This window comes from Mercurialis annua, linkage group LG7, assembly GCF_937616625.2.
Source record: "Mercurialis annua linkage group LG7, ddMerAnnu1.2, whole genome shotgun sequence".
Taxonomy (NCBI): domain Eukaryota; kingdom Viridiplantae; phylum Streptophyta; class Magnoliopsida; order Malpighiales; family Euphorbiaceae; genus Mercurialis; species Mercurialis annua.
The window spans coordinates 15,038,016-15,103,877 of record NC_065576.1 but is presented as its reverse complement, the minus strand read 5'-3'; the positions used below and the strand labels follow the sequence as shown (position 1 = coordinate 15,103,877).

The following is a 65,862-nucleotide window of genomic DNA, read 5'->3' as shown; positions in this document are numbered from 1 at the left end:
TTGGATTATATGTTAAAATGAAGCGTAAGCATGTCGGGAGTGTCGGAAAGCGGCGCAGCGCCCGGAAAATGACTTTTCCGGGGGCTGTCAAGGGTGTGCGTTCGCACACATTGAGTGTGCGATCGCACACTCCTTGAATTTTGGGGTGTGCGTTCGCACACTCATTGTGTGCGTTCGCACACTACCCAAATGTTGCCAGATTCAGAAACCCTACGGTCAGTTTATAGATTTACCTCTTAGGAACGCCTCTGTCCAATTTTATCTCGATCCAACGGTTCAATTGGGAGAGATCGTCGTTTTACTAAACAGTGTCAGTGCGCAGGCAGCACCTGCGCATTGTCCTGAAAACTACTTGAAACTTCATCGGAATGAAACTAAACCCTAAAGTTTGAAGGTATCATACGTATTGGAATACGATTAAGAGATATAACAAGTATCTCGACTAAGTATTAGAATACGATTAAGGTTAAAAGTCGTATTTGAACTACGATTATATTAATCTAAGTTTATAACTTAGGGTTTTGATATTGAGCCTACGTTTATGGATTAAACGAACAGGTAACTCGACTAAGTAACTGACGTATCGACGAGCTACCAAGCCATTGGGCCGGAGTGGTTACGTGATTGGAAAATGCATGGAGCTTACGCTTGCGGGATTATAATAATGCAGTTTTGGATAGCGGTCACTGTGAGTGGCAAATTTACTTTCGTGTATTATTAGTATAAAAGTTATTTTCTTATATTATGAGTATTGTTATTAAATATCTCGTGTCTATATGATTTGCTCGTATAAGCTGTTTTGTTTGATAGATTTGGTTATATGAATGTTGTTGTATTCGTTATTTTGGAGATAAGTGTCTATGTGCGGTCCGAAGAGACCAACTACCTATTGGGTGTCAATAGGCTACATGATCATTGGTGAGTCAGTCTAGAGTACCTGACTTTATGATTAAGAGTTAATATATATTTATGCATAATATGTTATGAATTCGATACGAGAGTGAACTCGGCTACGGTGTAGTCTGGAAGTCCCCGTATCTAGTGGGCTGGGCCCACCAGTGGCTGGGCCACCAGTGAGTTGGACTCACACTTTATGATTTCGATACGAGTGAGCACTCGGCTACGGTGTAGTCTGGAAGTCCCCGTATCTAGTGAGTTGGACTCACACTTTTAAAATTAATAATGTTTGCTTATATCATAAATTTATATATGTATTAAGCGTATAACGCTATATTTTGATAATACTATAAGTAACTTGCAAACTCACTCAGTATTTTCCCAAATACTGACCCCTCACTCTGATGTTTGCAGGTAAGCAGAGTCGGATCAGACAAACCATCTCCATTGTGCCAGAAGTCATTGGACTTGCACAAGCATGAGTTCCTAGAGCTGCAGTAGTCAGTAGATGTCAGTATTAGATAGACATTTGGATTTCAAATAGTTAGTTTTGAATGTAAACTGTATATGATATTATAATTTTAAATGCGAAAAATTAATAGTGGTTTTAGGCTTGCTACGGGTTTCGGAGCTACCACTCCCATTCCCTAGCGCCGGTCTCGGCTCAATAATTTGGGTCGTGACAGTCTAGCATTAAAAATAAAAACATAAATCCTAAAGATCTATAGCGACTCCCAGCTGGTAGTAAATCAGGTCAAAGGAGAATATCAAGCCAAGGAAACAGGAATGATCGGATATCTGGAAAAAGTCATGACACAACTTCGACAACTAGAAACGCAAGGAGGACAGTGGCAAATCATTCAAATTCTAAGGGAGAAAAACGCCGAGGCCGACGCCATCGCCAAATCCGCATCAGAACTCGGAGACCTATTCACCAAAATGCAACTAAAAGAAACCCTTGAATCACCAAGCACCAGAGAAATAGAAGTCATGGCAATCGAGGAAGCTGATTCCTGGATGACCCCATTAATCAAATATTTAGACCACGGCGAACTGCTAACGGACAAAACCGAAGCCATCCGAATCATCCGAAAATCTGCCAACTACTCATATCACAACGGAGTTCTCTACCGAACCTCCTTAACTCATCCGTGGTCAAGATGCGTCTCGCCGTAAACAGGAGGCTCCATCCTAAAAGAAATCCACGAAGGAATATGCGGAGCACATGAAGGAGCAATCACCATAGCAAGAAAAACAATACTCCAAGTGTACTACTGGCCAACCATCAAAGAAGATGCAAAAACGTTAGTGAAGAAATGTGATAAATGCCAAAGACATGATAATGTCAGACGCAAACCAGCAGTACCTCAAGGATCAATGGAGAGCCCTTGGCCTTTCGCCACATGGGGGATCGATATAGTCGCACCATTCGAGACGGGAAAACATCAATTAAAATTCCTAATCGTCGCAATCGAACACTTCACAAAATGGGTTGAGGTGGCGCCAGTCGCAACCATCACTGCAGTTAGAGTAGAAGAATTCTTCAAGAATGAAGTGATATGCCGATTTGGCATACCTCACACCGTAATAGCAGACAACGGCAAACAATTCGACTGCAAGCGATTCAAGGAATTTTGCAAAGGGCTAATGATCAACTTGAAATTTACTTCGGTGGCGCACCTTCAAACAAATGGAATGACAGAAGTCACCAACCGAACCATAGCACAAGGAATAAAAAAGAGGCTCTCTCAATATAAGGAGAACTGGGCTGAAGAACTTTACAGCGTTCTGTGGGCATACAGGACAACTCCTAGGAAAGGAACGGGCGAGACACCCTTCAGACTCGCCTATGGCACCGAAGCGGTAATCCCAGTAAAAATTGGCATACCCAGCATCAGGGTAAACTATATGGAAGAAGAAACCAACGAGGCTAGAACAAGACTATGTCTAGACCTACTAGAGGAAAGAAGAGATGAAGCAGTGGTCCGAGCCGCTGTGTACAAGAAGCAAGCTGCAAGATATCATAACAAGAGAATAAATTCGAGAGAATTCCAAAAAGACGATCTAGTCCTAGGGAATGCAGAAATTGGCAGAGGAATCGCAGGAGTAAAGAAAATGCAAGCAAACTGGGAAGGCCCCTACATTGTAGAAGAAGCTACTGGCAAGGGCGCGTATAAACTAAAAACAATAACCGGATCCATGGTACCCAGATATTGGAATGTAGAGCATCTGAGAAAGTATTACCAATAGATTAGTTCGTGGCATGTACTTATTTCCATTTTCGAAATAAAAAGGTGATTCGGCATTGAGAAGTAAATTTTAAAGGCTCGCTCGAGTCCTAAACCAATATATACAATTTAACAAGAATCGTTTGAATCTTAGTTAAAAATAATCTAGACTTGTCTGAGTCGAAATAAAAATTAAGGATTCAATCAGACCTACAAATAAACCACACATCAACAGAAGCTTAAATTAACTTCTGAAAATAAAGAACGAGTTTAGATTAACTCTATAAATGAACAAAGGAAAAATCAATGGTCAAAAAGATCATTATATTAACAAGAAAAATTACAAAGGATCCGCCTAGATCCGATACAAAAATCGAAATACAGAAAATAAAAACTAAGCTTTTTTCAAAGCGTCTTGTTTCTGCTTATCAAGTTTCGCCTTCACTTCCTTCGCCAAAGAGGCAGGATCCAGTTGATTGACACCAGAAAGATCGATGCCAGGATTCTGCTCCCGCAGCTTCGCCCCGATTGCCAACCGGTACTGAGTCATGACTTGGAAATAAAAGCTCCCAGAGTCACCCAGACGCCGGCGGAGACGCCCCTCTTCTTTCTTCAGATCATCCTTCTCCTTCGTGAGAGCATCTGAGGAAGACTTTAGAGACTCGATCTCATCAGACAAAGTCTGAACCCGAGCCTCTAAGGCGGAAATCTCCCGACTCTTGGCAGATACGGAAGAGCTCAGCTGTTGGATCAGACCAGTCGCTTCACCAGCTTCCTCCTCCATCTTCTGCTTTTCGGACAGCCAGGATTTGGAGTCTTTCTGAAGCTTCTTCAACTGATCTACCGCATCTCTACGGCGACGCTCCAAAACAGCGATGTATTGAACCACCTACAAAATAAAGCAACAAAAATAATGAAAATAAAGCAACAAAATAATGAACATAAAGCAGCAAACCGCGATATGGAATAAAAGAAGAAAAACATACCGAAAAACCGCCAAGACAGGCGAACTCAGCCAGGCCATCGCCATGGTCGCGATCAATGGACTCTATGTCCTCCTTGATCATAATATTCTCCATCCAAGCATGAAGAATAGCAACGTTGGAAAGTCGAGGCTGATCCTGTGCATCCGCCCAAGCCGCAAACCGAGGCGCCTCATCAACAAAAACCTCAGAAGATTTCTTCTTCTTAGAACGCTTGGAAGAAGCTCCGGCTTGATCCTCAGCAGAACGCTTCTTGCCAGCGGCGGGCAACTCCTTCAGAGAAGGATCTGAATCCTTTGAAGGAAGCAAAGACGACTCGGGAGTCGCAGCAGGCACCTGATTGTCAGCAGGAGGCGCAAGATCCACCGAATCAGGTGATGGATTCGGTACGGCGGTAGAAGTGGGGTTAGGAGCGTCGCTAGTAACCTCGCCCATATCTACAGTCATATCGACATGAAAATTGTCAAACAAATGTTCAAGAGAAGTCGACATCCTACAAAACAGAAACATAATAACAAAGTTAGAAAAATACCTTCTAAAGGAAGACCCGCCAAAAGTATTTCACGGCGACATAAATATTATTCTAAAAGAACGTTGTACTTGGGCTTATCAAAGCGACAATCCGATAATAACGATAAGGCGAAATCCTTCTCCCCATCGGTCAACTCAGGAACGTCAGTAAGCGAAACCTTACTAGAAGTAAAACTCCGCGAAAAAGAAGAAAAAAAAAGAATTTTGAACCAAGAAAAATTTAGGTTTCCAGCCCTTCAAAGAAGACGGAAGACTAAAAAGAGACCGGTTCGGTCGACCGCCAGCAAAAATAAATTCCTCGCCCTTTCGGCGGGAGAAAACATAAAAATAATTAAAGAGAGCAAGTGTAGGCTCCTCCATCCGGACCCTACAAGACTCCATAAAAGAACAAAGGAGGCGAATCGCGTTGGGATGAAGCTGACCTAAAGGAATACGTAAATTACGACAGACCTCTACGATTAAAGCTTCAAGAGGAAACCTAAGACCCGCCAACAACTGTTCATGAAAAATTACTATCTTTGAAGGCGAATCGGTACTATGATTCGCCCGATATGATTTTCCAGGCCTCAAAATAATGTATGACCCAGGAAAACTAAATTCCTCGGCATAACTAATTATCAGTTCTCTTGACAAGGAGCTTCGGGTATACTCTAACTCATCACGAGCACCTTTCGCCCCCTCAATCATTTTCGACATTTTAAAAATTTTAAAAAGGGGGGGAAACAAGGAATGATAATAAAATTAAGGTTTTAAAAGAACAAAGAGAAGAAAAATCGAAGAACAGGAAGAACAAGAACAAGAAGAATTAGAACCGCAAAAGAAACCTAGAAACCCAAAACAAGAAATTAAATTAAAAGGTAAATACCTTGCAAGCAAATATGCGGGATCAAAAGAAAGGTAGGGAGCAACTCGAAAGCGAGGAATCTTGAAGGCAGAAAGGAAACCCAACCAAAGTTTGAAGAGAATTTTATGAGATGCAATAAGAGTAGTTGCAGAAGAAAAGCAAAAATGAAGGAAAAAGGAAAATGAACACTTATATAATCCAAGGCAAAGAAGTTGAAAAGACGAGACCCTATAATTGAAATAGAGGAGCAACAAATGGCACACGAAGACACTTGTCCCTTATCCAGAGACAACCCTTCGCTGATAAGCAACACGTGGCAATATAAAGAATCTTACCAGAGAAGAAATGCAACCCACCAATATACGAAACGACTCGCCCAGAATATGAATCGACTCGCCCAGAATATAAAAAGACTCAGCTCCTAAAGAGCTAAAATCTACTAAAACATGAATACCAATCACTTCAGCTCACTTGCGGGGGGGCTAATGGTGGATACCGAATCCTACAATAAATACAATGGAGCCGAGTCACAGGAGATCCACTCTCGGGTGATACCGGACTCCCCACGAAGATCTGAATATATGAAGGAGACACCGAATCCCTTGAGATTCCATAATATGCCGACAAAGACCGAATCCCATAGGATCCGCCTAAAGCGCGTTAATCCGGGATTCGGGTAGATCCCCGAATCTAGAAGTATATTCTATTTGGACACAAACTCCGAATATGGAAGGATAAGCTCTACCTTAGGAAGATGAGATTATTTAGGAAGACGTTCCTAAATAGGACTCACATCAGAATAAGGTAGATCTCGACAAATCAGGGTGAACCCCTACAACGTAGCCAGATCCTTACAAAGTAGGATTCACTTACCTATTACGACTCTACAAGGTATATTCGGCTACTATAAAAGGAGCACGAGTTATGCCTAGAATTAATTACATTCATATACTCTAAACGCTGCTCAAAGCTCTAGACTGACTTTAGCATCGGAGAGTTAATCGGACAACCACCGTCCGGTTAGCTTCTACCTTGTTTTGCAGGTCTTACTCACCGGTTCAGAAGGCAGACTCCATCATAAATTAATTAAAAAGCTAAATAATTTATTTTTTTAAAATCTAGTTAAATAGTATGTCGTTTGCCTAAAAGTTATAAAATATTAGTAAATTAAATATAAATTAAATGTAAACTCATCAACTTTAAATAAAGTAGTTAAAGTAACTTTTTATTAAATTTATTATAAACGTAATATTAAATTAATCAAATTAAAGTAATTTTTAAAAAATTTACACTATCAAATTAATTTATAAAATGATAAATAAACTTATAGTAAACTATCTGAGATTTATAGTGGTTTGTGTAAATTTAATGTAAATTTAACATAAATTCAATGTGAATTTAATGTTAACTAATTTAAAGTTATATTTAATAAACTAATTTAAAATTAACTTATTATAATTAAATTAATTTATTAACGATTTACACTATGAAAAATAAATTTATAAAACAATAAATAAACTAATAATAATGAACTCTAAGTAAACTATTTAAAATTTTACTGTAATTAAATAAATGTTAATTTAAATAAAACTTCAAGTAAATTATAAATAAAAAATGAAGAAGAAGAAAAGGAAGAAGATGAAGTAAATGCATGCATGAATTCCAATAGAACAAAAATTATTAAAATCCTACGACATACTCAAGATGAAAGCCACATGGCGATCACAATGAGACGTACCCTTATTTAAAATGAGAAGCGAATCTGAAAATATGGCCGAATAAAGTTAAAAATAAAAAAGGTATAAATACCCAGATATTAGTTTACTTGATGGGGAGCTAATGATGAAATCCAATTCTACATAGTAGTATTACGAACTGAGTCTTATGGAATTTGCCCACCGAAGCAGAACAGGACTTGCTGAAGAATGATAAATCAAAGAGAACGAAGTTCGACCTAAGGAAGATCGAGTCTTACGGGGCTCATTCTCTCATAGTAGAATCCATACAGATTCTCCTGAATAAGCACAAGATCGAATCCCATAGGATCAGGTAATCAGATCCGAATGCGGATATTGAAAGATGTAGAATTTAAATATAATTAATTCAAAATCGATAAAGAAGGAGATTCTAAAAAACCCAAATCTTTTAGGAAAATAAAGAGACATTCCAATTCGGAATCATATTCCTATTCGAGAAGTATAATCCTATTTAGGAGACTTATTCCTAAATAGACTCACATGTTAAATATGAATTATTTTCCTATTCAGAGTTATATGCCAAGTAGGAATCCCTTTTCTAATTGGATTCTACAAGTTATTCCTCTATACTCAATATAAAAGGATTTGAGGTAATGCCCACAAACTAATTATAGTTTATGAATTAATACTCTTTTAACCTTAATACTGACTTGAGCATCAGATCATCGGACAACCACCGACCGATCAGCAGTCTGATATTATTTTGCAGATTTGCACCTATTGAGAAGACAATAATACTCTATCAGTTATCTTGTTTATTAGCTTAGTGTATACTTAAATAAGAGATTGTATCTTATTAGACTAGGTTTTCTATTTTAGGATTTGTCATCTATAAATAGCTAGCTTTAGGTTTGTATTCTCGACAAGTCAAATATCAATCAAAAACAAATTCAAAGTCTTATACTTTTCTATCTTCAATTTCCGCGATTGGTTAACTTAGAAGTAGTTTAAATATGAAAAAAGGTATAAAAAAAACCCTTGAGATTTCCTCAAAAGTACTAATCAGCCCTTAAACATTTTTTGGTACAAAAAACCCTCGTTGTTTCAGAATTGAACAAAAACACCCTTCTTGTTTTATAATAATAATAAAAAAAATCTCCCGTTAAATACGACAGTTGACGGTGCTAAACCTTCCTGAAAAATAATAATTTAAAAGTAACCTTAATATTTTCAACAATCTTCAAATAAAACTTTTTAAAATTTTAAATTAAGGATCTAAATGCACTTTTACCTTTTTATTAGTCTTTTCAAAAATAAAAATAAAAATCAATCATCTCTAGCGGCCGGCATCTAGAGGACATCAAACAAAGAGGGACGACGCCCTCTTCGTCTGAGGCGAACTAGACTTCGTCTGGTTCGTTTCATCTGTTCTCAATGAACAATCTAGATCTGTTCACTGAGATCGAGCCATTGGGTCGACGGTGGTTTTGGGACTGGCGGCGGTTTCGGGATCGGCGGTAGTTTCGGCGATTTTTGGAATATGTTTTAATTAGATTAAATTCAGTTTAATTATTTTTGTTTGATTTAATTACGCTTAATTAATTTTTTTTATTTGGATTTTGATTAATGTAATTAGATTTAATTAATTGAATTTGATTGATTTAATTATTTTTTGATTAGTTTAATTATGTTTTATTAATTGAGTTTTGTTTGGTTTAATTGAGTTTTACTAGATTTAATTATATTTTGTTTGATTTTAATTAGTTTAAATTGGTGGCCGACCGGAGTGAGAGGGGTGAGGATGGCGGTTGTCGGGGGGCAAGAGGACGGCGTCAGAATTTAAAATTTTAAAATTAATTTTATTTTGAAATAAATACGAAGTGTCAAGGTAAATTGAGATTTAATAAATTTATTTGATTTAACTTTAAGTATAATTATATTTAATTAATTTATTAGGATTTTAAATTGATTTTAATTAGTTAATTAAAACATATAGATTATTTTTAAATATATAGAATTTTATAATAATAAAATTAATTAATTTGATTTAAAATTTGGGTTTGATTTTGGTTTGGTTTGTTATATGGTTTGATTAGATGATGAAGAGGGTGAAATAATGCTAAAAAGTTTTAAATATAAAATTGGTAACTATTTCAAACATTAAGGACATCTTTGAACTTTGTTTTTTCTACTGACACGTCAACACTTTAACGGTCTTCTGTGAAAGGGATGGATGAAAGGGGTTTTTTGTTCAATTTTGATATGTACTTTTGGGAAACCTCGAGAATTTTTTTTTATACTTTTTATCTTTAAATATTAATCTCGATGAGTTTTTTGACCTCCAAATAAATTTAATATAATTTAATCAAATTATATTCAAATTTTTGTTCCGAATGAGTTAAAGTATCAAAACCGTATGGTACCAATTATAAAAATTTGAGTATGTGAAACATTTTCTTGCAAAGTGAAAGATATTAAATTTGAGTTATTATATTTTTCAAGCTAGCTGGCGGCAAAACATAGTTCGACACAACGATAAATTTGTTTGGTGTCACCGAAATTCTTGTAAATAAAAAAATTGCAAATTGTTGGAACTATTTATGAAATGAAACAAAATTACCGAACACTGTTTTTGGCTGTGTCGCGGACTAGCTCGCTCTTTTTAAAATGTTTCGCGGCTCTGCCTCTGATGGTGCAAGTAGTTGTACATACCACATCGTCTCTAGGATAAAACAACCACAATCCGATAAACACTGCACTGTATTCAGCGGTCTATTAAGTGACCGAACCGGGCCAGACCCGGCGGGCGCATGTGGAAAATCGGGAAAAATGTAACTCTTATCCCGTTCACAAAACTGGATACTCCTTCGGGCCAAACCGAAATATGAGCGCCATCATTATAAGCTCAAATAAGTGAGATCTCTTAAACAATGTGAAATTTCCACAATACTCTCCATACTCTCACTTTGCACTTTTCTCTATAAATTCAATTTTATACCACCAGCTAAATGTCCTTACATATATTTACTCTACTGTTTACAGTTTAGAACTATATTTATACATAATACATATATATTGCCCAGTACTTATACATGAAAGAAAACTTATACATGTACCTATACAAATTTCATTATGAAAGACTGCAAAAAAGAAGTAAAAACAAGTACTTAAAAAAGAAGCTAGAGACTGTAATTATATGATTTATTTCCCCGCGAGGTACCAAATTTTCACTATTAGTTTAAATTTAATACCAAAACTTTAACTCGTATCCAATTTACATTCAACGCCATAGTATTTGGACAACTTTAAGTAAACATATTCTGATATTGCTTTCAGAAATTAGAACATATATCTAATTCCATATAACATGTCAAGCATCATGATCAGTATCAATTTGTCCAAGAACCATGGTCTGAAATGTAAATTAAAATTATAGTACAAATCGAATTTTCGGTATAAAATTTAAACTGGGGTCAAAAGTTTGATACCATATGGACTATAATCCTGATTATTGCTGAACTTGTTCCATTTGAACATTGGATGCCTTTAAAGGAAGATAATCCCCAGTGTATGCCTCAAGATGGTCTGATAAGGAAGACTTATCAATAATTTGATGATGATAAGATTTGCATACGAAATAGAGCACGGTTTGGATTACGAGCACAACAAGAATCAACTTCACCATCAACAATAAGCAAAATATTCCAATCAAAATCCTCATTCCGACCTCTTCAGGCCAACCAAATACCACGAATATCTCGAAAACCATTTGGATTCCGAAAAAGAAAATTCCAATCAAAACAAAAAGAGCAATTGCAACCCAGAGTTTGCCCTTTATCAAGTTCTTGCTTTTGATCAGCGCTTTGATCCCGTAAACCTCCTCCAAAACAGATACCACACTAGCCAAATGCCAAACTATGGTAATATACAGTAACCCTACCAGGTATAAGAACAACAAAGCTAGAAGAACCGCGACTGCAATGCTTCGGTTAGCTCGATAAAGGGCAACACATGCGGCAATGAACACTGCTCCTGCGATTATATTGTAAACAAAAACAAAAGCAAAACTCCATAACAAAGTGACGATTAGTCTTTTCCAGACTTTAGCAACAACGCTCGTGACTTTCTTGAATGTGATCGGCTTCGAAGTGTAAATGCATGCAACAGTATAAACAACTGCAGCAGTGGAGAGAAGCGAAAAGATAAGAACGAAAAGGAAATATGCGATTTTGAAAAGCCAAAAGGCGGTCCATTCGGAGGAGATCATACGAGAAAATTTCGCATAAACGGTTCCGGGTTCAATGTTATAGAAATATAAGGTATGATGGGTGCGAAAAATCTTGAAAAAAAGGAGCTGAGAGAGTTGGATATGAGCAAGAAAGACGAAAGAAAGCGGAAGAACAAGATAAATGGTAATTTGGCTGAAGATTTTTCTCCATGAGAATATGATGGTGAAGGATTTTTTCAAGATGCTGAAGAACCCAGCAAACTGAAGCTCCTGTTCTTGATCCATCATTGATGGTATTAATTCTTGATTTGGTTTCATTTGTTTATAGAGGATGATTGATGGAGGGGATTTAAACAAGGTAGATGGAGAAATTGAGGTGTAGATTGACGTAGACTTTGATATATAGTTTCATTACACATACTAATTTACTGCATAATTTGACATTTTTTTGGAGGATTAACATGAAATCAAAGAATCGTAACCGGCCGGTACTTAGTAGGGAATAAATTAACAAAATAATGTCAAATACAAAAACCTCATTTTTGATCAATTTCTCCTTGACACTACAACTATATAATATTATAAGCAACGGGGGGAGCTAGAAATTAAATTAGGGAAAGCGATAATTTTTTTAATCGAGTTTACATCGTTCAATTTTGGTAATTAAACAATATTATTCGGCTGCTTTTCAATTGCTTTTCAAGTTAAATGCTAATAAAATATATTAAAAATATTTTTTGATTATTTTAAGGTTTGTAAATTACGTGCATCAGTTAAGAAAGTAATTGTATATTATACATTAATTATTTAGTTTACTTATATAAAGTATTCACAAATTATTTACTGTAAATTAAAGTAACAAATAATGACTATTAAATTAATCAACTAGAAAAAAAAAATTTAGTATTAACTATCGTAATACTTCTTTATTATAGTTTTATTAAATCCATCATTTTTAACCCGAAGACGCAGATAGTTGATAAGGCGCTCTTTTAACTTAAATGAGACTGCGAGTTCAAACTATATTCATATATGCAATCGTTTGAAATTGAGGGTTAGAATTTGCTTCCCGCAATGAATTTATACGGTTCGAGTGGAAATTACTCTTAATGATGAAAGTATAAAAGATTCGTTTAATAGTTACTACCCGTTGAGAAAAGCTCATGGAATCTATACCAAACAAAAATTCATCATTTTTGTTTCCTAAATTAATATAAATAATCTAATATACATACTTTATTACATTTATTTATTATTCCATAAATTAAACTCATTTATATGAAAAAATATAAAAGAACATCATTCAAAATAAAGACTGCAATACTTTTGTTAAACTAGTTTTATTATAGGCTTAATTGCATAAAAAATTATAAATTTTAGCGTGTTTTACAAATTTAACATAAAGTTTCTATTTTGGCAAATTAATATACAAATTTTTAATTTTGTTGCAATTTTAACACCGATCAATTTTCCTTCAAAAAACAAAATAGAGAAAAATATTGATGTGTACACCGGAATAACCACTGTTCCGACATCCACATCAATATTTTTTTCACGGAAAACTGATCAGTGCTAAAATTGTAAAAAATCAAAAGTTTTTGTATTAACTTGCCAAAATTAAAAATTTATGTTAAATTTACAAAACACGCTAAAGTTTGTAATTTTTTAAGCAATCAAACCAATAAAATAAGTACTATTGTGAGCGGAGCAGGGTTCGGGGGCCGCTTGCCCAAGGCTTGCGGCTGATTTCTCGATCTGGAAATAGTTTGAAAAATGGAGTTGCCACCTATAGTTCAACTAGGAAATGCCTATTAACCGACTAGATAACCTTACTCGCCTCCGGTAAGACTATCGTGCATCGGAACAAAGACTAGGGCTTGTGGACCTCCCCGAGACTCTTGTGCCTGGCTTATCTGTTAACGGCTTTATTTTCTGGACATTCTGATTTTATATCTCATCTCAACAGTTTATGCAGTTCACAAAATATGAAAGCTGTAAACACGTTTGACGCGCATATGACTCGATCTGGACTGACATTTCAAGCAAGTAGCAGGTACTCCTAAACATACATCTAACCTTAGAGGTTTCTAGCAAATAACATAAGTATGGCTGGTCTGGATTGATTACATGCACAAAGCCTAAAACCGGATGTATAAATGTGATTGATTTTATTAGGTGAGTCTTGAAAACCTATACAACCGTTACTACATTTTCGTATTAGTCCTACGATGTCTAAGTTATGGGCTGGATTTGCATTAATGGGCAATTTTAGGTAATTAGTCCTTTAACTGGTTATTATTGGATTTGGATGCTTTTGGAAAGCGATAAACAATGCTAGCATGCTCTGGGACAGTTGGATATACATATAAGGTTAGAGATACTTTTAAACCTCGTTGACTTTGAGTGGCTGGAACTCGCGCGAGTTTTGACCATCGATCTGGTCAGAATTGGCTTTCAGTCAAATCACGAGAGTTGTGCGTCTCGTCGATCAGGTTTTACTGGTTTGATTCAGAGTCGATTCCGAGTTCGGGTTAGCCCGGAATCAGCTCTGGAAATTTCTGGTTTGCTGGCCCTCGGGTTCTTGGGCCCGGTTTATACACTATGTTATATATTTGAACTTCTGTGTCCATTTTACATCGGGTCTGGCCCGTTACATTATAGAATATGATTCTATACTAAATTCTCTACGTATGGGTTCAAATTGGGCCTGATTTGGAGTTCGGATGGGCCCGCAATGCGATTTGAAGTTTGGATCGAAGTCTGGAAGATCTGTGAAGCGAATCTGGGATCTGGCAAAGGAAGAACACTACGCCAGTTCATAGTGTCGGCGCCGGAAGGATGACGTGGCACCGCTGCCAGTTTGTTGTGGCAGCGCCGCCGGCTTCAGTGGCGGCGCCGCCGGCTTTAGTGACGGCGGTGACGGTTCGTCGACAGTTTCAGGGGCTGTTTTGTTTTGCTTCGTTCTCACTCGTTTCAACTCCGTTTTTCATGCAAAAATAGTCAAAACAGCATAAAATCGAATAAGGAATCCAAAAAACACATAATTGCAGTGTTTAAAGCTCATATATGCAAAATTAATTCCTGGGCAGCAAGTACTTTTTCAAGTTTTCATGGCAAAAAGAGCTAAAATCTCCTAGAAACATGCATTCTAAGAGCTCTAAATTGATTGTTTTCTGGTTTCGAACATTAAATACAGCTAATTATAGTGATTAACATGCTTTTTCATCGAATTTTATGGCGGTTATTGAAAGCATCGAATTAATTATTATAGCAATTTTAATGAAAAATTAACAAAATAATCTAAACATGCAACCTGAGATTAATTACAGTAATTATGGTAATCATATATGCAATGGAAAAATCAAAGGAATTAATGAGGGTCCTCAGAAGTACCGTTCTGTGTCCTTAGCTCGTTTACTAGCGAAGTGGATGCGGAATCCAGCTTCAAATCTATGCAGGGCTTGTGTTCTTGGAGAATCAAAGCGTATTAGGTGTTTTCAGGACTGGATTTTGTGTGTGTTTGATTTTCGGATTTGCTATTCTAGGATGGTGGCCGAATTTTCTGTCTGTCTGTCTAGGGTTTGTGTGCCACCGTGTATGATTTCTCGGGTTTGTGTGCCACCGTTAGGTAGGCTGGCTTAAAGCTGTATTTATAATGGTTAATTAAGTTTAGGGTTAGCTTATGTGTATTTATAGGTTCGTCCGAGCTAGAGTTTGGTTAAGAGTGAAAGAAGTGTCAAGTGATAAGTCGGGATGCATTTAGAATTAGGTTTTAATTAATTAATTAGGATTTTAATTTTAATTTCCAGATTGTGACTTGCTAGCTAAGTAAAAAGGTGCCTAAAGTCTATTTTAGTGCCTAAAAGTGTTAAAAAAGGCTACTAAAGTCCTATGCGTTTGGTCATGGTCAATTCCAGTCCGTGAAACTTGCAAATTGGCCCATAAACTTTTAAGATATGAAAATGAGTCCAATTTTTAGACTTAGATTACAATCTCTTTAGATTTTTATGGGCTATTCACGTCTAATTATGTTTTAATTTTCCAAATTTACAATTGTGCACAGATTACGCCTGCTTAGATTCCAGCAAGCAAATCGAAAGCTTGTCACCAGGACGGATTTTTCTGAAAATCATCATTGGACACTTCAGTTGCTTATCACTTTTTACCTGTCCGGAAAACAGGTGTTTACAACTATTATTTGGCCTTTTATTGGTTTATTTCGCTATCAGAATTAATTAATAAAAATAATAAACTTACTAGTTATTATTAAACAAAATGGGCTCACATTTTACTATTATAATAAATGGATCTTATTAGTGAAAGATTGACATAATCACCAAGGAGTTATAATTTAAAGAGGAATTTATATTATTTATAAAAAAATGAAAATAATTACAAAAATACCTAGTTGATTTAAAAATATTTACAAAAATATCAAATATAAAAAATAATTACAAAAATACAGTGTATACTATTGGTATAATGTTAGTATCTATTAATAAACTAAAATTATACTAAAATTATACGAACATCATAATATACTGAAATTCTATTAATACCAAAATCACACCACATCGTATACTAAAAATTAAATTAACAATATACTAAAATTATACCAACATTATATCAATAGTATACACATCAAAATATACAGAAATTTTATTAATATTAAATAAATATTATACCGTAATTACACCACATCGTATATTAAAAATTAAACTAACAATATACTAAAATTAACCAACAGTATATAGATTCTCTAGTTCACTACTAACTATAGTGAAAATACATATAAAAAAGTGTATATGTTATCAAATAGAAAATTTATAATAAAATAATTATTGATATAACGGAAATGTACTAAAATTATATCAAATCAAATACTGTTTTCAAATTTTCTGATTCATAGTTTAAATATACCGAAATTATACCAACACTATACACACCTTATTTATATAAGTAATTTTCATTTTTGGTATTTTTTAAAATATTTTTAAATCAACTCGATATTTTTGTAAATGATAAAAGTCAACGGGTATTTTCTGTAAATACTTTCACAATTTTAGCTATTTTTGTAGAAATCCCTAATTCAAATGATACAGGTGTTGGAAAAGAAAATGTTAGATCATGGGTTCAATTTCTCTCACAAACACTTCTCCTCTCTAGTTATATAGAAAAGGAATGATATGCTCACATGAATAGATCAAACCACGTCACTGTTTATGGCTTCTCTTTTATTCTTGGACCGAGAAAAAAAAAGGGCTTCTCACATAAATACTTGATTTAGGCAAGAGGATTCCATATATACATTGTAAGATATAAACTTGCAAAAATAAGCTTTTTTAAAGTTTGTATTTATTAAAATATACTTTTTTTTCTCCAAAAGATCATTGACAGAGCTAAATTGTTTTCTCTAACATCTACCAATGGAGAAAGCAATTTTTACATTCTTCTTTACACTCTTAATTTCAGATCTCCATATGTTTATGCTGCATATTTTTTTATTTGGAAATATAATCTCTTGTAAATGCGAAGATGTGCACCCAGTGGAGACAACAAGAAAGCAACAAGCCTAGACAACAAAGCAGCAATTGAGGCAAAGAGCAGAGAGTCGGAGGCCGCGAAAGTGATGAGTGTTAGTTTCGAGGTTGTAACTAGCACTTCCAAAGTCTCTTGCACTAACCTGCTTATGGTAGTATGGTTGAAAGACTTTCTCCATAGCTGTAAAGCTTGATAGATAGTTCGTACAAGAAAGAGCAAAACGTGATTGTTTTTTTTTTTTGAAAGTTTGTTATTGATTTAACAAATGAATACCCATTCAATTTTGTATTTTATTTTACTAACTATATACATAACAATAATATTACCACTTTTATATAAATGGGTGCATTTATGAACATAAAATAAAGTAAAATATAAAAATTAGAAGGTGAATGATATTATACTTTATTCTATTGTAAAAGTGAATTATGTTTTTTTATTAAAATGACTATTGTATTGCTTAGCTATAATGTTTTTTTACTGGTTCTGATGTTCTCTCAATATATTTTTTTGCAATTGTTTAGTGTGTTATTCAGGTTTGATCTAATTAGTTTTTGAGTAACTTTTGAATAGATCATTTGTAGCTTTTAATAATTGTTATAATTAATAAATGATTGCAGATTTAAATATTTTTTTCTAAAATTTTGCAATTCCTATTTGAGAGAAGAAATTTGGTGATGACTCAAAAAACACAAAAACAACTGTTGATAAAAATTGAAACAGCAATTAAAGAGCAACCAAAAATTGTCTATATTTAATGATGCACTTGAGCAACTAGAATTTTGATTTACTTATATTAGATCTACAAGAGTCATGTTTATTTGATAATTTGACTTCTAGCAATCTTGAAAATCAACTAACAAAATGTGATAAAATTCCACATCGCTAAAGAAAAAAGAAACTCACACGCTAACCTACAAATATAGTGCACAAAACCATTCTTAAGGGTACGTATCATTCACACATGTCAATATATCTGTAATATTTCAATAATACCCTTAACTGACTTTAGCATCAGGCCCAAGATCCATCGTCTTATCTATCTAACAGGAAGAACCAAACAAGCGGATAAGGAGCTGGCCCAACATATGTTCTTGGATCCATCATTTGATGCTCTCACATTTAAGGACATTCTTGATTCTTTGAAAAAGTGGAAGGATAAGTTTTTCATCATTTCTCACCCCAATGTCCTTAAATGTGAGAGCATCAAATGATGGATCAAATGATGGACATTCTCACATATAATGAACCAAACAAGCGGATAAGAACCTTCGCCATAGTGCTCTTACGTTGAGTAAAAACCCGCTCTTTAGGTTCCTAGGTCTGAGCAGGACCTTATGAATCAGATATGCAATGCCTATTATGAGAAGCCAATATCGTATACCACTTTAATTAGTGACTAGCTTTGGCGTTTAGCCGCTCCTCCTGCTCCTGTCTTGGAGACCGTGGTTCCTTCAACAAATATGTTTCTCTTTATGGGTCCCTCCTTAATGCATTTAGCGCTCTCTTTTTGTGTGTCTTATTTATGTTTCGCAATTTTGATGCTTCGTAGGTCAAACTTTGACAGTTGTTTCTGTCCCCACCATCAGGGAAGCGGCTCTTGTTGTTTCTAAAAAACGTCATCGGGAGGATCCTTCAGCCTTGCCGGTGAAAAAGAAGGGTAGTCGTAGGAACCCTCTTTTGCCAGATCTCCCCTCTTCTTCTCTGGATGCCTCAGTTTTGGTTTGGGGAACCTCCGCCTCTGCTTCTGCCGAAGTTGTTTTGGATACTCCTTCTCTGTTAGTTTCCCATGTTTCATCTACAGCTGTGACAGTTTCCTTGGTGCCTCCGTTGAATTCATGTCTTTTTCGTGGGGGTGCATCCGTTGCTTATGCCTTCTCCCAAAAGACTGCTAGTGACACCTCCGTTAATGTTCCTAGTGTTGCTATTAATGCCGGTTCTTATTACATTCTTTATTTGGTTAGCCGGCGCAATGACTTAGGCATTCTTCGTCAGCTTTAGGATTTTATTATTACAATGGAGCCTCCATCATTATATCCCGTCTGGAGGATAACGATCTATATGACGCTATTTCTAATGGTTTCCTTACGGTTTTTGATGGGTTCATGCTCTCTCAACTACATAGACCACTTGACTAGCATTGCGGACAGTTCTAGTCTCTAGAGCGCTTGGCTCAATGGTTTGTTTGTTCGTATTACGACTGGGTGTCCCTGGAAATATGGCTTCAACTTCTTAGTTGTTGTTGTTGTTGTTGTTAAGGCTAACGCCATCTTCTCAATCAGCGGATGTCTGTTTTCAGCATCTTTCATTATTCGACTGACATAATAGACCATGAGCTATTAGCTTACTTCCTCTTTTACTAATACTAAGGCTGTGGTATCTTTGCGCATTGCGATATATAGGTACATGACCTCCGACTCTATGGGTCTGCTTAGTAGCGGTAATTTGAATAAGAACTTTTTTAGGTCTTCGAATGCCTTTTGACACTCCTTTCCCCATTTGAATGTTTTTGTCTTCAGTGTGTCATAGAATTGGAGGCAGTTTTTGGCTGATGAAGAGATGAATTTTCCTAATGTTTTTATTCTATTGGTCAAGATTTGGACCTGCCGTTGATTTTTTGGCGGAGTCATTTCCATGATGACCGTGATCTTTTCTGGGTTTGCTTCTATTTCTCTTTGAGACACCATATACCCTAGGAACTTTCCTCCTTCCATGCCAAATGTGCATTTATCGGGGTTCATTTTCATGTTGAAATTGTCGAGTATGTCCATCATTGCTTGAAAATCTTTTGGATAATCTTCTTCCCTTTTACTCTTCACTATTACGTCGTCCACATACACCTCCATTGTCTTCGTGATTTAATCTTTGAACATATACTTTATCAACCTCTGGTAGGTTGCTCCTGCATTTTTTAATCTAAAAGCCATCATCGTATAGCAAAACGTACCTTCATCCATTATAAAGCTTGTTTTGGCTTGATCCTCCATATTTATCATAATTTGTAATCTAGTCCTTCTTATTTGAAAATCAAACAATATGGTCCCTCACTTAAGAAAACTAGAAAAAGTGGAAAAGTTAAATAATTAAGAGAAAAATAGTATAAAATCCTTCATATTTGTCATAATTCACACTTTAGTCCCTATTGTTTGAAAACTAAACAATATGGCCCCTCATTTTTGTTTTCATTAACAATTTAGTCTCCCGTCCATTTTTGGTGTTAGTCAACGAAGTTAATGAATTTAAGGGTAGATTAATTTTTAAATATGAGGGACGAAATTATTGAAAGAAATAAAAATGAGAGACGATATCGTTGAAAAAAATTAAAGTGCCAGACCATATAGTTTTGTTGACTCGGTTGACTAACACCACAAATGGACAAAAAAACTAAATCGTCAACACAAACATAAATAAGGGACCATATCGTTTGATTTTCAAATAAGAGGGATTAAAGTGTAAATTATGATAAATACGTGGGACTTCATAGTAATTTGCTTAATAATTAAATATAAATAATTCACTAGATATGTATAAAATTCTTAAGATATTAAACTTTACGAGTCACTCAATTTATCTGAAATTACAAAAAGAAAATTATATTTCGAATCGTTAAACAAAGGTCACTCAAATATGGTCTTATTGCAACGACTGCTGTCTAAAAATGTAGAATTTTTGCTTACATGGCATTGCTGGAAGTGTAAACGTAAGTATAACTTAATATATTTTCTTTAAATAAAAAGGCATAACTCATTTTAAATTAAATGAATTTTATATGACGATGATCTCCTATTATTATAAAATCATAACCGAGTGAACACTTTACCGATTTAAAATAGAGTATTTTTATATAATTTCGAATAAATTAAATGACCCAAAGAGTTTAATATTCAAAAATTTCACCCTATATTATTAAAAGGCCTAATGCCTTAAAACCTGTAATACCCCATATGATTAAATTATTTAACTGGGCCACATGTGCAGTTTTGAGTTGCCGGGGTGGCAATATCGGAAAGTTTTTCAAGAAATTTAGATAAGTAAAATTTTAATAGGACGGTTCCAGAAAGATTATCGCGGTAAATTTAATATTATATCTTAGTTAAAAAGTTGGAATTGGGACTAAAATGAAAAAATGGAAAAAAAAGGTCATAAAATAAAATTTAGGTACTAAATTGATAATTTAACCAATTAAGTCTCAAGAAATGAAATTATGAAAATTCGATGGAAAAATATAAATTCTTGGATCGTATTATTTATTAGATATAAATAATACGTATACGAATTGATTAAAGTGTTAATTAATTAAGCGATGGACTAAATTGAACAAAAGAAAAGTTTAAAGAATGGATTGTATTCATTAAAGAAAGTAAGGATCAAAATGAAATATTAGCCAAGATATATAAAGAATGAGATATGAATGAAAGAATCAGAAAGAAGGAGAAGGCTCCAGAAAAAAAAAAAAAAGAAGAAGGATCAACGAAGAAACGGCAATCGCGATAACTCCGCCGTCCGACGTCCGAATCCCGAGTGCTTGGTGTCAATCTTCTCGAAATTGAATACTCTACGGATCCTAAGCTTCAAATCAAGATAAAGTTTTGAGAATTGGTGTTGAAATTGGAATATGTGGCTGTTTTTGAAGTTTAATAGTATACGTATATCGAATTCATCGTAATTGAATCGTTTTTGATATTTTTCGGAAAACTAAAATATAGGTATAGTTGTTAAGGGTGTTAAGAACGATAAGGGGGTTTCGAAAAATAGTGGAGAAGCCCGGAGAATGGACTCCGTAGCTGTGCGAACGCACAGTACTTCTTGTGCACCCGCACAGCTAGTATGAGGTACCAAATCAGTAATTTTGCCCCTATTTCGACCTAGATTTCAATATTTACAGATAATAGACCCTAAAGACGAACCACAGACCCCGAGAATCCTAAATTAAGATTTAGCTTGATGTTTTTGGTGATAAACGAGAGTGGAAAACGTTAAGCAAGATATATGATCTTTGAATACGAGAAGTGGTATTCGTAAAGTCGTGAATAATATTAAGAATTATCGAGTTCACGAATAACGTTAACACTAAAACTAAAACCTAGAATTTAAAAGTATTACGCATATAAACATGAAATTCACATCTACTATTAAACGTTATTTAATATGTAACAGACGCGTCAGCGCGTAATGAGGTCGGCAGATGTGGGCTAGTACGAGCATACTATCATATCGACCACATCATAGATTGGATAGCGGTCTGAGTGAGCTGCAGTTTACTTTCGTGTATTATCTATAGAAGTTATTTGATATTATATCTTATATATTATTTATTGAAACACATCGCATTATATATGATTTGCTGAAATGTTATATGTTTCTATTAAATTTCAAGTACGAGAAACTAGTATGCGATCCGAAGAAACTAGCTACCTATTGGGTGTCAATAGGCTGTGTGATCACCAGTATTGAGTCATGGTTGAGTTATCCCGGGGCCCACAACTTGGGATTAAGAGGTTGGTCGCGGCTGACGCGGTTGAGTTTTCCCGGGGCCGGGCCATTGGATTGAACAATTAATTTGAATATTCGTAAGTTGTGTTAAGTTTCAGGATTTTATTTTTGAACGGATCAAATACTTGATTATATGTATTTTCGAATTATTGCTTTATTAGAAATGCGATGTTATTTTATAATACCGTTAGTAAATTGCAAACTCACTAAGCATAGTCTGACTCTGTTGTTGTTTAACCATTTTCAGGTACATAGTGTCTGGACCTAGCTAGAGTGTAATACCCCGTAAAAACATTTTGTTTAATAGTTCCGGAAGTAAGTTCGATTAGTTGTGGAGTTTGGTTCGTTTTCGTGGAACTATTCAAATTGTGGTTCAACCAAAATGGTTGAACCAAGAGGGACCCAACTCAGGTCTCAATCGAGACCTAAGAGTTTCGTTGGTCTCGTTTGAGAGCCAGCGGTCTCGAACGAGACCCTGTATTAAAATGGGTGTCTCGTTAGAGACTGTGAGTCTCAAACGAGACCCTTTAAGTTTGCTGAGGCATGATGCCTCAGCCTTAAGCTTCAGTTTTTCTTTCCCATATAAACGTTCAGCTGCACGTTTCTTTTCTGTTTTTTTTTTCTAAACCTAAATCTTCCTCATACTTCCAATAAACCTAGTCGTCGTTATACTTTCAATTTTCCTGAGTAAAAAACGCTACCATTCTTCCTCAAACTCTCGTGATTATCGGTAAGATTTTGTTCATTGTTTCCTCAGTTTAGTTCTTTGCCTTACTTCCGTTCTTAATCGATTTGTACATGCGTTTCAGAACCGAAGTGAGTTATGATTCTTTCCAGCGATAGTAGACACATTTATCTTCGAGGCCGAGTTTCGTTTTCGTAAAACGGTAGGTTATCTTTTCCGTTATAGCCGCCGTCGTCTCACGTTTTTGTATGATTTTCTGTTTTGATTATCAAAATCGACAGTTAAGTATTTTGATATGTTCTTCTTCGTTGTAGCATCAAATTTTGATCCGTCTCGTCGTAATTGTAGTAGACACAAGCTGCTACAATTCTCCTTCTTTGTTCTCGCCTAACGGTACATAATTCAATACGTTTTAGTCGCCGTCGTTTCCTCGTTTTTGCGTGCTATTTTGGACTGATTGTTCTTGAGGTTTCTGTGAACTTAAATTCTGGTTATGTGTATGTTATACATGGATTCTCATGCCTAAACTACTCCCCAGTATTTCTGGTTAGCTAATTATGTTTAAGAATTGATTATATTCCTCAGTTCATCCTTCGTCGTTCTCGGAACGAATCATTGCTGTGATTTCCTTTGGTTTTGTTCTCGGTCTTGATTACTCTTGGGTTATGCTTTGAGAGCAAGATTGTTTAGTCTAGATTAACGTTTCCGTTGATTACTTAAAGGATTGAGGATTTGTAGCTTGAGGCATTCGAATTCCTAGTACTGTAATGGCTTAGGTATTATGTAAATTGAGTTTGGTGATGATGATGATTCATCATTTGAATTGGCGGGCTGGGCTTAAATTAGAAATGTGAGATTGATTTGGCCAACTTAATAGAAGGGCTATTATAGTGACTGAATGAACAAAGGATCACTCTACCCCCTGAACTTGGCACAAAGTATCAAAAACGTCCAAATTAGCAAAACGGGATCACTTTTACCATGAACTTGTAAAAAATGGTACAAAACCCCCCCTCCCCACTCTCACCAAAGAGAGTGAGATACACTCTCCGGTTTTGATGGTGGTTTCGGTTTTCTAAGGTGGTTTTTGATAAAAAAAAGTTTAAAATAGTCCTAATTGTTTTTAAACATTTTAAATTAATACCTAATAATTAAAAAAAATAAAAATTAATCCTTTTAATTTAAAACTTTATATCACAAATTAACCCACAAATTTTATTACATACAACAAATTAACCCTCAAATTAATATTTTTAACAAAAATAAATTAGTTTTTTTTTAATTTTTTTTTAAAAAAAAAACAGACCCGGGGTCTGTTCTTCTTCCTCAAGAACAGACCCCATGGATCTGTTCTTGAGGAAGAACAGATCCAGGTCTGTTCTTCCAACAGACCTGGATCTGTTCTTTCCAGAACAGACCCTGGGTCTGTTCTTCGAAGAACAGACCGTGTTTGTTCTTCGAAAAACAGACCGCGTCTGTTCTTAAGAACAGACGTGGGTCTGTTCTTCATAGAACAGACGTGGGTCTGTTCTTCAAAGAACAGACTCCGGCGGTCTGTTCTTTGAAGAACAGACGTGGGTCTGTTCTTCAAAGAACAGACCAGATCTGTTCACGTCTGTTCTTTGAAGAACAGACTCCGGCGGTCTGTTCTTCAAAGAACAGACGTCGAAGCTGCTGCTCCTCAGGAGCAGCAGCTCTTCTTCTCCGGCGAAGAGCTCTTCCTCGCCGGAAATTTAAAAAAAAATTGATTTTTTTTTTCTGAAAAAAGTTCAAAAAGGCCCCTGGATTAATTAGAAGTTAATTATGATTAATTGGTATTTTGGAATCTCACTCTCCAATTTAGTGCCACATCAGCATTGGGGGGGGGGGGGTTTTGAACCGGTTTTGCCAAGTTCGGGGTAAAAGTGATCCGGTTTTGCTAATTTGGACGTTTTTGATACTTTGCGCCAAGTTCGGGGGGTAAAATGATCCTTCGTTCGTGACTGAATTCACTTAGCTTAACACAATTGGTTCCTTAAGTTAATTATTAACTATTTCACATTTTAACTAGTGTTATTTGATTTTAAATTCTTAACTTTCGGATTTCATTTCGATTTATAAATTGGCAATTTGAAAACAATAATTATTTTATAACCTAAATTAATATAATTACTCGGGTAATTATATTTAATTTTGATTGATTATGTCAATTTGGCAAATTTGCAGTTTAGCCCCTAAAAGTTCTAAAAACCTATTTAAGTTAAGTTTTTATCAATAGGATAACTTTTGGACTTCTATTTGATTTATAATTTAGTAAATTGAAAATGAGTAATTAAATTTGATTTCAAAAATCAAATTGGCTAAAATACAGTTTAGTCCCTAAACTTTATAAACTTAAAATGGTTAAGTTTTGGTTGTAACTTAGGTTACTTGAATTGCAAGACATTGAATTTTATTTTTAAATTAAATAATTATTTTATCAAGTATTTTAATTAATAAACTCGGGTTTATAAATTTAATAAAGTTTTGGTTTGGGTTAGACTGTGGTCGCGCAATAAGTGGGAAGAAACTTGGTAGTTTTTAACAACTCGGCTGACTCACTGGTATGGATTTTAACTTGGATTAATTTAAATTATTTTTACGAATCATTCTAAATATGTTTATATGATTTGTACTCTATAACTTGGGTTATATTTGGAATGAATGTAATATAAGTGTTTATTAAACGTGGCTTGGTATTGTGTTGTGCTAGTCCTATGTGGTGTATAGTACTCTTTAGAGTTAGGGTCTGATTTTAATATTTTATTTAGACCCGTCAACTGTTCGCACTTCAGAGGCAAACCAGAGTTAGGTGCTTGTCAGCATCACGTGGATTTAGCAAGCAGTGAGTTTATATCTCTATTTACCTCTTTATTAAGCAAATATTATATTTTGTATATGTATATGTATACACAGCTTTTGAACTGTTTTTTGGCATTGTGGATTTGATTTGGAACGTGCTACTCGACGGGCATCATCGAGACAGCGTGCGCACCGGTAATGATTATTATGGTATCGAGGTAGGTTTGAGATACGTCTCACCTTAGTGAGGGCACCGGTGGAAGATACGTCTCCTGGGCTCACTATTTATTAAGTGTTAGTTGGGGATCGGTTATTGAGATACGTCTCACCGAAACGACAATAGATTTAGAATTGTGGTTTAGGGTTTCATTGATAATCGATAATGAAAATGTTTTATTAAATGTTTTTAAAGGTTTTCAACTTAATAAATGTAAATGGTTATATAAACTCTACTCAGTAAATCTTACCCCGTTGTTTTCCTAAATTTTCCAGGTTTATGATTTGAGCATTGGTCGATCTCCGTTTCTTCATTCTCGGAGGTTTTTATTTTATTTTCAGAATAAAATAGTTGAACTATTTTAAACTCTTTGACCGCAGTAGTAGTATCAGTTTATTTATGTTATAGTCTACGTTTACATTTTAGACTATTGTTTGTTGGATTGGTCCGACTATTATTTTATCAGCTTTGGCATGATTACATTGTTTATGGTATTATATATTAATCGCCATGCTTTTGGAGTTTAAATTGAAATTAATTATGCTTTTAATATATGTTGCTTATATGTACTGCTAGACTAGGTTGGAGTCTCGGTTTCCCCCGAGCATGTGATTTTATGCAGGTACATTGTTGTTTATGATATTTATCTGTTATCCGCAAGGCTTGCTACGGGTTTTGGTACAACAATACCCATACCCTAGCACCGGTCACGATTCATGAAAATGGGTCATGACAAACTTGGTATCAAAACTTTGGTTTCAAACCAAGGCCTTTTAAATGTTAAGTGTTTATTTGTTTGGCATGTTAAGTGGTTAAATTATCCTAGAAACTAGTGCGGAATTAGGATTCGAGTCTTGTCTTTGAAACGTCATCTTTTGTTTTCAAAACTTTCTGCCTACTCCTATAGGAATGTCGTGAGTCAGTCGTGTGAATTTATTTGCTTTATTGCTTATTATATGGTTATTTTCACTTGGGTGATTACTTGTTGGCTGATTCGCCATGTTGTGATAAATGGCTAAATTTTTGTTTGTATTAAGGATTTTTGTTTCATTCTTAGGAATGAATATGCGTACTCGTGCTGCGGCTCAGCAAAATGTTGAGGTTGATGACGCGATCTCTATGGAGGTGGACTAGAATGAACTAGAGGTTCGAGCTGGTAAAGGACTAGCAGGCAGAGGCCCAGCTGGTCGGGGTCGAGCTGGTCAAGGTCGTGGTGGCCGAGGCCAAGCTGGCAGAGGTGTAGGACGCGGTGCTGCAGGGGGTGCTCAAGCACCAGGTGTGGCACAACCTGAGTTGGACGACTTTGACTGCAACACTTTTCTGGCTGGAGTTGCTGCTTTACAACTCAACCAGGTTCAGCTGCAAGCGGGACAGGTCGCTATGCAGGATCAGTACGCGGTTTTAGGTCAGATTGTTCAGCAGCAGCAACCACGGGCTGGTGGTGCAGTTGTCGGTGGTGTCGGAACCACTGGCAGGGATTTGGTTTTGGCTTACATGAGGCTGAAGCCAACTCAGTTTGACGGTTATGGAGACGCGCTGGATTTTCTCGAGGAGGTTGAGCAGAATGCTCGGTGACTACAGGCTATTGAGCGTCAGACTGTCGTTCTAGTCGAGATGTCTATGAAGGGTTCAGTCGGGGACTAGTTTCGTAGATCTGTTCATGCTGACATGGCTACTATCTCTTGGGCTCAATTTGTGGAGAGATTCAGAGCTTTCTTCTTACCGTTCTCAGTGACAGAAGGTCACAGAGACAGGTTGCTTACGCTTGCTAGGGACGATAGGTCAGTATCCGAGTACACGACGGAGTTCGTGAGGTTGGGTCGGTTCGCTCCTGACTTGCAGGCAGATCCACAAAGAGTGAACGACAGATACGTAAAGGGCTTAGGGCGGGATTTTGTGAGTTTGCTGACTGAGACACGCAGAGACTTTACAAACGTAGTGGACAGTGCTCGGCGTATGGAGATTTTGTTATTACAGTTTGGGGAGATTTCTGGTCCTTCTCAGACTAAGAAGTCATCTTGACCTGACAGCAGAATGGTGGTGGTAGCTACCAATCGACACCTTCTCAGTACAAGAACAAGAAGAGAGGTGTCAAGAAGAGTTATCAGCCTTACACCTACAGTTCAGTCAACAGCGGTAGCAGCCGCAGTTTTGGACGCGGTAACAGTGGAGGTGCTAGTTTTCCTTTCTGCCAGAATTGCAGACGTCGACATCCAAGCGAGTGTCGTTTAGCACCAGGGGGCTGTTTTTCTTGTGGCCAGCCGGGTCACTTTGCTAGAGAGTGTCAGGCGTCTGGGCAGCAGATGTCGGCAGCTAGTGTTGCTCAGCCATCCTATCAGAGTCGGAGACCAGCGTTCTCTCCACTGGCGGGGTTTTCTCAACCTGCCGCTTCTTTTGGTGGCCAGCGGGGCCGAGGTTCTGGAGGGCGTGGTTTTGGAGGCCGTGGCAACGGCGGTAGAGGTTCTAGCAGCTATGGTACTGGACAGAGTTCTCAGCAGCAGAGTCAGGGTCAGGCCAGATTTTTGCCTTGACTCCTAATGATGCTCTCGTATCTAACGCATTGGTGCAAGGTACTATTCAGATTGCTTTTGTAGATGCTCTTGTTTTATTTGATGCGGGTGCAACCCATTCCTTTGTGTCTACTTGTTTTGTTGCTAAGTTGGGTGTAGCACCAACAAGTTTGTGTGAACCTTTATCTGTTTGTACTCCCTTGTCTGACTGTGTGGTGGTGGACGTTGTGTATCCATCGTGTTCCGTGGTTATCCATGGAAGAGACTTGCGTGCTGATTTGGTTGTGTTGGATGTACTGTCATTTAACGTGGTTTTGGGGATGGATTGGATGGCACGCCATTATGCTTCGATCGACTGTCGAGGTAAGTCGGTTGAGTTTCTGATTCCAGGTGATCTACCCTTTTCTTTTCAAGGGGAGAAGGCGGAAACACCTAAGAATCTGATTTCTGCAATCAAGGCAAAGCGGATGATGAGTAAGGGTTGTTAGGCTTTCTTAGCTGTGGTTCGAGATATGGATGATGAGGTGGGCAGTTTAAACACTGTCCCTATAGTAAATGTGTTCACTGACGTTTTTCCAGAGGAGTTTCCTGGATTACCACCTGATCGGGATATTGAGTTTTGCATTGACGTTGTTCCTGGAACTGGTCCTATTTCGATACTGCCGTATAGGATGGCTCCTGCTGAGCTGAAGGAGTTGAAGGAGCAGTTACAAGAACTTTTGGACAGTGGCTTCATCAAGCCGAGTACTTCTCCATGGGGTGCTCCAGTTCTGTTTGTTAATAAGAAGGATGGTTCCTTTCGACTTTGTATCGACTATAGGCAGTTGAATAAAGCTACCATCAAGAACAAATATCCTCTTCCTCGCATCGACGACTTGTTTGATCAGTTGCAAGGAGCAAAGTGCCTTTCCAAGATTGACTTGAGATTCGGGTATCATCAGCTTCAGATTCGAAATGTCGATGTGCCTAAGACTGCTTTCAGAACGTGTTATGGGCATTTCAAGTTTTTGGTCATGTCGTTTGGGTTGACTAACGCACCAGCAACATTTATGGACATGATGAATCGAGTTTTCAAGCCGTTTTTAGATCAGTTTGTTATCGTCTTCATTGATGACACTCTGATTTATTCTCGGAGTGAGGAGGAGCATGCTTATCACTTGAGGACTATACTACAGACCTTGCGAGAGCATCAGTTGTATGCTAAGTTCTCAAAGTGCGAGTTTTGGCTGGAACATGTTACCTTCTTAGGACACGTGGTGTCGAAAGATGGGATCAAGGTTGATCTGAAGAAGGTTGAGGCGGTTATGGATTGGCAGAGGCCGAGGTCAGTTACCGAGATCAGGAGTTTTTTTGAGTTAGCTGGCTACTACCGTCGGTTCGTGCAAGATTTCTCTCGGATATCTGCACCTTTGACTAAGCTGACTCAAAAGGGTGTTAAGTTTGAGTGGACCGACAAGTGTGAGGCAAGTTTCGAGAAGCTGAAGGAGATTCTGACTACAGCTCCAGTTTTGCCGTTGCCTTCTGGCATTGAGGGTTTTACTGTGTACTGTGATGCTTCTCGGATTGGCTTAGGTTGCATGTTGATGCAACATGGACAGGTGATTGCCTATGCTTCTCGTCAACTGAAGAAGCATGAGGTGAATTACCCTACTCATGACTTGGAGCTAGCTGTTGTGGTTTTTGCTCTGAAGATCTGGAGGCACAACTTGTACGGTGCGACTTGCGAGATCTTCACTGATCACAAGAGTCTGAAGTACATCTTTGATCAGCGAGAGTTAAATCTGAGACAGAGGAGGTGGCTAGAGTTGCTGAAAGACTACGATTGTACTATTCAGTACCATCCTGGTAAGGCTAATGTGTTAGCCGATGCGTTGAGTCGCAAGTCTTCGGGCAGTTTGGCCCATATTTCTGAGGTAGGGCGTAGACCCATGGTTCGATAGTGACATGGTTTGATAGCTTCGGGCTACGGTTTTTAGGTTTCTCATAATGGTAGTCTGTTGGCACAACTGCAGGTGTAGCCGGTTTTGATTGATAGGATTAAAGCTTTACAAGCTGAGGATCCACAATTGAAACGGATTATGGATGAGATCCATCTGGATGGGAATTCCGAGTTTGTTTTTGTTGACGGAGTTCTCAGGTTTGGTTCTAGACTGTGCGTTGCGGATTTGGATGGTTTGAGAGACCAGATTCTGGAAGAAGCACATAGATCAGCTTACAGTGTTCATCCGGGATCTACCAAGATGTACCATGACCTCAAGGGTATGTATTGGTGGAGCGGAATGAAGAAAGATGTTGCAGAGTACGTTTCCAAGTTTCTGACTTGCCAGCAGGTGAAGCTAGAACATCAGAGACCTTTTGGCTATCTGCAGCTACTACCTATTCCAGAGTGGAAGTGGGAGCAGATTGCCATGTACTTTGTTGTTGGTTTACCACGTACTCGATAGGGGTACGATTCCATCTGGGTGATAGTTGACCATATGACTAAGTCAGCTCATTTTGTTTCGATCAAAGTTTCGTATCCTACTTCGAAGTTGGCTCAGTTATATATCGACAGGATTGTCAGTTTGCATGGTGTACCGGTTTTGATTATTTCTGACAGAGGTTCTGTTTTCACTTCGAGGTTCTGGAAAGCGTTACAGGAGTCCTTGGGTTCTCGTTTGGATTTCAGTACAACTTTTCATCCTCAGATTGACGGTCAGTCTGAGAGGACTATTCAGACGTTGGAGGATATGCTCAGGATGTGCATTCTTGATTTTTAGGGTAGCTGGGATACTCATTTGCCGTTGATTGAGTTTTCCTATAACAACAGTTACCATGCGAGCATTGAGATGGCACCTTATGAGGCTCTGTACTGACGCAAGTGTCGATCTCCTATCTGCTGGGAAGAGGTCGGCGAGTGGAAGTTGTCTGGTGCTGAGATTATTCAGATTACCTCAGAGAAGGTACCGTTGATAAAACGGAGATTGGAGACAGCTTTTAGTCGGCATAAGAGTTATGCTTATCCAAAGAGAAAAGACATCGAGTTTCAAGTGGGAGATTTTGTGTTTCTTCGGGTTTCGCCTATGAAAGGTGTGGTTCGTTTTGGTGTCAAGGGGAAATTGGCACCGAGATACGTTGGTCCTTATGAGATTTCAGAGAGGATTGGAAATGTGGCTTATCGTCTGGTTCTTCCGCCCGACATGTCTTTAGTGCATCCTGTATTCCATGTTTCTATGCTGAGAAAGTGCATCTCAGATCCTTCACATGTGATTGTGGCTCAGAGTGTTGAGATTGACCAGGAGTTGTCCTATGAGGAACAGCCAGTTGAGATTGTCGATACGTAAGTGCGTAGGTTACGGAACAAGGAGATTCCGATGGTCAAAGTTCTGTGGCAAAATCATTCTGTTCAGGAGTGCACTTGGGAGACAGAGTTTGATATACAGAAATGTTATCCTTTCCTCTTTACTTGAGGTACGTGTACGTTGTTTACGTGTTTTAAGTTTGTTTATGTACTTCGTGTGTTGTTATGTTTATTTGTTTAAATTCGTGTGCGAATTTTTATTAAGTTGGGGAGAATGTAGTACCCCGTAAAAATATTTTGTTTAATAGTTCCGGAAGTAAGTTCGATTACTTGCGGAGTTTGGTTCGTTTTCGTGGAACTATTCAAATTATGGTTCAACCAAAACGGTTGAACCAAGAGGGACCCAACTCAGGTCTCAATCGAGACCTGAGAGTTTTGTTGGTCTCGTTTGAGACCCACCGGTCTCAAACGAGACCCTGCATTAAAATGGGTGTCTCGTTCGAGACTGTGAGTCTCAAACGAGACCCTTTAAGTTTGCTGAGGCATGATGCCTCAGCCTTAAGCTTCAGTTTTTCTTTCCCGTATAAATGTTCAGCTGCACGTTTCTTTTTTGTTTTTTTTTTCTAAACCTAAATCTTCCTCATACTTCCAATAAACCTAGCCATCGTTATACTTTCGATTTTCCTGAGTAAAAAACGCTACCATTCTTCCTCAAACTCTCGTGATTATCGGTAAAATTTTGTTCATTGTTTCCTCAGTTTAGTTCTTTGCACTACTTCCGTTCTTAATCGATTTGTACGTGCGTTTCAGAACCGAAGTGAGTTCTGATTCTTTCAAGCGATAGTAGACACATTTATCTTCGAGGCCGAGTTTTGTTTTCGTAAAACGGTACGTTATCTTTTCCGTTATAGCCGCCGCCGTCTCACGTTTTTTGTATGATTTTCTGTTTTGATTATAAAAATCGACAGTTTAGTATTTTGGTCCGTTCTTCTTCGTTGTAGCATCAAATTTGGATTCGTCTCGTCGTAATTTTAGTAGACACGCGCCTCTACAATTCTCATTCTTTGTTCTCGTCTAACGGTACGTAATTAAATACGTTATAGTCGCCGCTGTTTCCTCGTTTTTGCGTGCTATTTTGGACTGATTGTTCTTGAGGTTTATGTGAACTTAAATTCTGGTTATGTGTATGTTATTCATGGATTCTCATGCCTGAACTACTCCCTAGTATTTCTGGTTAGCTAATTATGTTTAAGAATTGATTGTATTCCTTAGTTCATCCTTCGTCGTTCTCGGAACGAATCATTACTGTGATTTCCTTTGGTTTTGTTCTCGGTCTTGATTACTCTTGGGTTATGCTTTAGTGCAAGATTGTTTAGTCTAGATTAACGTTTCTGTTGATTATTTAAAGGATTGAGGATTTTTAGCTTGAGGTATTCGAATTCCTAGTACTGTAATGGCTTAGGTATTATGTAAATTGAGTTTGGTGATGATGATGATTCATCATTTGGATTGGCGGGCTGAGCTTAAATTAGAAATGTGAGATTGATTTGGCCAACTTAATAGAAGGCTATTATAGTGACTGAATTCACTTAGCTTAACACAATTGGTTCCTTAAGTTAATTATTAACTATTTCACATTTTAACTAGTGTTATTTGATTTTAAATTCTTAACTTTCAGATTTCATTTCGATTTATAAATTGGCAATTTGAAAACAATAATTATTTTATAACCTAAATTAATATAATTACTCGGGTAATTATATTTAATTTTGATTGATTATGTCAATTTGGCAAATTTGCGGTTTAGACCCTAAAAGTTCTAAAAACCTATTTAAGTTAAGTTTTTATCAATAGGATAACTTTTGGACTTTTATTTGATTTATAATTTAGTAAATTGAAAATGAGTAGTTAAATTTGATTCGAAAATCAAATTGGCTAAAGTATAGTTTAGTCCCTAAACTTTATAAACTTTAAATGGTTAAGTTTTGGTTGTAACTTAGGTTACTTGAATTGCAAGATATTGAATTCTATTTTTAATTAGATAATTATTTTATCAAGCATTTTAATTTATAAACTCGAACTTATAAATTTCATAAAGTTTTGATTTGGATTAGACTGTGGTCGCCCAACAAGTGGGAAGAAGTTTGGTAGTTTTTAATAACTCGGCTGACTCACTGGTATAGATTTTAACTTGGATTAATTTAAATTATTTTTACGAATCATTCTAAATATGTTTATATGATTTGTACTCTATAACTTGGGTTATATTTGGAATGAATTTAATATAAGTGTTTATTAAACGTGGCTTGGTATTGTGTTGTGCTAGTCCTATGTGGTGTATAGTACTCTTTAGAGTTAGGGTCTAATTTTAATATTTTATTTAGACCCGTCGACTGTTCGTACTTCAGAGGCGAACCAGAGGTAGGTGCTTGTCAGGATCACGTGGATTTAGCAAGCAGTGAGTTTATATCTCTATTTACCTCTTTATTAAGCAAATATTATATTTTGTATATGTATATGTATAAACAGCTTTTGAACTGTTTTTCGACATTGTGGATTTGATTTGGAACGTGCTATTCGATGGGCATCATCGGGACTGCGTGCGCACCGGTAATGATTATTATGGTATCGAGGTAGGTTTGAGATACGTCTCACCTTAGTGAAGGCACCGGTGAAAGATACGTCTCATGGGCTCACTATTTATTAATTGTTAGTCGGGGATCGGTTATTGAGATACGTCTCACCAATACGACAATGGATTTAGAATTGTGGTTTAGGGTTTCATTGACAATCCATAATGAAAATATTTTATTAAATGTTTTTAAAGGTTTTCAACTTAATAAATGTAAATGGTTATATAAACTCTACTCAGTAAATCTGACCCTATTATTTTCCCAAATTTTCCAGGTTTATGATTTGAGCATTGGTCGATCTCCGTTTCTTCATTCTCAGAGGTTTTTATTTTATTTTCAGAATAAAAGAGTCGAACTATTTTAAACTCTTAAACCGCAGTAGTAGTATCAGTTTATTTATGTTATAGTCTACGTTTACATTTTAGACTATTGTTTGTTGGATTGGTCCGACTATTATTTCATCAACTTCGGCATGATTACATTTTTTATGGTATTATATATTAATCGCCATGCTGTTGGAGTTTGAATTGAAATTAAGTATGATTTTAATATATGTTGCTTATATGTACTGCTAGACTAGGCTGGAGTCTCGGTTGCCCCCGAGCATGTGGTTTTATGCAGGTACATTGTTGTTTATGATATTTATCTGTTATCCGCAAGGCTTGCTACGGGTTTTGGTACAACCATACCCATACCCTAGCGCCGCTCACGATTCATGAAAATGGGTCGTGACATAGAGGTCGTCTTTGGAATCCGGAAGTCAGCAAATGTACAGTTCTTGACTTCCGTAGAGCTGCACCAGTGGTCCTATGTCGACAGAGTCGTAGCCTTGACAGCAGTGTATTTTGGTTTTATGTTTTATTTGTTGTCTATGTTTATATATTTTTGTAGGCTACGTACGTTACTTTTAGTTCACGGCACCAAATGCCGGTGATATGTTTATGACATAGTAGTATGTATATAATCCCGTGAGGCCAGTTTGTACGTGGTATAGTAACTAGAGCCCACGTGGATATCAGAAAATTTAGTGTAAATACTTGTATATATGTTTGCTTCCATTTGTGTATATGTTATGTTATTTGCGAAAAGCTTTTAGTAAATTTTGGCTTGCTACGGGTTTCAGAGCTACCACTCCCATTCCCTAGCGCCGGTTGCGGCCCAATGATTTGGGTCGTGATAATTGTGGTATTAGAGCAATTGGTCCAGCTACCACTGCAAGTCTGTTTGACTTTAGATACTCTGTCAATAAGTGAACCTAAGAACTACTGCAACGATAGACTCGAACCTTAGTTGCTTATATTTGTTTAATATGTGAATTGTTAGTATGTTACATAACGCGCGTGTATCAAAACTGTTAAGCGAGTAAGTATTTACTATCTGCGCATACAAATTGCTAAGGCAACTGAGTGTTTATTACCTGCGCAAGAAGTATTAAGTGATTGAATGCTTGTGATCTGCGTATAGATTGATTAAGTGTACAACCTTATATAAGTTCTTTTTAATATTCTGTGTGGAAATGGGCTCAGATTTTCTCTTACGTTTAAAATTGTTTCTTTTCAGCATGTCTGGGTAAAACGGAGCTCAGCCACATGCTGCAGAAGAACAGGAGGAAGTGCCTCCTATCTTTCAGAATGGATTTCACTATGAAGTAGGCGGACCATCTGAAGTCCACCAGAATGGATTCTACACAGATACTAGGGGATCACCAGAGATTCATCAGAATTGTTTTATGTCAGGATCAGAAAGTGGTAGGTCTTCTAGGGTTAGAGGTAGGACTCACTCACTAGAGATAAAATACAATGAAGAAAGTGAGGAAGACCCAACAGAGGATCCAGAGGAGGACCAAGAGGAAGATTCAGAAGAGGATCCTCAGGATGAGGACTTAGAGGAAGAAGAGCAGTCAAATGAGTCTGACGTCGAAGAATACCGAGGTGAGCATTTCTGGTCTAATGTGCGGAGATACCGCAATCTGAGAGAGGATGCAGAGATAGTTAATAATCAGGCACAGCATATTCTGGATCAAGTTAGAAGGCAAATGCGCTCCTTTTTTAGGGGAATGTTACCAGTGGGATAGTATTCCTCTGACTTTTTGCGAATGGTCAAAGGAGTTCCAGACCTTAATGAGGACAACGAGACGATAAACCGTAGATATGTTAGGGGTTTGGGACCCGAGTATGTAGAGTTGTATGATTACATTGGTGAACACTTTGGGACGCTTACTACAATGGCTCGTAGGATCGAGATAGACCGCGAGTGGGATGTCAATCCTATTCGACTCTACTTTTTCAGGCGTGAGTTTTACCCAGTCTACACAAGTCGAGCCCCTGCTATTTAGACTAACCCCAGATTTGTGCATAGGGGGTGGGGGCAAAGTTGGTAGGAGAGTTAGGGGACAACGCTCCGGGGTAGTTATTAGGGAGCCTAGCGTTCCACACCAGGCACCCCCAGGTATTAAGCGATTAATATGTTTTGTGTATTTGTGCTTATATGTTTGCATTGCATAATAGAAGATAACTATTATGGTATGCCTATAGGATAGCGTATTGTATAGCTAATACCTATATGGAGAGACATCGACGATAACTCGCTTAATAAAAATTATCTATATATAACTCATAAAACAATAACTTAATAAACAACACATAATACGTTTATCGCGAACATAATTTTATATCACGTTTTAGAAGTCGCGAAGGAAAAAGTGGATTACTGAAGAAGTGTTGACATGAAGGATCGATACCTATACTTGTAAACGATGCGATCCAAGTATAATGAAGAGACGGATATGAAAATTATGGTTACAAGAAGCTTTAAAGTAGAAGGGTTAACTCAAGACGTAGAAGAGGAATGGTATTAGTAGTGGAATGCTCAAATAAGCGTTAGCAGCTGAGGGCAATACTAAAAAATCATAATGTACCCAATAATAATGAAAAAAAGCTGTAGAATTGTCGCAGAGTGTACCATCTAAAGTAAACTTACGGTTTTACAAAAAATATGAGAATCTTATGATTTTAAAGGTGCAATTGTGCTCAAACATCATATATGGCATGTCATGATCATGTTAGGGATTCATAAAGGATAATTTTCAAAATGTAGATCATGCACCATATCTTTACAACGATAAAGAAAACGCGATTTCGAGCAACTCTTTAGTGACGAGAGGTATCATCACTCTGAGCTAGAATTGTACTACTGATTTCAAACGACTTTTTGAAAAATGTTTGAAATGAAAAAGCAAATTGTAGAGCTGGCCAGCCAAAAGGTATTTTTGAAATCATTTTTGTTTTGTGAGTAAACTCAGACGTGCTACTGATTAGATTAACGTCTTTTTTATTTGAAAAAAATTTAAAAACATTCTCCATGTCTAGCATATATTAATCGTATGTTTTTAAAATTTATTTATATTTAGTTAAATTAATTTAAAATTTAAATTAATGTTAATTTGATTATGGTTTTTAGTAGTTTTTAAAAATAAAGGACTTATTTGTACTTTTTTGAATAAAAAGAATTTAATTTCATCTTTAAACTTAGTTAATTGAATGATTTCATCATTTAAGTAAAAGAATTAAAAAAAAATTAAAAACTGGGGTACGATTGAAACGGAAAATTGAAAAGTGGGTAAAATTGACAATTTTTCAACGTCGAGGTGGAATTGAAAAAAAATTAAAGGTGAGAGGTTTTTGAGTGATTAGATTTTATTAAAAAGTGATTATTTTTCAAATACATGTTTTTGGCAAAGTATTTACACCATTTTGGCCCATCTTTCCTTTATTTCCTGCGCTACATATTTCTCTAACTTATTTACCAAACCCACTATATAAAGAAGTCTTATCTCATTTTAAGTTAAACTTTTACATAACCACTTTTTTTTTTCTCTATTTTCTCTTTTAAAATTCTCTCTTGTTTTAAAGAAGTCTTATCTCATTTTAGGTTAAACTTTTATATAACCACTTTTTTTCTCTCTTTTCTCTTTCAAAGTTCTCTCTTGTTTTCTTCTTTTTTTTCTTGTTTTTTTATTCTTTTTCATTTCATTTTCAGTTTGTCTCCTCCGATTACTTTTCCGTTCGTCTTTTCATTCGCGCTTCCGTGCATCTACTTCCGATGGATTTCTCGTCGTATCCTGTCGTTTTTCCGTTCGTCTTTTCCGTTCGCGCTAGTCCGTTCCTCTCTTCCGTTCGCACTATGGATTTCTCGACTCGTTTTTAGATTTGTGTAATTTTTTAGCTTTTTTGTAATGATTTAAATATTTTGTAAATAAATTATTGTAGATCTATAATTTGTTGTTTATAAAATTGTTGTATTGTTCATATAATTATTTATTTTGTCTTCTCTTATTTATAGATTTGTTTATTGCTACTGATTTTGTAAAGAACAAACTGATTTACAGTGCATTTGTAGTAATTTTATAATATATTTACGTTTTAGTGTATTTTTGGTGTATTTATAGTGTATTTCTGCCGTTTTTTAGTATATCTATGGTGCATTTACAGTGTTTATGGTGTATTTGCAGTGTTTTATGGTATAGACCATAAAAAACACTATAAAATGCCATAAATACACTGTAAATACACTATATACATTAATCTTACACTATAAAAACACCATAAAAACACTATAAAAAAAAATTCCAAAAACAAAATCTATAAAAATAAATAAATTATTAAAAATTAAAAAATAGGGTTGTGCAATCGGTCGGTTTGGTCGGTTTAATAGACCGAATCGAAAAAACAAAAACCGAAATTGAAAACCGAAAAAGGTGTTTGTGAAATTAAAAAAAAAGGTATTTTTCGTAAATAAAAAAATTAAAAAAAATCAAAATTTGACAGATAAAAATATAAATAAGTTATCAAAACATATATTTCAAAAAATTACCCATATTAAAAATGCTACACCACAATTAATTCAACAATTAATTTAATTTAGTTTTGTGTTAGTGGGAATAATAACTAACTTTGGGCAAGAATGAAAAAAAGCATCTTAACGTGGTCGAAAATGATGATGATGATTGTATCTAATTGATGCCCCTCACACGCATGCCCACCAAATGTCCAACCAAGAATATAATTTCACTCGTCTTTCTTCCCGTGAATACCGCCTTGTTTAGTTTCCTTACACCACGTCACCTTCCTTAAAAAAACATTTCCTATAGTAACGTCCACAGACACGACACCACCGTCGAACAAAACAAAGCCCCCTCTTCATATTTTGTCTTCACCTTCTTCTTCTTCTTCTTCTTCTTCTTCTTCTTCGTATTCATGTCTGGCTGCCTTACATTATACAAAACCACCAACTACATAACATAACATTTGCCATGGAATTTCAGAACCAAAACATGGGTAAGATCACAAGGCTATCATGGTCGCCGCTTCTTCTTTTGGTCACGCTTTTACTGCTTCTATCCATCCAATTCGCCACCAGAAACTTTTACCAGATACTATTTCTGGCTAAATCATCGTTGGCCCCCGGGTTTTCGGTCGACGCGGGAAGCTGTACCGGGTTTGTCGGGGCGTTGTCGCCCAGGAGAGAGGTGGTTATGTCTATCAAGGATTTTGGCGGAATTGGCGATGGGGAAACGTCTAATACTGAAACGTTTCGTAAGGCGGTACGGTACATGCAGCGTTTCGGCGACGTAGGTGGGTCCCAGCTGACTGTGCCTAAGGGTATTTGGCTTACTGGCAGTTTTAACCTTACCAGTAACTTCACCTTGTTTCTTGAACAGGGCGCTGTTATTTTGGGCTCTCAGGTATACTCATATAATATTGTGGGTTTGATTGCTTTTAAAAAGTTTTATATAAATTTCAATTCTTTTTCCTATAAAAGGGTATAATTTTTGTGTACGTTTTGCAATGATATTGCAATATTTATTATTTTGTTGAGGTTATAATGCTCATTGTCTCCTCTTTTGTGTTGCCATAAAGAGAAAAATGTGCTGCTTTGTATTGATGTGTAACCCAATTAATAGGACCCACAATTTCTTTGTTTTCATTTGCCCCATGCTTATTGTATTTGGAGATTCAACTATTTTCTTGTGATTCATCTAGTTATGAATGTAACTAGGTGGTCTGGTGGGGTTCTCCTCCCATGAGGTGGAGGGCCACGTTATTAACGTGGTGACGTTAAATGTCTAACTACTAACACCTGAAACTCTAGCTGTCGATTTACATCTAAAACAAAAAGCGCCCAATTTGAAGTAGAATGTAGTTGAGCAGTGTATCTTGTTATTGTCACACAACCAATTTAAGCTGCGTAATTGAATCTATTCATGTGCTATGTATTTTGTTTTCATAGTTTTCGATATTGATTTTTATGTATTTGGAATATGTGTAGGATCCGAAGGAATGGCCTATTATAGAGCCATTGCCCTCGTATGGAAGAGGAAGAGAGCGATTAGGAGGAAGACATATTAGCCTTATTCATGGAAATGGTCTTACCAATGTTGTCATCACTGGTATTTATCATTTTCTTTTGCTTATCAAATGTCTAATCATAATCCCTGCGCTTTGAGTACTTTTATTATTTTAATCTTGAAAAAATACAATTAGGCAAAGAATGGCCATCTCTACCAAATACACAGTGATTAGCCAACTTTTAGAAAGTATTGAATTCATTTGATCTTATAGAATTCATTTGTATTAAGCGTGAAAAAATTACACCTACAAATTAATTCCAAAATAAACCTAGCACAATTGGCGTCGATCTGCTACTGTATGGAATTCATTTATACCCGGCATAGTGGTAATTTAATATTATCATAGATTTCATGGGTTTGGTGGGGAACTATATTTTTTTACAAATCACAAGATTTTATGGGCTTGTTGTTTTATAATGTGAAATTGCTTTAGAAGAGTGAGTATCCCTGACTGCATAATATTATTGAACTATATTCTTGCATTCGAATTACAAAAGCCATCTCAAATTGATCTTAACGTATATCCCAAACTGATTCCATTTACGATATCTCATTGAAGTCTTGGGCTTTACTTTGATCCAGATGTTTGACCAATATCAATCGGTGCATTTGGATTTGCAGGAAACAATGGGACAATTGATGGTCAAGGGAAGATGTGGTGGGAACTATGGTGGAACAGAACATTGGAACACACAAGAGGCCACCTCTTAGAACTAATGAGCTCTCATAACGTTCTCATATCCAACCTGACCTTTCGAAATTCTCCATTTTGGACTATACATCCGGTTTACTGCAGGTGTCTTTTTTTTTCCAACAATTTTCCTTTATCGTAGTAGTTTCGTTACTCATCATACCATACCGGACTAAGAAGACACTACCAGAATATAAGAGTTTTGTGTTGATTGAAGAAAGATATTACTAAACAATGTTTTTGAAGTATAGTTTGTAAAGACTTAAGTAATGTATAATTGCTTTGTTTCTTCTCATTATGTTGTTGTACTTAAAATCTACCGTCGGGGATTTAAATTAGCACCTATTTGTTGCAGAAATGTTGTGGTCAAACACGTGACGATTCTGGCCCCCCTTAATGCTCCAAATACGGATGGTATAGATCCAGGTATGCTACTTGTATTTTCTTTTCTTAAATAAACATAAAAGATAAGACAGGGGGACAAAGAATCAAATTTTTTGTTTTCTTGCTGATATACCGTTTTACAGACTCAAGCACCAACGTGTGTATTGAAGACTGTTACATTGAGAGCGGAGATGATCTTGTAGCAGTAAAGAGCGGATGGGACCAGTACGGCATAAAAATGGCTCGTCCAAGCTCAAACATCATAGTGAGAAGAGTTTCAGGCACAACTCCAACTTGTTCTGGGGTTGGAATAGGTAGCGAGATGTCTGGAGGGATATTTAATGTGACGATTGAAGATTTGCATATATGGGATTCTGCAGCAGGGGTGAGAATAAAAACTGACATAGGAAGAGGAGGATACATATCCAATATTACAATAAGTAATGTAAGAATGGAGAGGGTCAAGATTCCTATTAGGTTCAGTAGAGGCTCCAATGATCACCCTGATGAAGAATGGGATCCAAATGCAGTTCCTATTGTAAAAGGAGTTTCTGTAAGTAATATTATCAGTGTAAATTCAACAAAAGCCCCAGTTTTACAGGGAATCAAGGATGCTCCGTTTGATGGAATTTGCATGAAGAATGTTACACTGATTGGTTTGGCATCATCCACATCATGGCATTGTGAATTTGTTTCCGGATTTTCTAATGAGGTGTCTCCAATGCCTTGTCTTGAGTTGCAGAATAATGTCTCTTCATCCTGGTGTTCATACTCCTGAGCTTAACTGGAAAATCTGGACTTTTTTCGTGGAAATTTTGGTTGAAGTTCTGCAACTCTGGTAGTTTCTAACCACATTTAAAGAAGTCATCTCAGGATGGATTCAATTGAACCTCATTGCAGATCCGTGTTGAACAGCTAGCTGGTCGGTCAAATATTCTTTCTTAAATGATACCAAGCTGCTGCATTGATGAGCTGGTCGGTCTGTTATTCTCTCCAGATTTCACAAATAAGTAGACCTGAGCAGTATCAGCTTGTCTGCTTGATTTCTGGATTTTCATAGAGGTTTTACTCTCGCTCATCTTGTTTTGATTAATTCTTTGTGCTTTTTCATATAATAACGATTTGATCAATTGTTTTTGGTGCTAAAAGATTGCACATTGAAGGCTTGAACTCCATTAAATTCGTTGGCCTTATGTATATAGAAATGAAAAGTGAGATACCTTCATTACTAAACTATGAATAATCATTTTTGTTTCAATAATAAAGTTAGTAGGCACTGTCAATTCTGATTTGATCTCTGTTTGTTTTACTGGCTTTTCCATTACAAATATTGGTTAATTTTGGATGAATTAAAATTTAGTCGAGTTGTCAAGGTTTCTTTTCACCTCTTAAAAAGGTTCAAGAAACGGGCAAGCAATGTTCTCCGTAAGGCTATAACCTGTTCCGGACACGAGCGCTTTGATATTTATACGAGGCGACTCTTCATTTTACCACACAATCCACACACTAAGAATCATATAGAGGCAATAGAAAATAACGAACGACAAAATATAGAGTTGAAGTGTTGCATGACGAAATAGATACATGTTGATCTAGAGGAAATTCAAAGAGAGAGCTTTTGGCTTTCACCATTTCCAGAATACATTGGAACCACACTTGTATTTGTCCTTTCCTTCACACTCCACTTCCAAATCCTCAGACAGAAATGGAACTTTCTGCAATCACAAAGTAAACCAGAGAGTTAGGTATAAATTAGTGAATGAGGCTATAGATTGCTGATTTAGAGTCCCACCTTTTGCTTGGCAAGATCTTGGCAACCTGTGAAGTTCTCAGGAAACTTGCATGATCCAAATTGAACTGTGTATGCTCTTGCAAAATTTGCACCACTTGTAGCCAGTCTCTTCTTGTCATTCAATTCCTACAAGAAGTTCCCTTATCATTATCAACTATCATACCAGCAGTTTAATATAAGCATAATAATAGGTATGCAAACGTAAGGGAAACCGACCTTGTTAGCTTTACTCTTTTCAAGGTAATCTTCAATGACTCCAGCATTGGCAGATGAAACAACAGCAGCAGTGCTGAAAAGGGTGGCTGCAAGGCAAAGCATAGCACCTCTTCTACTGTCGGTTTTCGAATCAGCTCTCGATTGCTGGGCTTTGATCGCAACTAACTTGGGACCCGAAACACCTACAGATACCGCTGAAGGCATTGCCGTTAACTTTGAGCTAAGATCCGATGAGCCGGTGCCTGAGATGGCATAGTTGCATGCCAATACACTAGAATTCAACGTTGCCATTTCTGCAAATATGTTTTCTTTTACTTGTTTTCACTTTGTTCTTAAACAATATAATGAAATCTAAGCTGTATTTTATTAAAATTGATGATAATATGTAATTGATAAGAAGTGATGTGGAAGGAGGGGATGATGAATGTAATTAAAGTTGTGGTTGTAGTGTAGATAAGGTGAGATTGCCCAATTCCTATTGGTGGATATTTGCTCTTGTATGCTACTTCTTTGTGTTTTTAAGTGGTGTGGTAACCTTGAATCTTGGACCCACTTTGAGATCTATATGTGTGCTTGGCATTTCCTTCATAAACAGTTTGAAAACACATTTTAATCATATTTTTATAACGGTACTTAATTGTTTTACATATAGTTTTATGAAAACATTTGACTAATTTTTGATATTTGGGAAAATTACACCCTATAGTATAGAAGTATAAAATAATTAATAAAATACTATTATGCCAATCTTGTATCTAGTATCTCAACCTTATCATACTATATTATAATCTTGAGCCATTTAGAGAGAATTAACAAAAACTTGCCAAGTGGCACATTAAAATTTTAACATGTGGCTTTTTTTTAATTATCTTCCTATTTCTTAAAGTATTTTATAATAAAACTTTTTGAAATCCATAACCTATAAACATTAATACAAAAATTTAAATTCATTTATAATAAAAATATATGAAAATATTCACCATTTTATTTCATAACTTCATCAATATTGTAGCTATGGAATTAAAAGAGATATTATTTATTTTATTAAAAGTGAAATAAATAGATTTAAAAAATTAAACTAATTAAAGTTTAAACTACCATAGCTTATAAATATTAATAAAAAACCTCTTCAAATTCACTAATCATAAAAAATAACAAATAAAAAACTCTATAAATTTTATTTTAAATTATATAATTTTCAAAAACTTTCATATTTCATAACTTCATAAATTTTAGAGAAAATAACAAAAAAACTCATAAATCACAATTGCTTTTCACCAATTGCCATCTTAGATAGAGGTATTTCTTTGTTACCATTATTATTTCAATTAATAGCACAAAACTCATTTAGTTTTCATTTAATGCCATCTTTCTCAAACTTACATGTGTCCAAACCTCCACCCTCATTAACTGTTCCATCTTCTTACATATATATAGCTTATATTCCTTTTGTGAGGTGGAAGTCACATGGCCGGCCAACAATTCTTTTTTTTTTTCCAACTCTGTGCCACTTTTTGGATTTTTTCTATGATTTTTCATTTTAAAAATCAACCCCTCACAAGATATAATTTTTTATTCCCATGAAAAAGATGTAAACTATTTGTCATTTATTTTCACTTTTTTGATATTTATTTTCATTTAACTTTTTTGCGAGTTAATTAAATTATAAATTGGATCCGAATTAAATTATAAATTGAAACGGAATCCATGTTTTCTTAACTCAACATTTATAAATAAAATTCTACATTAGGAAGTAAAACATAATGGTTTACAAAAAAAGAGTAGAATGGTTTACAAAGAAAAAAAAATAAAAGAGGAATAAGATCAGAACTCAGTTATGGTTTATATTTTATATCAAAACAAAATCTAATAATGGTTTGATAGGGTCAAACTTGAAGCCTATAATGTAACATGAGGTTCTTAATTTGGTACAGTTAATCATTTAGAAAGAAAGTTTATTTAGCTAAATTCATTTATTTTCTTGCGTATTTGTGGTTTGTGTTATGACAGAAAATGAAATAGAAAGTGAGAGTAAATGTTATGTTGGAAAGCGTGCATAAAGACATAATTGTTTCGAAAAGACATAATTGTGCCCGGACACGATTCATAACAACATCGAATTGACACGAATAGAATTACATCACTACATCCATATTGCATTCAGTATTAGGACATGCATCATATACATTGTGTATGTTTGGAAATGAAAAAAAAGGAGTGTCATTGCAACTCTTGTGATGAGAGAAGTCATCACACCGGCGCACAATTATGACATGATTTGAGAAATGAAAAGTATCGTGGTTTTAAACGGATGAGTTTTCAAACGTAAGTAAGCTCAGACAGGGACTCTGTATGTAGAGGCATAGGACAAGACTGATCATCTTGGTAGGCCTATATGAAAACATACGTATGTAACACGACAAGTATATAGAACGACGAGTAGTGTAATGCGAATCGCAACGTATCGAGATTTGAGTTGCAAATCTCTTAGGCGGTCTTGTATATTAAATACAAGAACAACGACGCTACTTTACAAACATGTAAAGTGATAGCGGCCACGTTTAAACTCGAAGCACGTTTACCTCTAGGACGAGGAAATCGAACATAGAAGTTAGTTACGTCAGGGGATATGAACCCTACAAACAAACATATGTTGTTCAAAAAGGTCGAAAAAAGAGAATTGATTCATAATAATTATGAATCAAATAGTAACAAGATGGTTATGATGGTTAGCATAAGAAGCTACTCGATAAGTATATCGAGACACTTTCACCTAAAAACAGTATTAGATGAATAACTGTATAAACCTAACTGTAAAGTCAACAGTTGGTGAATAATTAATCAGAGTATCGCAGCGAAAGTATGGAAGGAAGCGAATGATAAGGTTTGATTAAGGATTGGTTAAATGATATTAGAAGATTATGAAAATTCGAGGACGAATTTTTGTAAGGGGGGAAGATTGTAATAACCTAAATTTTTTAGGTATTACGTGTAGTGCCACGAGGCATAATTGTAAAGATTAAGAACGAGAATATCAGATTAAGATTGGATAATAAGGACTTAAACCGAAGTGGGTCTATTGGAACTATCATAAAATAATAATTGAAAATTATTAGGCGAGCAATTGGATTTAATCGAGACAAAAAGGGAATAAAATAAAATAAGTTGGAAAGCCAAAGTTAATAATATTCACGTCAAGGTCCGTGAAATATTATTAATAAATGATCGTAAAAGTTTCATAAGTATACGAAATCGTTTTAGGAGAAAGTTTGACGTTTAATTAAGAATAAGGGCTAAAGTGTAAATTAACCACTTTAAGGACTAAAGTGGACTTTTAACCACAAAATTTCGGAGGAAGTTGTGTTTTACTCTATTTTCTCAAGATAAGAAAATAATATCGATAAAGTGGTTATCGATGGTCATTAAAATGAAATATTGGATGAAAAAGTGCAAGTTAGCTCAAAATAAAAAGTTGAGCGCTTTTAGCCAAAATTGTCAAAATAAATTATTGGAAAGTAAAGTTATAAGATATGGGGTTAATATTATTTATTTGAGAATAAATAATATGGATTTAATTGGGCCTAAGAGATTTAGTGTTCTACGGACTAAATTGGACGAAAGAAAAGTTAGAAGTTAGAGGTTGAGGAGGTGACAAACTCAAGGACTAAAGGAGACTTTTGCCTCACCTATTTAAGACACTTGCATATGAGTTTAAACTCAGCAAGCATATCATTTTCAGCTCCCAAAATTCATCCTTAACCCTTTCTCCATGGAAGAACATCAACCAAACATCAAAGGAGCATAACTCATTCGTTTTTGATCCGATTTGGGCGATTCTCGCGGCAACGGAAAGAGGAGATCAATATCTACTCATATATCCCAATAATATAAGGTAAAATTATCAGTTTGGTTTTAGGGTATCTGAACAATGATTTCGGTTTTGTGAGTTAACTTGGGATTTTTGTTTGATTTTTGTGTAAAGTGAATTATAAGCTAATTGAAGGATTTTGGATGGTGAATTTTGATGATTAAAGCTTTGGCTAAGAGACAATCATCAAGGTATGGATTTTATGAAATTTGTTTAAGTATTGATTGATGAAGTTTGATGGTGGTTTGGTTTATGTTTCGGCATAATGATGGAGTCATTAGTGTTTGATGATTGTTGTTTGTAAGTTATAGAGTTATTGTTGTATAATTGATTAAATTGAGAATAAAATAGAGTCAAGTATCTGGCCATGATAAAGGTTGATTATGTAGAGTTTAAATGATAATATTAAGTATGATTTGGAGGTATAAAGGGCTGATTACAACTTGGAATTGGTTGATAGATGTTTGACGGAAACTTGATTGAAAATTGGTAATGATACTCGGCCAAATTGTATAGTTCTTGCTTAGGTGTTTTAAATGGTGTTTGAGACTTGAATTTTCATGTTTATAAGGAAGTATAGGGGCTGGAATATGATTGATTTCATGCTTGTTATGGGTGTCTAAGGACTGAATATGAGTTACGTAAACTAAATTGACATTTTGCAGAAAATGTCTTGCAAAACAGCGATATTGCAAAGGCAATATCTCGGGCTGTATAAGTCTAAATCAAGTTCCGTTTGTTGATACGGAAACTTTAGGATGTGTACTATAATTGTCTAAGTTTGAGTTTTTGTTGAATCGGACTCTAGGATGTTCATTTTGGACAGAACATTTTGTTGTGCAGTCTGCCCTGCACTTGTAAACAGCTCCAAGGAAATAACTTATGAGCTTGTTTTCGACACCTTCGGGTGTGTTTCATGGTCCGAGACCTAAACGAAAGTTGTAGGCGACGTTCTAAACTTTAAGAATGTCAATTTCGTTTAGGGGTCGGACTATTTTAAGTAAGCGGTTTCGATAGCCGAAGTTGGCTAGAAACATAATTTTTGGTTAAGTTAATAATAGTTAGAATTTTATTAATTCTTGCTATTATTATATTTGCGTAGATCGGACGAGCGACTATCGAAAAGGTTTGAGGCAAACGGATCGAGATATCGTCATAATTATTTGAAGAATTTGGATCGCAAGTGGTGAGTACACTTTAAATTACCCGCTAATATTCATAAAGCTACGTATTTTAATACGAAAAGCTATATGAATATTTATATATTTGAAAAGTTTGTTTTTAAAATTGTATACGTATGTATGTTTTGAAAATGATGTTTTATCGTAATGTGTTAATTTGATAATAACATAAATGTTGAGGTACCGGGGATGGGTAAAGTAAAATAACGTGAATTGAACCAAATACAAATAAGAAAAGTACAGTACATTCCTATATGTATTAATAAATCGAATATCGAATAATATATGTACTATCAAACATAATAAATACCCATACGTGCGTGTGTTATAGATGTATGCTTGTAGATTGTAATGTGCATGCCATGGTCCATAAAGGATCAATACAACAGAACGAAAAATACAAAAACGTAAAATGAGAATTGTACTATGGTACACAAAATAATAAGAACTGAGATACAAGGTTGAACTCGGTAGAATTATCCTGGGACCTGTATCTCATCCATTCTCGATGATAATCCTCGGAACTCATACGAAATAAAAAGTAAGTGTGATACGTCGAGAATCAATACGAAACAAGATCGAGACACAATGTGAACAAACACTCCTATTAAATGTCAATAGGAATCATATGAATCGACAGTTAAGTTCAAAAGACCTGCAGGGTGCAGAGTCCGAATGCAGACACGAAGGTAACTCGGTTGAACTATCTCGGGACCCGTGTCTAAGGAGTAACTCGGTTGAATTATCTCGGGACTCCTATCGATCGTTTGGGATTGAGAAATGGTACAAGTAACTCGGTTGAATTATCTCGGGACTGTACCATATGGTTATGGGTAACTCGGTTGAACTATCTCGGGACCCAACCATAAGGATCAAGTCACAAGAGACTTGCCAATGATTTAATTCGACTTAGAATCATGATAATATAAACTTAGATTTAAGATTCGGTCGAAAACTAATGCAACAAAACGAGAAAGAAAAATATCAATATCATAATAAGAAATCAAGGACGACAAATACTTATAAACTATAAGTTTATGAAATAAACAAAGAGTTATGAAAGAAAGTAAATAAGATATGCAATATGATGTCAAAAGATTATTTTTGACATATAGAATGGGTTTTTAATGGATTTTAACCCTTTATGTGATATTACGTGTAATTTGGTGAACTCACTCAGTTTTATACTGACCCTGTTGCTCCTCCCATTTTTCAGGGATAGTATGATATGATTTAAAGAGTCAAGCTTAAGTTTTAATTCTCGGAAGTCATTTGTACAAGAAGAAAAGGAAGATTTTCATTCTAGCAGTCCGCAGTAGTCTAGATATTTTAACTAAAATTTTGTATAACGCGTTTTTAACTCTGATATTATTTGTAAATGGGGTCACATGTATTTTAATATATGAAATATGTTTTGATTTGCGAAAAATTTACACAGGTTTTTTTAGGCTTGCTACGGGATTTGGAGCTAACACTCCCATTCCCTAGCGCCGGTCGCGGCTCATAAATTTGGGTCGTGACAAGGGACATGCAAATTTATTGAATAATTCTTTTCAATTTACTACTAAAAAAAAGTCTAATAGTCATTAACTAATTAATTATTTAAGTAATCACTATTGTAATTAAAGTCCTAATTAGAATAGGTAGATAAATTATCTCCAATTTAGTTTTAGTATGTAAAAAATAATTAAATTGTCTCCAAATTAGTAGGATATCTATCTTTTAGTTTGATTGAACTACAAAATTATAATACTGTATTTGGTCAATATATTTTTATTTAAATTTTTATCTTATTATTTTTAAAGATATTATTAATAAAATTAAGTTAATAATTTAATTATAGTTATTATAAAACCAAAAGAAAAATAAATTCAGTATGCAAAAAAATATAATAACCTAATTTATTATATTTATTTTTATAAAATTCTTAACTAATTTAATATTAATTATAAATAAAAAAATTGATATAATCTATACTATATAAAAGCACGGATGAGGGGGGGAGGGGGGGGGGGACAGGAAAATTTACTGAATAATCCTTTTCAGTTTATTACTAAATAAATGTTTTATAGTCATTAACTAATTAGTTATTTAATTAATCACTATTGTAATTAAAGTACTAATTAGAATATGTAGCTAAATTATCTCCAATTTAGTTTTTAGTATGCAAAAAATAACTAAATTGTTTCCAAATTAGTAGGAATACCTATCTTTTTGTTTGATTAAATTATAAAATTAAAATACTCTATTTAGTTAATATATTATTATTTAAATTTCTATCTTATTATTTTTAAAGATATTGTTAATTAAATTAAGTTAATTATTTAATTATGGTTATTATAAAACCAAAAGAAGAATAAATTCAGTATGAAAAAAATTTTAATAACCGAATATATTATATTTACTTTTACAAAAATTCTTAACTAATTTAATATTAATTATCTATCAATCTATCTATACTATATATAAAAGCACGGATAGGGGGGATAGGCAAATTTTACCGAATAATCCTTTCTAATTTATTATTAAATAAAGGTTTTATGGTCACTAATTAATTAGTTAGTAAAGATATAATATAACTAAAATCCTAATTAGATATATTGTAAGTGGAATCCTAATTATAATAGAGTTGTATAAAATATAGTTTACCTATTTAATTTTTTATCATGTCTAATTCATATAAATTGAACATTGCCATTTAGGAAAAATAAAGTCCTATCTTAATGAAGAGTTTATATATAACAATACTATATATAAAATATGGTCATTAATTAATTAGTTAGTAAAGATTTAATATAACTAAAATCCTAATTAGATATATTGTAAGTGGAATCCTAATTATAATAGAGTTGTATAAAATATAATTTACCTATTTAATTTTTGGGTGGTGCTATTTCTATAGCAAAATTTGATAAGGACAGAGCAAATCTTTTTGTTATTACAAATTACCCTTATTTATAATGAATTCATATCTCTCTTCTTTACAAAAGAAGGATAATTTTGTGAAAATATGAAGATTTGCTCTGTCTCTATCAATTCTTGGTCTGGAAATAGAGCCACCCTAATTTTTTTATCATGTCTAATTCGTACAAATTGAACATTGCCATTTAGGAAAAACAAAGTCCTACCTTAATGAAGAGTTTATATACAACAATATTCCTAATATAAAGAAATATGCTAATAAAATTTGTACTCTTATAATTTGGTATATGAATTCCGAATCCATAATTAATACAATATATGTTCCTAATAAAAGTAACTAATATTATAAAATAGACTAATTTTAAAATTTAATTATTTTTTAATCATTTAAAAATTACAATTAAAATAAACTATTTCTAACAAATTATTATTTAAATATTTTCTATATATATATATATATTACAAGTAATTATAAATTTAATTTTTGTTCTGTTTTATAATAAATATAAATGAATAATAAAATATAAAATTGACGAGTCACACTACGAGTCACGTGTGAAACACGTAAAGCGACACTAGTACCATATATAAAAGCACGGATGGGGGGGACAGACAAATTTACTGAATAATTCTTTTCAGTTTATTACTAAGTAAAAGTTTTATAGTTATTTACTAATTAGTTATTTAATTAATCACTATTGTAATTAAAGTCATAATTAGAATAAGTAGCTAAATTATCTCCAATTTAGTTTTTAATATGCAAAAAATAACTAAATTGTCTCCAAATTAGTAGGAATACCTATCTTTTAGTTTGATTGAATTACAAAATTAAATACTCTATTTGGTCAATATATTATTATTTAAATTTCTATCTTATTATTTTTAAAGATATTATTAATTAAATTAAGTTGATTATTTAATTATGATTATTATAAAACCAAAAGAAGAATAAATTTAGTATGGAAAAAAAATTTAATAACCGAATATATTATATTTACTTTTACAAAAATTCTTCACTAATTTAATATTAATTATAGATAAAAAATTGATATAATTATAATAAATTTACTAATATGTTCATTGACGAGTTACGTTACGAGCCACGTGCATAGCACGTAAAGCGAAACTAGTTATAAATAAATTTACTAATATGTTCATTGACAAGTTACGTTACAAGCCACGTACATAGCACGTAATGCAAAACTAGTGTTTATAAAGGTATTGTTTTAATTCTAACTTTACAAGATTAATAATAAATTTTGTATCCCTTCTTGCAAACTCATAACACATGAGTCTCTTAGGGTTACAATATATCGATTTATTCTTTCTATTTAGTTCTAATTATTCTTTCAATTTCTGTAATTTATTTTTCTTGATTATGATTGATACTCGAAGTGGACGTTTTCCTTTTGCCAAATCTACTTCTAAGGATAAGATTGTTATTGTTTCTAAGAAGAAAAGGAAATTAAATAATAATAAATGTTGATAATAAAATCGACAAAAAACAACAATTAAAGAAATATTTTAATTGAATGTATTAATTTTTATTTATGTATACATAATTTGTATACAAGATGTTTGATAAAATGCCACAATAAAATAGTTTTGTTTTTAGTATATGTTTCAGTTTGTTTGTGTAAGTGTAAAAGTTTAAAATTTGTTGCTTTTATTAAATTTCACTTGTTTTTTTGGTAGAAAGACAACCAAAAAGCTCTATTACTTAAAAAGATAGAGAATTCAACAACAAGAAAACACCCTGAAACCAAAAAACTAGTAGAGGACTACAAGCCAGCCTCTCAGCAAACAAGACGGCAACTACAAACTCTGAATATCTCTCATAATACTATTAAGAGCATTGCTAGAACTATAAATGCTAAACTTATCAATCAAAACACTTCTTACTTTTTTTCACAATGACACTAGGATTAGGGGCTTCTTAAAGAAATTTTTTCCTATTCCTAGTCATTTACAGAAAATCGGAAGTTGCAGCCAGGGTCATTCTTCTCAAACTAGCCAAGTAGCTTTTGCCTTCTGCTTTCCTGCAGTTCCAGCTGATCAGTCTTCTCCAAGTATTAATGCTCGAAGGGATTCTGGAGATTGGCCTTAACTTTCTTCACACTTCAACACCAACATCACATTCAAAGAGAACATGCTCAATGGTTTCCACTTGATTATAGCACATCTCACACTAGTCATTAGGGGTCACTCCCCAATTTTTCAATTTCTTCTTTATTTTGAGTCTTCTTTTTATAGCAAGCCACAAAATGAAGTTGTGTCTTGGAATGCCATTCTTTCCTCAAACAATCTTGTACCAAGGCTGTTTGTCATAGTGCTTCCTATATGTATCCCAGGTTCTACTTATAGAGAACTTATCATGCTCCGACGCTTTCCAACTAGCGCTATCCTCCTACTCTCTGTTAATGCTGAAGCTGCATTTAATATACTCCCAAGTTAGTCAAGTTTCATTATCTATTGGATCAGGAAGACTCCAATTTTCATTTCTACACATGTCTGTAACTGAAGCTTTTTTAGGGATGTCAGAGTCTCTCATCTTGACTCTAGGATATTTTTCCATCATGAAGCAATCATGAATCTAGGGATCACTCCAGATCTCAGTGTTCTTCCCATTCCTAAGCTTATAATCAATAACTTTCTTGGCATCTTTCCTAATATTAAGGATGTAATATCCCATATTTTTAAATTATTTTTTTTCGCCAAGCTTTAAATAATTTATTATTATTATTATATATTTTTATTTAAATTTATTTTAGTCGTTCGTTGATCCAATCGTGGTCTGATTCGTGTTTAGTGTGTATTATTAAATTTAAAAAAAATAAAAAGAAAAGAAATGGATATGTCAAGTTGTGCATGCAAAACCATGCACTTTTCTTATGATATTTCCACGTAAATTGTCCTATTTATTATTATCATCTTGGGCCATGAAACCCATGTAGCCCATGTTCATGATTCATTAAGCCTTATTTGACATGCTCCTTACTATTTCAATTCACAAACAACAGTTTGTGCGTGACTTTTGTTTTCATTCCTTCTCCTATTTAAGCGTTGCTGTTACGTTTTCTTTATTTCCCAAACCTAAATTTTCATTCTTTTCTTAACAAACTCAGCCGCCATTCCTCACCTTAAGAATCTGAAATCATCATCCCTTCCGTTCGTTCCAATCCGGTAAGTGTTCATGTTTGGTTTCCCTTCATTGTTTCTTGTTTCGATATCGTTAAAATACGGTTTTTGATTTCTAGCTTATTGTTTTAGATATAATCTGATTGTTCTTTGTCGGTTCTCATCGACTCAGCGATCTCTTCGATCCTTACGTATTTCATATCAAACGGTACGTACCATTCCTCGTTCTCGCTCCATTTTGCGTCGTCGTTACTGTGTTATAGTTGATGTCGTTCTATTAATTTGTTGCTGTCTTGGAATTCTTATATATAGAATTGATTCCATATTGGCTGGGCATATTATGGTTGCTTGTATTAGGATATAACTGTTACTACTACTTGATGTCATTATCATATTGGTTAATGCATGATGTTTTATTAATTGAGATTAGGGCTTTGCTTTTAATTGTTAAATGATTCATTAATGACTAAAGGAATGGTTCATGTTTTGCAATTTAATTAACGGTAATGTCATCTTCTTCAAATGGTTATAATCTTGATTTTTATTTTGGTTCATAAATGGCAGTGATCGGGTTTTGGTTCATTATAACAATTGGACTTATCCCCTTAAAATCCCCCCACCTTTTACCCCCAATTTATTTGCACCCTCACGTTATAAAACCACCAAATATACCCAAATTACGACCTTTCACTTTCAATTGCACCCTCAAGCATTAAATTGACCTCTTTTCACTTAAAAAAAATGTTCAAATCGATACTTTAAATTTTAGTATATATTTTAAAATAGGACTTAATATTTTGTTTAAAACAAAAATAAACCTATTTTTTCAAGTGAAAAGAGATCAATTTAATGCTTGAGGGTGCAATTGAAAGTGAAAGGTCGTAATTTGGGTATATTTGGTGGTTTTGCAACGTGGGGGTACAAACGAATTGGAGGTAAAAGGTGAGGGGTTTTTAAGGGGATAAGCCTAACAATTGGCTTAAGGTTTTTATTTTGGCTAAGTTATGAATTTTAACTTTTAAAAATGTTTTCTTAGCTTAAGGAGTTAAGTGTTTATAGCTTATCAAAATAAATTGATAAAATTACTCGGTTAGTTATATTTAATTTTGAATATCTTTTTGACATGTCATTTGGCTAAATTGCAATTTAGCCCCTAAAAGTTTCTAAAAACTTATTTTAGTTAAGTTATAACTTTTGGACTTTTAATTGATTTATTATTTCGTAAATTAAGAATGGAAAATTAATTGATTTTAAATGTCCAATTGACTAAAGTACCATTTAGTCCCTAGTTGGCTAAAGTACAGTTTAGTCCCTAATTGGCTAAAGTACAGTTTAGTCCCTAAACGTTTTTTTAAACTTAAAATAGTTAAGTATTGGTGGTAACTTGGGTTACTTGAATTATAAGATATTAAATCCTATTTTAACATAGATAATTATTTTATCAAGTATTTAAATTATAAACTCGGGTTTATAAATTTAATAAAGTTTTGTTTGGGTTAGACTATGGTCGCCCGACAAGTGGGAAGAAACTTGGTAGTTTTTAATAACTCGGCTGACTCACTGATATAAATTTTAACTTGGGTTAAATTAAATTGTTTAATAAATTACTTGAATTGTAATTTAATATATATAACTTATATGGTTTGGTTTCTATAACTTGGGTTATAGTTTTAATACGTTTTAATCTTATGTGTTTGATTATACATTGGCGTGTTGTTGTGTGTACTAGTCCTATGTGGTGTTTAGTACTCTTTAGTGTTAGGGTCTGATTTTAATTATGATTTTAATATTTTATTTAGACCCGTCGACTGTTCGTACTTCAGAGGCGAACCAGAGTTAGGTGCTTGTCGGTTTCACGTGGAATAGCAAGCAGTGAGTTTATATCTCTATTTACCTCTTTATTAAGTAAATGTTATATTTTGTAAATATATATGTATAAACAGCTTTCGAACTGTTTTCGGGATTGTGGATTTGATTTGGAACGTGCTACTCGATGGGCATCATCAGGACTGCGTGCGCACCGGTAATGATTATGGTATTGAGGTAGGTTTGAGATACGTCTCACCTTAGTGAGGGCACCGGTGGAAGATACGTCTCCTGGGCTCACTATTTATTAAGTGATAGTCTGGGATCGGTTATTGAGATACGTCTTACCGACACGACAATGGATTTAGAATTGTGGTTTAGGGTTTCATTGATAATCCATAATGAAAATATTTTTATTAAACGTTTTTAAAGGTTTTCAACTTAATAAATGTAAATGGTTATATAAACTCTACTCAGTAAATCTGACCCCGTTGTTTTCCCAAATTTTCCAGGTTTGTGATTTGAGCATTTGTCGATCTCCGTTTCTTCATTCTCGGAGGTTCTTTATTTATTTTCAGAATAAAAGAGTCGAACTGTTTTTAAACTCTTAGACCGCGGTAGTAGTATTGGATTATTTATATTTTAGTCTTATACTTATTGTTTTAGACTATTATTTGTTGATATAGTTCAACTATGATTTTATCAGCTTTGGCATGATTACAGTAACTTAGTATTATATATTGATTTGCCATGTTGTTGGAGTTTAATTTGAAATTAAGTATACTTTGAATATATGTTGCTTAAATGTACTGTTAGATTAGGTTGGAGTCTCGGTTGCCCCCGAGCATGTGGTTTTCAGCAGGTACTTTGTTTTAAATGATATAAGTTGGTTATCCGCGAGGCTAGCTACGGGTTTTGGTACAACCATACCCATACCCTAGCGCCGGTCACGATTCATGAAAATGGGTCGTGACAAACTTGGTATCAGAGCCAGGTTTCAAACTAAGGCCTTTGAAATGTTAAGTGTTTATTGATTGGCATGTTAAGTGGTTAAATTGCCCTAAGAACTACTGCGGAATTAGGATTCGAGTCTTGTCTTTGAAACGTCATCTTTTGCTATCAAAAATTTCTGCCTACACCTATAGGAATGTCGTGAGTCAGTCGTGTGAATTTAATTGCTTATTGCTTATTATATGGATGTTTTCACTTGGGTGAATAAATTATTTTGCTGTTGATTTCTCGGGAAATCTTAATTGGTGTTTGTTCTATTTCATGCTTGGATATGAAATTTGATGTGTTATTTAAATTGTTCTTGTTTCATTCTTAGGAATGAATACTCGTACTCGTGTTGCGGCTCAGCAAAATGCTGAGGCTGACGACGCGATCTCTATGGAGGTGGATCAGAATGAACCAGAGGTTCATGCTGGTAGAGGACTAGCAGGCAGAGGTCCAGCTGGTCGGGGTCGAGCTGGTCGAGGTCAAGCTGGCCGAGGTCAAGCTGGCAGAGGTAGAGGCAGAGGCGTTGGACGCGGTGCTGCAGGAGGTGCTCAAGCACCAGGTGGGGCACAACCTGAGTTGGAGGACTTTGACTTCAACACATTTTTGGCTGGAGTTGCTGCTTTACAACTCAACCAAGTTCAACTGCAGGCGGGACAAGTCGCCATGCAGGATCAGTATGCAGTGTTGGGTCAGATTGTTCAGCAGCAGCAACCACAGGCTGGTGGTGCAGCAGTTGGTGGTGTCTGAACCACTGACAGAGATTTGGTTTTGGCTTACATGAGGCTGAAGCCAACAGAGTTTGACGGTTCTGGAGACGCACTGGACTTTCTCGAGGAGGTTGAGCAGAATGCTCGGCGACTACAAGCTACTGAGCGTCAGACCGTCGTTCTAGTCGAGATGTCAATGAAGGGTTCAGCTGGGGACTGGTTTCGTAGCTCTATTCATGCTGACATGGCTACCATCTCCTGGACTCAGTTTGTGGCGAGATTTAGAGCCTTCTTCTTGCCGTTTTCAGTGACAGAGGGTCACAGAGATAGGTTGCTTTCACTCATTAGGGATGATAGGTCAGTATCCGAGTACACGACAGAGTTCGTGAAGTTGGGTCGGTTCGCGCCGGACTTGCAGATAGACCAGGAAAGGGTGAACAACAGATACGTAAAAGGTTTAGGGCGCGATTTTGTGAGTTTGCTGACTGAGACACGCAGAGATTTTACAGACGTAGTAGACAGTGCTCGGCGTATGGAGAGCTCATTATTGCAGTTTGGGGATATTTCTGGTCCTTCTCAGACTAAGAAGTCTTCTGGCCCTGGACAGCAGAGTGGTGGTGGTAGCTACCAATCGGCACCTGTTGAGAAAATGCTGCAAGTGCACAGTGTCAACTCGTAATACAGATTGTGAAGTCCAGATATCATACCCACAAGGAAAGCAACTAAATACACCCAATTAAGATACTCAATTTGGATAGCCAAAAAGATAATTTGGTTGAAGTGATTTTAATTTAATAAAACTGAATTAAACAAATATAATTTAGAATAAATGTAAGCTTTTAATGAAAATGGGTTTAAACAATAATAAGGAAGATCAGGGATTATTAATTTTCTTTATGTCATTAATCTCATGGGATATATGGATTATGTTATCAATTTATGGTTCAGGCTAGTCTAATGCATCTATAACTCTCTCTCAAGCCGCTATAGATAAAAATATACAAATAACCAATTAATAGGCAAATTACTCACTCTCGTGTTATAAAATACCAAATCAAGCGATTAAATGATATTTATTAAGCAAACCTCAAGAACACGTATTCATTAACTCACTCTCGTGTTATTAATTCATACGTTGTTAATTAACTGATCTATTTCAATTAACCTCTCTCAAGTCATAATTAAACATAGGGCAGTGAATGAATTGGCCAAAAACATTCAAGCATTATGAGCATTAATTAACACATCATTTTAATAACAATCCAATATCCCAATATGATTAAGTAAACATAAGTCCAATTAATAATCCCCGAAAATGGGTTTAGCTACTCATAATTAAAGGAAATTCAACAACGACATATATGGAATTCATGATTAATAAGAACACAACGGTAATTGATCTCTCAATAATGTTGTACCTTAACTCCGGAATTCCAATATGTTTTGCGTAATAATCCCAAAAGATAGAGTAGAAATTATACTAAAATAGACTACCTTTAATGGCGGTGTCTATGATCTAGACATAAACTACAAAATAAATGAATTCTAAAATGTCTATGATCCAAAAGATGTGTTTGATCTCTAAAGGATGATTTTTCTCTACACAAATGCAAGCTATTTATAGAGTTGCTAGGAGTGGAGCTCAAGCCAAGAATCTCTCTTCATATCATGGAGTTTGAGTGATGATCAAGCTTTGGATCTCTTCTTTCCATGTAGAGCGGAGTAGGGAGCAAGTTCTTCCATAAGCGTCTTCAGTGAATCATGGTTCACTTATCTCATTTCCAAAGATAGCTTGATTAAATATCTTCTTGATTCATACTTTGAGTGCAAGCCAAGAAAGATCTCTTTGAGTGTGAACACAATATATGTTGCTTATGGAAGGTGTATGAGTGTATCGGCCAAGAATCCCCGCGCGATTGCACAAGAATCAAAGTGATTCTCCAAGACCAGTAATCAGCCGGCTCTTGGCCGGCTCATTGTCGTGGGCCGGCTGAAGGCCGGCTGAGCTGCTGCTTGTGGCTTATTTTCCGGTTCGATTCGTTTTGACTCGGTTTGACCCGAAACTTGGTTGGCTTTCTTGAACTTAGCTCGAATCCTTCTGGCTCTGACTATTTTTGCATTTTAACTCTGTTTTATTCCTAAAAACTCAAGGAACATTAAATATTTACATTCTACAAATAATTTAACAAATAAGCGAAATTAACTAAATAAGCGTATATTTTACATCATAAAATACTAAAAACTAGTAAATAAATGACCTCTAAATGACGTAAAATATACACTTATCAAACCTCCTCACACTAATACCTTGCTTGTCCTCAAGCAAGAGTATGATTATTTATAAACACAAATCTAACTACCTACGCAATTTTGAACAACTGCCAACAACATTACTCCCGACCGATGAAAATCACGAAAGCAATCGTCTAATGTCAACAACTAAAAGAGATACAAACAAATGAGGAATGCAATTATAATGACTTATTCTGATGACATTGAGAATCCTCTTGAATTGGAATCATGTTAACTCAAGACAATCACAAAGTTACAATCATTTGCGGGACATGCGATCAATTAGTCTAATAATCGATGGGCAAGTTATGGCATTTCATTCATAAGCATCAAGCATAAGCACAATTTCTCACAAGATATCACTCTAACACTCAAGTGTTTCGGGTGTGAAAATGAAGCTTACTAAACATGCAAATTCGCCATAAGCTTGCTCTTAGTCCGGAACTCCACTATTTAGCTCGGTAAATGACAACTATTATATGGACTTTGAATGGGTTGTAACTTGGCGAAGGGTCGGGGTAGGAGAATTTGGATAATTTTGGCTACAACTTGACTTGAAAAACAACGTTTTCTATGAAGTGTAAGCAATGAACTAGCTTGGAATTTTTTCGCACAAGTGACCTATTCTTTCTTTTATTTGCCTTTCTTTATTCATTTTCTTTTGCTAATTTTTATTGATTTTATTTTTCTTTGTTATTCATTTTCTTTTATCTTGTTTTCGTTTTCTTTTCTTTCAAGGCATTTTTTTAACACTTGTTCACAGTTTCTTTTTCATCGTCAAGATAGATTCACATTTATTTTCTCAACTTAAGTTGACCAAGTCAAATTGGGGTGTTCAAAGAGGTGAAGTGTGAAAGGGTATAATGTTTGAAATGTGGTAAAAATCAAAGAAATGGCTCAGGCTCATGGGGTGTAAACTAAGGGTAGAAAGGGTAGGCTTTTGAAAGTGGTCTAAAAGAATGGGGTAATCCTAATGCCATAATCATTTAGTTGTCAAAAACTCAGCCGTATAGTCTCGAACGGACACCGAGCAAGTTCTAGGAATTCCGCATGCAATCAACACTCACCAATAATTAATAAGGCTCAAAACGCTCAAAATAGGGTGATGTTATGCCACATACTTGACTCCTATGAAATCATGTCAATCATGCCCAATATTTTCAAAATTAACCAATTTTAACGCATACCATGCAACCGTATTAGGTAACTTTGATCATGCTCAAGATTACACAACCAACCATCAGAATTCACCATAATCTCATCAAAACATGTCATACAAATTGCATTTCATTAGGCAAGCATCAACATTTAATTGTTTAAACTAGAAAATGCATTCAAGGCATTCATTGACCGGGAGATAACCATTATGGACAAAATTTTAAAACTACGCCTAAAATATTAAACTGACAAATAAAAAATAGAAATAACACCCCTCCTCACACTATTTATTAATATATTTTTTTTAAATTTGTTATTTTTTCTTCTTTCCCCACCCCCCACTTTAAAAGAATGCATTGTCCTCAATGAATGAGAAAGTGCACAAAAAAGAAGAAGAATAATAAAAATTCTTCCCTTTTTAGGATTGCAGCGAAATGTTCCACAAGGAGCTGCTATCCGTTCCTTGGTTACAACAATGCTGTTATTAAGCGCATAGTGGTGTTGGGCTGGACAACAAATAAAATCTAAAGAAAAACTGGTTAAAATAACATAAAAATGTAAGAGCTATGGAGAAGAAGAAGTAAAAAAATGCACAAAACATAAGTTCAAAAAAATGTTGACAGACTATTAGCCGGTCCTTGGCCTGCTAGAGATCTTGGGCCGGCTGAAGGACTGATTTCAGCTCTAAATTTTTTTCCGTCTTTTTAATAATCGGTCGGCGCTTGGCCGGCCTGACTCGGGGGCCGGCTGAGCACCGGCTGATCCGCTGTTTCGATTTTTGAAATTGAATTTTTTTTTTATTTTAAAAACCCAATTCATTAAACATAATTAAAAACTTAAATTAAAGGCAAATCGTGCTTGTTTAAGGTTACTAGCCTTGACCGTATAGAAATAATTTCATGGAGGATCAACTAGAGCAACTCGCTCATGTCCTTGATCAATAAAAGTTCTAAGACATGGTTTGCACCATTGTCCAAGAACCTTAAAATTCTCTCCATTCGCGCTCTCCAATTCCACTACTTCTGGACCAATGTTGCGCCGAAGTTTGAATGGTCCACTCCATTTTGATATAAGCTTGCCTGCACAAGATCCTTGAGAAGTATTTAGCATAACAAACTTACCATCACTGAGGTTTTCTGGCTGCAATGTTCCTATGTCATTAGCCTTGTGACAGAGTCTCAACTTCCACCCTGCCCATTTCTTGGGTTTACCCTTTCGTGGTTTTGTAGGAAGTGGAAGTTTCGAAGGTGCCCGCTTCTCTACTGATTGCGCAGGTTTATCACATAATGGCTCGCACATTGTTCCCTCTCTGCTTGATGGCTCGATTTCTTGGAATATCTCAGGAATGGACAAGTACATAACTTCCCTCTTGTTGTCATGCTCGCTTTCCTCAACATAGTCGACCCTCATGCATTTTTCTTCATTGCTCAAACCTTGCTCGCTCTTCTTCATTTCAAACTCCATGCTTTCTTCCCCTATTCGCAGAGTCAGCTTGCCTGCATTCACATTAATGAGTGCTCTGCTTGTGTTCATGAATGAGCGTCCAAGGATCAATGGGCATTCTTTGTCAATTTCATAGTCAAGGACGACAAAATCCACTGGAAATATGAATTTGTCGACCTTGACTAATACGTTTTCCACGATCCCATATGGCTTCTTGACCGAATGGTCAGCCAACTGAAGCATCATTGGGGTGGTCCTAACCTGTTGGTCACCAAGTAGTTGCCTAAACAAAGATAGAGGCATTAAATTTATACTGGCACCCAAATCACAAAGACAATTAGTAGTTTGCAAATCACCAATAGTACAAGGAATAGTAAAACTCCCTGGATCTTCGAGCTTCGTTGGTAATTTGCTCAAGCTGATTGAGCTGCAATTTTCAGTAAATGGAACCGTATTTGCATCCCAGCTTATCTTGTTCATAAGGATGTCCTTTAAAAACTAGGCATAGTGCGGCATTTCTCGTAATGCGTCAGCCAAACTGATGTTGATTTGCAGCTTCTTGAAAGTATCTAAAAACTTTTCAGGTTCCTTTTCCTTACACTGCTTATTTTCTGCCTCTGCGGTAGTACTTGCTGCGTATGGATCATCCAATGCCTTTCCATTCCTCAGTGTTATCGCCTTGACTTGCTCTCTTGGATTTGCCTCAGTGGTGGATGGCAATCCTCCTTGATTTCGGATCTGCAGTGCTTTAGCCATCTGCTGTATTTGCAATTCTTGGTTATGAATAGTAGCAGCATGATTTTTGAGTGCTTGTTGAGTCTCTGCGTCTTTCTTTAGCATCAACTCCATCATTTTGTCCATCTTACTGTGTAGAGACTCTCCATGTTCTTTCTGCTGAAAACCAGGTGGATGCTGTGGCCTATTATTCTGATGGTGAAAGTTGCCTTGATTTTGGAAGCTACCCTGATTCTGTTGTGGTCTTTGTTCTCCTTGAAAACTAGGACCTGCCTGATTGTGGGTGTGGCTTCCATTATCTTTCCATGAGAAATTTGGGTGATTTCTCCACCCTGTATTGTATGTGTTGGAATATGGGTCATTGTCTGGTCTCTGTCCACCCATATAGTTGACTTGCTCACTGAACGGATGTGACATCACATAGCACTCACTCGCCACATGGTTAGGTTCTCCACAAACCTCACAGCTATTCTGAATTGCAGCCACACTATGAGTGTTGGTCGCTACAACTTGTTTTGTAAGAAAATCCTGCAGTAATGACTTGACCGTCTCCACCACTGGATCAGTATTAACTGCCATAACTCCTCTCTGAGCAGGTACTTTGGCCCTCTCGGTTGGCCAAGAACAGTTGTTCACTGCCAACTCATCTAACAGCTCAAATGCTGCGTCAGTGGTCTTCCTCATTAATGACCCTCCTGCGGCTGTATCAATGATACTCCTGGTCTGATCATTTGATCCATTCTAGAAATTTTGGATCAAATTCTCTCGCGTAATATGATGATGAGGAACCTTTCTCTGCATTTCCTTGTACCGCTCCCACGCGTCACTCACTGATTCTCCATCCAGTTGCTGATAAAGCATGATATCTCTAGTCAGCTTTGCGGTCTTCGCCATGGGAAAGTACTTGTTCAGGAATGCCTTGGCCAAATCTGACCATCTGTTAATGCCTACTCTGGGCAGAGCATGAATCCAGATCTTTGCTTTATCCCTCAGAGAAAATGGGAATAAGCGCAGCCAAACTTCATCTTCTGTCATGTTACTGAGCTTGAAAGTACTGCACACCTCCAGGAAGTTCGAGAGATGCACATTTGGATCTTCATTTGGTAGCCCATAAAACTGACAGCGGGCTTCTAACAACTGAATGATACTGGTTTTAATCTCGTAATGGTTTGCCTGCACAGGATGTGCAAAGTAACCATGAGTAGTATTTCCTACATTCGGCTGAAAGAATTCCATCAATGTTGGTTGTCTCTGTCTGTTGTTATTCTGTCCTTGTGGATCCTCCTGATTTTGCTGAATCTGTGGGACCACTCTGTTATCCCCAACATTATCCAAACCAGGTGGATCTGCAACTACGTATGCCATATTTAGATTCTTTTGAGCTGATTTTCTGATGCTTCGCTCAAAAGATGTGAGATCTGGTTGAAATGTTTCTAAAGGTAGACCCTTGCGACGTGTATTATGCATACACTACAAGAAGAGTACATGTATCAACACAACCAACAAAACCCACGCGTAAAACAAGAAAATAAAA

General features: G+C 35.4%; 4 protein-coding genes and 1 long non-coding RNA gene across 5 annotated transcripts; 2 read left to right on the top strand and 3 right to left on the bottom strand.

Moving 5' to 3' along the window:
* Positions 1-10,688: 10,688 nt before the first annotated feature.
* LOC126656880 (uncharacterized) lies at positions 10,689-11,693 on the bottom strand. The gene has a single exon (XM_050351504.1). The coding sequence runs from the start codon at positions 11,691-11,693 to the stop codon at positions 10,689-10,691; it is 1,005 nt and encodes a 334-aa protein (XP_050207461.1).
* Positions 11,694-39,618: 27,925 nt separating this feature from the next.
* On the top strand, positions 39,619-43,354 carry LOC126655632 (probable polygalacturonase). Its single transcript, XM_050349874.2, has 5 exons — positions 39,619-40,330; positions 40,915-41,035; positions 41,618-41,792; positions 42,043-42,113; positions 42,215-43,354. The coding sequence occupies exons 1-5, from the start codon at positions 39,899-39,901 to the stop codon at positions 42,847-42,849; spliced, it is 1,434 nt and encodes a 477-aa protein (XP_050205831.1). The 5' UTR covers positions 39,619-39,898; the 3' UTR covers positions 42,850-43,354.
* Positions 43,355-43,605: 251 nt separating this feature from the next.
* On the bottom strand, positions 43,606-44,480 carry LOC126655633 (photosystem I reaction center subunit N, chloroplastic). The gene is made up of 3 exons (XM_050349875.2): positions 44,080-44,480; positions 43,864-43,989; positions 43,606-43,786 (listed from the first exon to the last, which is right to left on the bottom strand). Exons 1-3 carry the CDS (start codon positions 44,368-44,370, stop codon positions 43,697-43,699), a joined length of 507 nt encoding a protein of 168 aa, XP_050205832.1. The 5' UTR covers positions 44,371-44,480; the 3' UTR covers positions 43,606-43,696.
* A 3,337-nt stretch (positions 44,481-47,817) lies between these two features.
* Positions 47,818-49,134, top strand: LOC126654715 (uncharacterized). The gene is made up of 3 exons (XR_007632678.2): positions 47,818-47,971; positions 48,062-48,138; positions 49,050-49,134. It is a non-coding gene; the product is annotated as an uncharacterized LOC126654715 (long non-coding RNA).
* Positions 49,135-64,091: 14,957 nt separating this feature from the next.
* On the bottom strand, positions 64,092-65,795 carry LOC126656879 (uncharacterized). The gene is made up of 2 exons (XM_050351503.1): positions 65,118-65,795; positions 64,092-65,051 (listed from the first exon to the last, which is right to left on the bottom strand). Exons 1-2 carry the CDS (start codon positions 65,793-65,795, stop codon positions 64,092-64,094), a joined length of 1,638 nt encoding a protein of 545 aa, XP_050207460.1.
* Between the last annotated feature and the right edge of the window lie 67 nt (positions 65,796-65,862).

What these genes read in the sequence shown, in the direction of transcription:
- LOC126656880 (XM_050351504.1), bottom strand. Translation starts at nt 11,693, where the DNA reads ATGGATCAAGAACAGGAGCTTCAGTTTGCTGGGTTCTTCAGCATCTTG.
- LOC126655632 (XM_050349874.2), top strand. Translation starts at nt 39,899, where the DNA reads ATGGAATTTCAGAACCAAAACATGGGTAAGATCACAAGGCTATCATGG. An exon ending in TACCAATGTTGTCATCACTG is followed by an intron (nt 41,036 to 41,617) that starts GTATTTATCATT and finishes TTGGATTTGCAG; the next exon opens with GAAACAATGGGACAATTGAT. An exon ending in ATACATCCGGTTTACTGCAG is followed by an intron (nt 41,793 to 42,042) that starts GTGTCTTTTTTT and finishes TATTTGTTGCAG; the next exon opens with AAATGTTGTGGTCAAACACG.
- LOC126655633 (XM_050349875.2), bottom strand. Translation starts at nt 44,370, where the DNA reads ATGGCAACGTTGAATTCTAGTGTATTGGCATGCAACTATGCCATCTCA. An exon ending in AAAAGAGTAAAGCTAACAAG is followed by an intron (nt 43,990 to 44,079) that starts GTCGGTTTCCCT and finishes AACTTCTTGTAG; the next exon opens with GAATTGAATGACAAGAAGAG. An exon ending in AAGATCTTGCCAAGCAAAAG is followed by an intron (nt 43,787 to 43,863) that starts GTGGGACTCTAA and finishes TTGTGATTGCAG; the next exon opens with AAAGTTCCATTTCTGTCTGA.
- LOC126656879 (XM_050351503.1), bottom strand. Translation starts at nt 65,795, where the DNA reads ATGCATAATACACGTCGCAAGGGTCTACCTTTAGAAACATTTCAACCA. An exon ending in ACAAGGAAATGCAGAGAAAG is followed by an intron (nt 65,052 to 65,117) that starts GTTCCTCATCAT and finishes TCAAATGATCAG; the next exon opens with ACCAGGAGTATCATTGATAC.